Source organism: Lottia gigantea, assembly GCF_000327385.1.
Source record: "Lottia gigantea unplaced genomic scaffold LOTGIsca_54, whole genome shotgun sequence".
In the NCBI taxonomy this organism is placed as follows: domain Eukaryota; kingdom Metazoa; phylum Mollusca; class Gastropoda; family Lottiidae; genus Lottia; species Lottia gigantea.
Genome location: NW_008709848.1, coordinates 685026 through 757114, shown reverse-complemented (window position 1 = coordinate 757114; position 72089 = coordinate 685026). Strand labels below are relative to the sequence as shown.

The 72089-nt window shown below is 32.1% G+C and overlaps 8 protein-coding genes across 8 annotated transcripts in view; 5 read left to right on the top strand and 3 right to left on the bottom strand.

The window, feature by feature from the left end:
- Positions 1-926: 926 nt before the first annotated feature.
- Positions 927-3497, top strand: LOTGIDRAFT_165883 (hypothetical protein; the record flags this gene model as incomplete). Its single annotated transcript, XM_009062922.1, has 2 exons — positions 927-3081; positions 3487-3497. The coding sequence occupies 2 exons, from the start codon at positions 927-929 to the stop codon at positions 3495-3497; spliced, it is 2166 nt and encodes a 721-aa protein (XP_009061170.1).
- Positions 3498-5188: 1691 nt separating this feature from the next.
- Positions 5189-5991, top strand: LOTGIDRAFT_165882 (hypothetical protein; the record flags this gene model as incomplete). The annotated part of the gene is made up of 2 exons (XM_009062921.1): positions 5189-5675; positions 5945-5991. 2 exons carry the CDS (start codon positions 5189-5191, stop codon positions 5989-5991), a joined length of 534 nt encoding a protein of 177 aa, XP_009061169.1.
- Positions 5992-29770: 23779 nt separating this feature from the next.
- On the top strand, positions 29771-41063 carry LOTGIDRAFT_234704 (hypothetical protein; the record flags this gene model as incomplete). The annotated part of the gene is made up of 4 exons (XM_009062920.1): positions 29771-29837; positions 32241-32929; positions 37333-38570; positions 40925-41063. The coding sequence occupies exons 2-4, from the start codon at positions 32618-32620 to the stop codon at positions 41061-41063; spliced, it is 1689 nt and encodes a 562-aa protein (XP_009061168.1). The 5' UTR covers positions 29771-29837; positions 32241-32617.
- Positions 41064-46790: 5727 nt separating this feature from the next.
- LOTGIDRAFT_88625 (hypothetical protein) lies at positions 46791-47015 on the top strand (the record flags this gene model as incomplete). Its single annotated transcript, XM_009062919.1, has 1 exon — positions 46791-47015. A coding segment is annotated over one exon (225 nt), but the record flags the coding sequence as incomplete, so codon positions are not given.
- Positions 47016-48354: 1339 nt separating this feature from the next.
- LOTGIDRAFT_165878 (hypothetical protein) lies at positions 48355-51203 on the bottom strand (the record flags this gene model as incomplete). Its single annotated transcript, XM_009062918.1, has 4 exons — positions 48355-48414; positions 49983-50125; positions 50330-50512; positions 50981-51203. The coding sequence occupies 4 exons, from the start codon at positions 51201-51203 to the stop codon at positions 48355-48357; spliced, it is 609 nt and encodes a 202-aa protein (XP_009061166.1).
- Positions 51204-56051: 4848 nt separating this feature from the next.
- LOTGIDRAFT_165877 (hypothetical protein) lies at positions 56052-65515 on the bottom strand (the record flags this gene model as incomplete). The annotated part of the gene is made up of 20 exons (XM_009062917.1): positions 56052-56159; positions 57013-57057; positions 57368-57511; positions 57975-58096; positions 58309-58453; positions 58752-58877; positions 59176-59355; positions 59566-59687; positions 59956-60087; positions 60393-60570; positions 60814-61062; positions 61506-61678; positions 61982-62105; positions 62332-62452; positions 62768-62862; positions 63164-63281; positions 63478-63594; positions 63906-63976; positions 64530-64776; positions 65454-65515. 20 exons carry the CDS (start codon positions 65513-65515, stop codon positions 56052-56054), a joined length of 2679 nt encoding a protein of 892 aa, XP_009061165.1.
- A 1625-nt stretch (positions 65516-67140) lies between these two features.
- Positions 67141-67908, bottom strand: LOTGIDRAFT_84365 (hypothetical protein; the record flags this gene model as incomplete). Its single annotated transcript, XM_009062867.1, has 1 exon — positions 67141-67908. A coding segment is annotated over one exon (768 nt), but the record flags the coding sequence as incomplete, so codon positions are not given.
- A 1648-nt stretch (positions 67909-69556) lies between these two features.
- The window catches only part of LOTGIDRAFT_165875 (hypothetical protein), a gene marked incomplete at both ends in the record, with an annotated part of 11238 nt that continues 8705 nt past the window's right edge, over positions 69557-72089 (top strand). The window contains 4 exons of the mRNA XM_009062916.1: positions 69557-69680; positions 70407-70409; positions 70875-71089; positions 71808-71910. Of these exons, the coding sequence (XP_009061164.1) occupies positions 69557-69680; positions 70407-70409; positions 70875-71089; positions 71808-71910 (445 nt within the window). The remainder of the gene's footprint in view (positions 69681-70406; positions 70410-70874; positions 71090-71807; positions 71911-72089) is intronic.

Below are 72089 nucleotides of genomic sequence, written 5' to 3'. Positions count from 1 at the left end.
CCTGTTGTAATAAAATTGATATAAAATATGAATTGCCCTGAGCCTTGTTGAATTAGAACATTTAGTATTCTTACTGAATATATTTCATGTTCTTACTTGTCAAAATATAACCAGGTGGAACCTTAATGTTGGATATCCATTTGGCGAAAAAAGAATGGATATGCCCGAAGTTTTCCAACAAATTTGTAAGTCAGCCACAAGTAACCATAAGCTATATAATTTTGATAAATGAGTCAAATACAAAAAAATATTTGTTATCAAAGGATTTTTCACAAACAACCAGACACTTCTCTGACCTACATCACTGACAGAAGTGGAAACTGGGCTTAAAATTCCCAAGGTATATCTTGTATCTGAACCTATGCTAGGATCGAAACCCTGGACCAACTCACTTAGCTGCCTCTGATCTATAGTGATTTGTCTGTATGACATTAACTCATAAGACCTATAAAAAGAATGTGGAATGTGGAGGTTTGATAAGGTTTGATAATCAGTTGATAAACAAATACCACCTGAGATTAAATATAATCTTTATATATCCATATATCTAGGTCAATATTTTATCATAGATTGAAAATGCATCACTTATCTTAGGCTGTTCAACCTTTTTGATTGTAAGATTTTTTGTGAATGAGTCTCTTGCAAGACCATTAATGTGCTATAATATAGCTGTGCCCACTGACCACTTGTTTTAATAAGCATATAATTAAAAAAAAGGACATGATATTATTTCTTCATCAATTTATCCAGTATATTTTTGATGTTCCAGAATGGGTATGATACTCATCAAGGTTCTGGCAGGGTATGGTTAGTCATGTGGCAAGAATCGGGTTGGCTCAGAAAGTTTGTGTGAACCACTTAAAAAAAGTCATTCAGTTCCAAATTTTCACCAAAGCAATTACATCCTTGAAAGTGACCAATCAATCATGAGTCTTAATTTTTCAAAAATTGTATCTTTTCAGAGAAATCCTGATGATTACCTGGCCAAGAAATTTGTGAAAGAAGAAGAGGAGAGACAATTTCGACACCACAGACGTTCATTGGACAGCACTCCAGATAGTCTGAGACGACGCAGCGCTAATACTACACCAGAGTCATATAAACGAAGAAGTCACGTTGATTATGGCGCTGAAGCAACACAAGCTGCACGAGAATACAGACAGAAACGAAGGTCATTAAATTTTGATCCATCAAAAGAAGGTTACTCACCATCTTCTCCGAGCCGTAAATACCAAGACATCAAATCTCATTATTCTCCAAGTGCGTTGAAAAACAGGTCCAAATCAGAAGGTAAACTCAACAAATCACCAGAAAGATCACCCAAAAAATCACCTGCACCTCTTCCTCCTTTGCACAGTCATTCCAAAAATTCACCTCCCAATAAAAACTCATCTCGAACTAGTCCAAAATCTGGTAAGGAGAAAATAAGGGCAGCCAAGTCAGAACCAAACCTCAGTAATTCAAAACTTGAAGTTGCAGCATCCTCAAGAATCAGCAACGAACAGTCTGAGGCAATTAGCCCAAACATTTCTAGAGACGTAAGGGTGACTTCTGATTCAAAATCTTTAGTAGAAATTAACGACAAAAGTGAACCAAACAACAAAGCTTCCTCCCCTGGTAATTCTCCTACCAGACCTTCAGTCAAAAAATCCAGAGCGCCTGCACCACCATCTCCCGCATCAATTTCACCTCAACCCTTGAGTCCTACATCTAACCTTCAGCAATCCCTTCTTCCAAACCAAACCAAAAACACTTTCAATCAGCATTTTACTGAAGCTGTTATTGAAAACAGATCTGCTGCTGCTGCATTTAAGAACGGTCCATTGAGTACATCCAGTCCATTATTAAGTCCTACCAGTACAATAACTCCTCCAATTAGTCCATCTGATGCTCCTGCACCTGTAGCGCCACCAAGAAGGAAAAAAGAACAACGAAAGAATTCAGTAAAATCTCCATCTTCACCTAATGCACCATTGAACGGAGAACTGAAGTTACAAACAAAGAAAGAGGAACATAATATTTCGCAAGATTCTCTGGAATTTAATAATGAATCAACTGGTAAAAAAGATAGTAGGTCATTAGAAGATCAACCATTAAAAGCAGAAAGACCCAATACTCTGTTTACAAACTCCAACTACAATAATCTTGAGCAGTTATCTCCCTTGTTAAAAGAAATCACCGATACTTTAGAAATGAATGAAAACAAGCGAGAAACATCTCCACAGAGACCCATCAGACGTGACTCTAGTACCAAGAAAAAAGCAGCACCACAGCCACCTGGTGTCAAACAAGAAACCAGTTTCGAGGAGGATACCAACTTAAGTTGGGAAAATCCACCACAAACAAATAAAAATTACAAATCAACAAAACCAGCAGTTGTTATTGAAGAATCATCTAAATCATTTGAAAGCAACGGAATCCATGACCAAGATGATAACAAAATGACAGTAGGACTTAAACCTAGAAATACTTTCGATAGGATGTCAATTTCCTCCTATGATTCTGTTGATTCCATTCCACCACCGCTACCGTCATCAGCGCCACCTACATTACTTGCCTCTGCTCCACCAGTGGATGACGAACAGATATCACCTGAAGAAGTAATCGAGGTTGAATACACTGTTCCACATCAGATGTCTATTCAGGAAAGCGATGACGAAGATCATAATAAACAGAATCATCTAAATGCGAGCCGATACGACGAAATTGAAGGTAACCCTAATGATTTAGATTCTACAGCTGATTTCTTATCAGACCACAATCATTTTAACATCTCTCACAACAAACATTCATCAGCGTCTAGGAATAATAATCATCATGAGCAAGATTATCATAGTCAACCCCCTCCCCCTAATAGGACATTTTCTGACAATGAGCAAGCATGTAGAAACATTTCTGAAAAACGATCTGACTTTATGGGCATTAAAAGGAAAAATAGAAAGTATAGTGATAGGGTCGTTGTTACAGAAGCATCATCGAAAATTAAAATCAGAAATGGATTTAAAGTTGATGAGTCTGATGAATCAGATACTTCTACTGATGATGATGACCAGAACGGATTTAGCGCCACTTTTTCACCAGGTTTGTACTGCAGCCTGAATCTGATTTCTGAACACAATTTTTGATACATAGCGTTTTACTGCAAATACTGATGCTCATGAATGGAAATTTCAAAAGCTGCACATTCCTCAAGCATATCATTAGCAGGTACTTGTTAACTGATGGAAAACCTGGATTGGTTATTTGTCCATGTGAGCATGTAAATTCACAAAAAGGCATATTTATTGCAACAAATTCTCAAAATCACATTCAGTTTCTTGTCTTCCATTATGTCCTCCAACAACATTATCATTGCATGGTATTGCAGCAAACATCTTAAGTCAAAACCTGTGTTTGGAACAACCAGACTGTTTTTGCCATTGAGCTGCTAGTTAATCATCAAATGCTGCTATTTCTGTTCTGTTTTGTTGTGTGTTTTGTTTTCAGCTTTGATTTAATTAATTTTCAGATTTAAAAACCCCAATTTTGAAAAAAAAATGTCAGATTTAGAGTCGATATCTACAGCCTGTATAGCTATGATGCATGCTAGTAAATAGATTAGTTTAACAGAATAAAAGTTGCAAAAATCTTCCAACCATATTCTTAAATTTAATCTAACATTATGAAAATGGATTTGCCAAATGAATAAAAAATCAAACTTGAAAACATATAAAATATGGGGCTGAATATTTTAAAAATGGAGCAAAAAAAAGGTTCATTTAACCCCTTTTGAATTGAAAAATGTATATGAATAATTTGAAGATTTATGCAAACTTTGTGTGCTTGCATAGATAGCTTTTTAGTTTGCTAGAAGCAACTTAGACTTAACTAAAGTTACATATAATATTTTAAATCAAACAAATGTGTCTCACATTGATATTGTGTTTCTACTTACTATAAACATAATACATACATATACTAACAAAACAGGGTATTCAAATCTCTCAACTAGGTTATGTAAATCTTACACGAAAAATAGAGTTCCTTTCAATATTCTTTTTTAATGCCCCAAAAATTGATGTCAATGAAGCACCCCTAGCCTGTTCACACAATACAATATCTATATACAGCTATATAGTATACCCTCATATTCTTAACCTCGGCTCAAAAATTTCGTTTTCACATTTAGCTTTCTTGAATGACTAGCTGTATACTGTGTTTTTTCATTACCAGAATATTTTGGATTTAAGAACAGATTTCAATATTAGTGAATTGATATTTTTGAGAAGATTTACAATTTTTACATTTTATGTGGGAATTATTGCAATTGTTTATCAAGCTTGTATTGGATTAATGGTTTTATTTAAAGGTATTGTAAAGAGGTTTAGCTATTGTTTTGATGTTTCCAAATGAATCTGCCCCACCTAGGAGCCTTGAAAATGAAAAAAATACAAAACTTGTTGAGGTCAAGCGTAAAATTTTCCATAAGAAAGCATTGAAGAGTGAAGTTAGACTTTGATAGTTATCATTTATAAATATCATGTCCTCCCTTAAAAAATGACACATGTCAAAAACAGTTTGATTTTGATCCATTGGAATTGGAATATTGTTATTTTGAAAACTATCAGGACTCTGCCAACCTGAATATTGTGTCTCAAAAAATTCTTTTATTCAAATTAGTGGTAAGTTAAATTTTTAATATATAAATATGACAACGTATAAATTAAGATTTTTAAGAAATAGCTATGTCTCAATAGTATTGTGAATTTTTAACTTTTACAGACAGAAATTGTATTCTGTAAATGAATATACATTAACAAATTTGTTGTAAAATAGTGAACATTCCTTAAAAAGTGCACATTGTTTCAAGAACTGTTATAAAAAACTAATCAGGGGAAGACATTTTGGAAGGACAATCAGACCTGTCTGGTAAATACAGTGAATTTAATGTCCAGCTACAAACCTCTTTACAATACCTTCTAGCAATGCAATTCACATTTTATTCAGCATAGAGTCACTTCCATTAGCACATGGATTTATTTAAGCTTAAAATGAGTTTCTTTGCACATTGGAAAGGGATTTGACATAACCTTAGAAATGCACTTTTGGCTTTTTTAATTATGCTGACAAATTTTGCTATATTATTTTGCTAACCCATGCTTTAATCAGGTTGCTTTATACTAATTTATTTAAAGGTGACAGTGGCATAATGACAAGTTTACCGACTTCACCGGACGAGGCAGATGGTAACCGTGGAGTTAGCCTCATTTCATATAAGAATGAAAAGACAACTTTTACTAATCAACCAGTAGAATCATCATCCAGTTCCGATTCTCAGTTTGAAGATTCTTCTTCCCTAGGATTCGATACAAAAAGATCAATGTTCGAAGAGAAGAAACCAAATTTTAAACCTCTTAAAACTATGTCACCTACTTCACCGACCTCACCGAGTGGCCCTCTGTCACCGAGATCACGGAAATGTAACAGTGAAGAAATTATGGAGAAGTCTCGTCAGTTTGCAGAAATGGTGCAGAAACCAAGTTTTTCAATGAAAGCAAAGAATTCTGAATCCGATGAATATTCACAAGAAACTCTACAAGAATTTGAATTAAATAGAAGATCTGTTATCAGTATGTCCACAATGAAAAAGAAAGATGTCCGCAGTCCAACTGAACCAGAGAAAAGCTTTATACAAGGTTAGTGTATATTTTTGTCTGATTTTAAATCAAATAAAATTTTAATTTTTCCAACATGGTATATTCTTGCAAAACAATTCAGTCATCAATTCACTATAAAAAACTTTACAGATTTATTTCATTTTACAACAAAACCTACCATACAATAGTTTATATTACCAATATTTATAATGTGCTCTATTATACAATTCACTTACATTTTATCAGCACACTTTGAACAATCTAAAGACAAGGAAATTTGTTTCCAACTATAAATTTTCTCACTTCAGCACACTTTGAACAATCTAAAGATAAGGAAATTTGTTTTCAACTATAAATTTTCTCACTTTTAACCAGCAGATAACAAGAGATCAACTCATCAAATACACTTAATAAATCACTGTATCAGTAGTTTTATTTAATCGTTAAAGGGAGCTAACAATATTTAAGCATAATTCACCTTGCTCACTGTAAATTTGTGTTTACTTGATTGATCATGAATTGTACCCTGTAGGCTTATCATGTTTAAGGGTTAAATTCATTCCTGTAATTTAGATGATCAGGTTTCTTGTAAAAAAAATACTAAGTGTCTATAAAAATGTTACTATAATTTGCCCATGGTTTGTTAATCTACCATAATGTGACCATGAGCATGAACATTACTTTCTGAACATAGAGTTTACTAAAATATAGTTATCTCCCTTGAATTTGATTAAATTAAGAATCTAGTTAATCTATGGAATTATACGTCCACTGTATTTAATAGTCTTGTCTTGCATAAAAGCTCACTATGACAACAATTGCTGATGTTTTTAGAATTTTAATTGTTGTACATGGTTTATTAAATTAATTGATATTAAATTAATTATAAATGATATAAATATATATACCAGTAATGTATAGACTAAGTTATGACCACATAAACTGTCAAATTTCTCTATTTATCTTTCTCTTTATTTACTATTACTTCTTGTATCTAATATCATACTGAATATTTTAACTGAACAGGTACAAGTAAATATACAGTATTTAATCTTAGTCTATATCAACATATATTTATATTGAGCAGTAATTCTGTTATACTGCAACAAATAATTGATATTTTGTATGCTGCAAATATTCTATATCATGAAACCTTTTCAATATAACTACATCGCTAAATAAATTACAAGCACACTTCGTTGTTTCTAAAAACTTACTAGTGCTACACTAGCAGAGATTTCACCCATAAATTCCAGGCTACCATTGCCTGCAAAGTGAGTAAAAGTTCAACTTGTTTTGGACAAAAGCATTAAAAACAACCTTTTCTATTGCTACATTTTGTCAGGCTATGTAATTGCCAAAAAGACAAGAAAGAGATAGTTTAAATATTTTGTCCTAAAACACAAACTGTTGTTGTTGTGATTTTTTATTTTGGTCTACCTTTATCTACAGTCACGTAAAAAATGTCTTGCATTAAATCTTAATGTAAAGAAGAGCAGATAACTCATGATCTCATCAAAGCATATTTGACGCCTTTCAGAATGTTTAGTAAATAAACATGTTTTCTGTTAAAATGTCATTAAAAAGAGAGTCTAATTCACTGCATTATCAAGATAAAGCCAACAAAATTTTTGCTTTATTTGCATATAAACCTTTCTGTAGCGCTTGCCAAAATTAAATTTGACATTTAATTTGTCTACAATTAAAGGGTAGTCCATAAGTTTTAGCAAAAAGAAAACTCGAGTATGCAACTCAAAGTATCCATTTTCTGCACGAAGAAATTTTCCCAGGTCCTCAAACCTCTCTCTCTGACTAGTAGAAACTATTATTAAAATCTCAAGGTACTTTTAAGACCCTCTAAATGAGCCCAATGTGGACAAGATTGACTAAAACTCATCGCTATTTACATTAAATTTATTATTTTGAATTAACTGAATGTCGTATTTTCTATGAAGTTGAAAAATAAGTTTAAAACTGGATCTAGTATATGCAATAAGACAGTGAAATTGTTGAGAAATAATCTATATTAGCATGGTATAGTTTGTTATTATAAGATACAAGGTAAATGTGGTTTTTATTTGTCTTCAAATCAGGTCTATTGAATACTGATTTATTTCTCATAAATATTCCTTTCACTCTCAATAAGTCAGCTTTCAATAGTTCATGGAAAACGTGTTTGAATATGTTTCAAGTGGCTGATGTAAACTGGTATTTCAACTGTTTTATCTCCATTACTTTGTGACATGATAGATAGTTGCATTGCGGATTTCCTCTGATTTTTTACATTAAACCTCTCTAAAGACGTAAAACCAGTTTTTGTAAAGTTTGCAAGACCTGCAGTGTTTCCTAGTGTTATTTTGTTTAGCTGTGTTTTATATCAGGTAAGTTAAATAGTTAGATTAGTTTTTGATTTGAGTGATTAGTTTTTATCAATTGTCACTTAAACCACAGCTTTTTCAGTATTTAACACACTACAGACAGGACAAGATATTAATGTTTAACAATAATACTATCATATTCACTTTGCTAATTATCATCAGAATGTTATACTTATAGTATGGAGGTCATTAACATATTCAAAGCACACCTTGCATTTTGAGTTTAAAACAAGTGAATTTAGCATATTCGACATGTAAAGTTCCATGGCTGGATCTGTGCTTCTTGAGAAAGTTTCTTATGATATTTACACTAAAATTCCAAAATTTATTGTTGCACATCACAGGTCTAGGCCTGAACAATGCAGGTTTTCTTGTGCAAGGTAAAAAAAAAAAAAAATAGTATTTTGCTTTTGTTATACTTGAGGTCTTGCCATCTTAAAGAATATCTTGGAATCAAAGGTTTTTGTATCAACTGGTTTACGTCTGTGACAGGTTGCTCATGTTCCACTCATGCTTATCTAAGAAGATTTTGATTGTATGAAAGGAACAGGATAAAATCAGTGTTTTTATTGATGTATTTTTAGATCAGATAATTTTTTTGATTGATTTATATTCAGTAATACCATTAAGTTATAATAGATTAAAAGCTGTGATGCCAGCAAAATTCATATCCAGTTTTTCTTCTATATTCTCCATTGATATCAACAGTAGATTTGTAACATATTAAGTAATACCATTAAGTAATTATTGATGAAAAATTGATTATTTGATATGTTACATTAACAGTAATTACTTGATACAGTAGTAATTGTTTTTAGATAGAGAAATAATTGATATCTGGGGCCTGTTGCTGAAATTGAACATTATGAACAGAGAGCCACAATACATAAAATATAATAATTTACAAGGCAATATAACAGCTGAATTCTGAACAAAACAGAAAATTGAATTACTGTATGAATCTATTAACTTTGATATTTTTAATTGCCGAGTGTTCCAGCTCCAAACAGATATGCAAGCAAGCTTTAAAATATCTGTAGCTCAGAAATAATCTTTTATCCCATTGAACACATATCTACAGGGTTTTGACACTGTGAGATCACTTTCCTTTTGTATTGTGTAAGAATTTCCATCTTCTTGATTAAATTTTATGGTCTTTTTTTGTGGGTTTACCATCTGATAAAGCTCAATGTTAAAAACTTCAGATTCAAGTTTTTTGTCATATTTGAATGACAATATGAAAGATATGACCAGGTTTTGGGTGTAGTTATGTATTTATATGAGTAACATTATTTACCCTAGTTGTTCAACTAGTGACTAGTATTTACTGTAACCATATATAACACTGAATATCTTTTAGTTTCTTATATAGATATCATGATAAACAATTGAAGATAGGTAAATATTGACAGATATAGGTGTAGGTTATGGTGACTGAGACACTTGGTCATCAAAAAACTGAAAATATCAAGTATGTATGTAGACTCTCTGAAAGATAGGTCACGCAGTTCTTGGCAAACCTCTTGGCATTGATCTTTGCCAGATTATGCTGGTATCTGCTGGGTTTAGAGGAAAAATGAGGAAAGATGACATATTCTAGGTCACCAGGCTTTCAGATGCTCACCAAGATAAGAACCCATGACTACTACATGTGCTACATAACCAAGCAAATGATGTCATATTTAGAATCCAACACTTTAATCAAATATACAACAAGGCCCCTCATAACAACAACCTCTTATAACAACTATATATACCTGAAATCACTTGACAAATCCGGAGATTCTAAATTCTCTGAGTTGCAACAGAATGTAAGTTGCCCACAGTTCAACATTGGCTCTCGTTTTTATGTTTCTTTGTGATATGTTGACATTTTTTTTATTTGAAAGTAAAGTTGAAGTAAAACGTGGTAATGTTATTATTAAATCAATAGAAATAATATTGATAGATTTCAATCAATACTTTCTCTTTTTATATCTAACTTGATATACTGGTGTTGAGTATATTTATAGTTAGAAACATATATTGCGTGATATAATCAGTGTTGTGGATTATTTATTATGGTATAGCAGGTAGGTAGGTATATTGTTAATAAATAAATAATTACCTGAAATATATACACAGGTTATTAGCCTCTTGAAACTTAAGACTTATAAACCTTATAGTGCAATCCTTATAGAATTTTTTTATATATGTAGACTTTCTAGAACTTGTTTTGAGTTTATAGTATATTCCCTCAAGAACTTGTTTTGTGTTTATAATGTATTCCCTCTAGAACTTGTTTTGTGTTTATAATGTATTCCCTATAAAACTTGTTTTGAGTTTATAGTATATTCCCTCTAGAACTTGTTTTGTGTTTATAATGTATTCCCTCTAGAACTTGTTTTGTGTTTATAATGTATTCCCTATAAAACTTGTTTTGAGTTTATAGTGTATTCCCTATAAAACTTGTTTTGAGTTTTTAATGTAATCACTCTAGAACTTGTTAACATTTCATCCTAAAACCAAGTTAGACCCTCATGAGACAGGTTAGTTTTTATGAACCATTCCCATTGAACCAAAGAGTAAATATATTGACAATGGAAAATTGTAATCTATTAATTATACGGCATATAATTTCATTAACCAAATAAGGTAGAGAACAGCAGACGTCATGTAATCTCATCTTTAAACTAAGAAAACTCATTAAAAACGTGAAAGAAAGTACTGAGATGTATTATATTGCTAATAGAATATGAGAATCCATTACTGATATTAGTTGAATAATGTTCAAACAATATTATATCATGTTTGTTTACTCCTCTTATACCAACAGACCTGCTATTCATGTTTTATCAGAATAGACGACTTCAGAAACAACAGAAATTAAAGTCTTAGTTCGTTAGCGATATTCTGCATTGTTTAGCACTTTGAGGTTGAATTCTTTAGATTTTTGAAGTTACATCCAGTGGTCTTTCTAACAAAATTATACAGCACCAAAAAACTCAATAAGAATTTGAAACTATAGCTGGACCGGTGTAATTTCCTTGGACACAGCACCCTTGCGCCCCAGTTTCAATCACATCTCTCTGATGCCCTAGAATTGCCTCCCTTTGATATTTTCAGCCTTAGTGAACATGCCTTCTCATGCCCAGCATATTATAACTATAAGAGCAGACATGACATGTTCAAAGGGGTCATATATTATTGAATACCTTACATATATGTTTGAACTACTAGTGATTTACAAGGTAAATATACTATTATCTTATTATAAAGCAGGTAATTATTGCTTGTATATCAGTCTATTAAGGTAATAAGTAGCATAAATAATGGTATGGCATTTATGATTACAGTTCATATAGCTAAGAATTACTCTTTTATACCTGATTACCTTATTTAACTTTGTAAATATCTACATTTTGTATGGTTCTTAATGGAATGACAATTTTCTTCCTCTGTTATTTTCTTCTTTAAATGATCATGAGATGGGAAGTAAAGTAAGTAATCACCTAACTTTTTTGAGAATGTTTCTTACTTTTCAAAATGGAAACAATGTCTCTTGACATCATCCATAATGTTATTGGATTTTTGCCGTCCAGATTGGAATGCCTTTCCTTTCATTAAGGACCTAATTTTATTGGTAATCTCCTGTCAATGTGGTAGATAAATTCAAAATACATGTAGTTTTGAGAGCAGACTTAATTTATTAGTATAAAAACCATAGAAATCTTCAGACATACATATGTAGTTGTATCTTTCTGATTAATTTGATTTATTGGTTTGAGTACGGTAGATATATCAGTTATTGATATCATTAACAGTATAATAGTATTACAATATTATAGATAAATACCGGTCTATATGTAATAAGAGGATTGATACCTAAATAGGACAGAAATATCAAAACAATGTTTGGATGGTGATACTCAGAGCAGTGCAATCTTCAGATAAGTTCCAGCTATTCAAATCTCTGTCTTAGAGGAAAAGTTTCTAGTGTTTTGATTTGTATATTCAATGTAGCAATAAGCGAGGAAGTGCTTCATGTGGTTCCTTTCCCACATTTTAAGGAAGTTAGCATTGGAAAAGGGGATGCCATATCAAGTGAGTGGAAGAGTTGTTTGTGTCGCATTAGTTTCAAAACCCTCAAGAACAAAGTAAATTACTGCTACTCTATCTCATGACATCAGGAAGTAGAAAACTCAAAGGAAATGTTGTGTTGATAACAGCAATAGCACTGACTTCTAAGCTGTATTCTAAGAATCAAGGATTTTTTTGTGTTATAGAAAGTTCTCAGTTCTGTTTGTGTTTCACACTGCAAAATTATTTTTTACCAAACTCTGGCTTTGAGTAAAGTCAGGTATTAACAAATCTAATTAGAAGAGATTTGCTAAACATACAATACACGTTTGTCTTCACATTTCCCACCTTGTGAAAAAATGTTCGAGCTATAGTTGTCATTTATTTGAACAACAATTTGTGGTTTCTTTGCTCTACACTTATATCACAAATATGGAGAGATTTGGTTTGGAATGTGGAAAAAGAACCTGTTTAAGTTATTTTTGATCTAAATCTATGTATGATATGACGTTGGAAGTTAATTTGGAGTGTCCACAGAGGTAATAATGTATATCGGACATGTGTATATTAAATGTGAAAATAATTTTCTTTAAGTGTGGAATTTAAACGCTGAAAATAGATTGTTCCAATGGTAGTTTTTATTCTAAATTTGTGGAAAGATATCTTAACTGTGAAATTGAATAGGTTTTGTTACTTCTGAAAGTGGATTTCAAAGTTAGACTGATATTATGAATGAAAAGATACATCCGTCCACATTTTGAAGTATAAATGAGGTGGCTTTCATAATTGCAGAGTCATATCAGGTGGAAATTGAAGTGGTTGATTGTTAAAGAAAGTTTTCTTTGCTACTCTATAGAATACATTAACTTACATTATGTGTACCCAGTTGGGTACTATTTATATGCAATCAGTTTTCAAGTATCTTAAGAAATAATTTGTATTACATTGTGACATTTAAGATCAACTATGATTTAGAGGCAATGTTTTATATAATAGTAGAGCTTTACTCTGAATTTGAAAAAGAAATGAAGTGGAATAGTTTCTATGTATTAGGCTTGTTTAGATGGGTAGCTTGATGGAGAAGACCTCTGTTTAAGAGATGGTAAAGTTGTATGGTAGTTTTAGGTATCTTAACACTACAATGCACTATGATAGACTTTACTTGTTTTAAACAGATGTGATTTTTAGGTCTGTCTGGAAATGTAAGTTATGCTATTTCAAAAATGTCATGGTGCTTGGTTCAGCTGCAAATGTCTAGTTATTAAAAATTCCATCAATCCCTTAAGATAAATAGATTATCTTTAACAAATTAGAGTACTGAAAGGTGCTCCACCTACTTATAAACGTCAGAAACCTAAATTCAATCCCTTGAAGATTAATGAATTAAGATTATAGATTATTATAAGGGATTATTGAGTTATAGTCTAGTACTATTATAGTACTTAAAGATTTAACATGAATGTCGACTAAAATATTCATACTTTTCTATGAAAGTAGTCCATTCATGTAAAAATGTGTGTTATTATGGTTGGTAGTTGTTATTCAATAGGAAAGGTTGTCTCAATATGTTATAGAAATAACAATGAACAGAGAACCTTGTGACTTGGTGATATTTTGTTGGACAAATTTGAAGTAAGTTGTCAAAATACTTAGAAATGACTTCTGAAATTGACTTAAATGTTTCTTAATTTGTTTGCCTTGTGACTGGTTTCACCCTATTAGGATGCATGTTCAGTAATAATTATAAGGTAGAATATCTTGTGAGTGTGAGAAAATGCTGTATTCTAGTTGTTATCAGTAAATTGGGTAATTTGTAAGACCTGAAATGACAATATTGTGGACATAAATCACATGTTCATGTACAAATATTAAATTAGAATGACACTTATTTGTGATCTGGAAAATTTACTTTGAAATTAAGATAAATTCAATATGGAAAAAGTGCAATTTGTAATAATTGTATACTGCATAGTTGATGGCAAAAACAGAGCTTATGTATTGTGACATTTAGCAATTATTTTAGTTCAAGTAGTCTATTCCTAGAAAATAGAAACCTATGACTCAAAAATATTTATTCCCAACGAATGGTTATAAAGTGGAAAAATCATAAGCGAAAAAGGATATTATAAAGCGTCTAAAGAGGTCAAGAGAAAAGGCACCAGCTCAATTACAATTTGAATGAATATTAAAAGCCTAAATAAGCCAATAACTAATTAATATTTTTCTCAGGTTAAACCAATGGAGGGAATAATAATTATCAGTGATACGGTTGAGATAAGATGAAAAGAAAGTGATACCATCATTTATCTTGACGGAGTAATCTATTCACGACCTTTGACATGTCTAATTACATTAATGATAATTTGAATGTTATTTAATCTAGCGTCTAACTGACCTCACCTATTTCATTATTAAAACATACCATTGGACACAGGTAGGCCTAATAGTTGGCTTTAATATATAGGTGGTCACAGCTTGTGGATACAGTCATTGATTTGATATTCAAGCTAGTTTTCTATTGTAGTGGACATTGGTCATTTTGGTAGGATGCTAGATAAACTGCTATGAATTCCAGGCTTTAGAATATCCCAATTTTGACAAATGTTCTCACAGGTAGGCCTAATAAATGGCTTTAAGGTATAGGTGGATGTTTCTAATTTGATATTTTGAGCATGTTTTCTAGTTTGTGGTGGACATTAGTCATTTAGTGTCAATTCCAGGCAGTGAGAGGTCACTGCAGGTTTGACATTAAAAGCTGTCTTTAATATATGTGCTAGTGGATGAGATTCAGAGGCTGTTTCTATGTTAAAAATGTTAGATCAGATGATGTACTTAAGTTTTCAATTGTAAATATTAAATAAATTAATATTCAAGTGGTACCAAATGATGTATAGTAAATAAATTGGGGTTTATAGTTTTTTTTTATTCTAGTAATGGTTGGTAGAAGTTAAACTGAATAAACTTTGTGAATTATGAATAACTTCCACAGTTTGTTTGATTTCTTAATTGAAAACTTGTTGCTGATTTCAAAGAGGTCACTGGTGTTCTCCTATGGTCAATGACTACAAATGACTACAACAAGGGAGCTTAACAGAGCTCAAGAATAAATCATTGAGTTTCAAATCAGAGACTGATCATTATTCTTTTGTCTTTCAAGTGATAAGAGTTAATGGTTAGAAATAGTTCAGACAGTTGTAGATTGGAAACAGGACACTGATACCTTATCAAGGGAAGTTTAGTCAACTCTTATCTGCTGAATCATTCTACTTTATGATATAATCAGTGTTTATAATCAGTCATGTTTACATTGGTGACAGACTTTCAGAAGTGTTCAAAATATCTCAAACATACATAGTAGAAAGAATATCTTGCTTGAGTTCAGTTTGAAAACTAATCAACAGATACATCAATTCAAAATTGTCAAAAAAACATTATACAATGAGTGACTTCATGGTGAGTGATTCTCGAAGGTCTTCAAACCATTCCAGATTGTCTTTAGATCCATACAGAGAATAGTTACTTGATTTCAGATTGAACATTGATCACTATAGTGTGTGAGCTATAGACTCATCAACTATTCACAGTTCTGCATGTCAAATCATGAGTTCTAATTTGTCAAAATGAAGGTTGATAAGTGTAGCTCAGAAGTGTTTCAATGAGATTTCAGATATCTAGAGTTGTGTTTAAAGTGACCCATTAGTCTTCCTTTACCAGTTCAAAAGACCTTCTCTTAGCCAGTAGTTGATATGATCAGTTTTCTCCTAGTTATATACTTGTTAAACCATAAGGATATGGCAGTGAAGTGAATTTTTGATTTTTCCCAATAAGTACCTATTTCTATCATTGGTCACTGAAGTTTTAAGGTTATTCAACAATATTCGAGTAATTGCTATGGACTTCAGATTCTCAAAAATGTTCGAAGGTTGACATTCCACAGTTTAAAGACCAATCTTACTGTTGACAAAATCTGTAGGTAAGGAATATACAGTTCAGTCTAGAAGAACTCATATTGCTTTATTTTGTGAATCTGTTTGTAAGTTGCTGGTACTGTAAACTCAATGTGAGTTAAAGTTTTTATGTTATGTAGGAGACAATAATAATAAATATTTATATAGGTGTTTATTGTAAGGTGACTAGGTTTGTTATTGTTATCTTATCTATAATTGATATAAATATTTTGAGAGTGTAAAGTTTATGATGACTTGCTTATTGTTTCAAATGATTAGTTCTTGATAACCCAAAATAGTCATTATGTGATGCTTAAATATTGACTTTGGAGTCATGAAATTGGGTTACTGAAACAAGATGTAGAAGGAATCACAGCATTAGACTACTGGTTTTCTAAATTTCCAATTATTGAGGATTGGAGGATCATCTTGCAATATCTGTTAAGCTTAGAATATATCAGAAATTATTGTCTGTTTGTAATAAATTTGCTAACATTGTTAAAAAAAGTGTTTTAAGTAGTCTGTCTCAGATTTTTAAATAATGTCACATATTTATTGCATGAATGATCACTTGTGATTGTGAAATGATTTTATTTTGTGATATGCCCAATAGCAATGTTAAAATACAAACTCATTTATCAATGATATATTATTTACAATTTTTTACCAAATTTTTATTTCAAAATTTCAAAACTGAGCATGACAATCCCAAATGTCACCTACTAGTCTGACTACATGTTACTAGTATGAATAATCTAATGTAGGAGTAATGGATTATTTATGAATGTATACTATCTATATCATTGTATTTCCCCCACACTGAAGATATCACAGCATGATTTTAAAGATTTAGAACAAGATATCAGTATTTTGTGACATTTTAAGTTGATACTTTCTTCATATTCCCAGGTTAAATGTGAGTTAAAATTTGCTTAAATTGTTTGTCAACTTACGTTTTGGCACATGGTTTGAACACAATTAAATACCAAGATTGACGATATGTGACATATCATTTGATTGAACTATATTTACTGTCTTTAGTAATAAGCATATATATTATGTATATCTTGCATTATCTTGGGAAATTAGTTTTCTACTCTATTCTTTCAATTGATTATTATCCAATCAGACATGACTGGTTGATACAGCAGAAACAACATCCCTGCTCTGTCAATTGGTCATAATGACGTTTGTTGAGTAAGGTTTCTACGTCTGCTACAAGTAAAACCTGATGGACAAGTCAAATTACTGTTATAATAATCTGTAGGTAGTTTAATTGGGGTTAAATAGTTACTTTTTATACCTTACTTATATTTTACACTAAAATCTCAGCTGACAACATTTTTACTAAATAGATACCAGATACCTATAGTGTAGTTGAATTGAGATCTTTGTGAAATTTCTTAGTTTTGAACTGAAGATTGGGATATTTTTCATGTGAATATTGGTCAGGATGACAATTCTGATAATGGTAAATTATGTTTGTGAAGACCAAATTTGATGTTCAAGGTATTTAGATTTGAAGACTATCATTGATGCAGTAGAGCAACTCAATCATAGTATTTGGTACTGATTCTGAGTTCAGTCACCAATACCCTGTGGCATTAGGGTGAAATGGAACCCTGATATGTAAAGATGGTATTTAAGGTGATGGTCTATCTGATTCTGAGTATATTTAATAATGATGATATTAACATGGTGATGAATATCTTAAATTAAATCTTTATTTTACCTAATTGATTACTTACTGAAGTAATGAATATTTATAGTTTTCCTTGGAGTGTTAATCATCTAATTTTACTCAGTATATAGTTGGATAGTGATGTACTTCTTGGCCTTGGTTCAGCTGGTGTATGGATATTGAAGGAAGTCTTAAAATATTGAACCATATTCCTAAGGTTTAACCGAATTAAAAATTCTTTATTTGTGATGATGGTAATATTATCATTGTTACTTTGAGGATTAGCATTGGTACTTTGAGGATTATCATTGTTACTTTGAGGATTAGCATTGGTACTTTGAGGATTATCATTGGTACTTTGAGGATTAGTACTTTGAGGATTATCATTGTACTTTGAGGATTGGCATTGGTACTTTGAGGATTGGCATTGGTACTTTGAGAATTGGCATTGGTACTTTGAGAATTGGCATTGGTACTTTGAGAATTGGCATTGGCATCTAGAAATTTTCAATATTCCGGAGAAAAAATATCATTTTCATTGCATCCATCTCATTTTCATGACCAAAGTTTGCAATAAATCCAATTATACACAATATTATTTTAAAAAAATTAAATTTTTTTGACCTATTATTTATGTATCCAATGGTGATGATTTTTAATTAATTCACAACTTATCCTCGGGCAAATATTTTCTGAAAGTTTTAAATACTTGTGATTTGATAATTGATATCTTGTTGATTTATACCAGATTTTTCATCAGATGGTTTCAAGGATGTTTATGATGTGTTTTGTTTTTTAGTCAGTTTTTGAGTGACTGTTGTGCTTCGTTACAAATTTTAATCAAATTGAGGTAGATTAATTCATCTCATGCAGATTTTCTTTTAATTTCGATTGATTTAATTAAAGAAATCATTTAATTACTATTGTTGATAAACAAAAACAGAATTATTGTAGAACTTATTGATAATGTCAAAGTTCTACGATTATTTTTCTAAAGATAGATCAAAGTTAATATTACGACAAAAGAAAATGTCAAAATATCTTATCTACAAGCCTGAACTTGGACATATTTTTCAAATTATTTACTAGGGCATGAAATATTTTACCAAAATAAAGAACTGTAGGAGATAAAAGGCTTAAGAAAATTTGATAATGGGGTTCTATTTGACGTCAAAATTTTGAAATGGTAGTAATAAAATATAAAGGAATCAAGTTAGTCTTTTGTTCAATGTTTTTTGTGATCTAATCTGTGGCTTATTGACATTTCTTTGTGGGTTTTCTAAATTCCTCACTCCTGTTTGGTGAAAACTATAGTGGACAATAAAATTTAGAGAAGTTAGGTTGTTGGTAGAGATGTCATTAACAAAATGATTACCACAGTATGTTTAATATGTCTGTAGATTGAACATCTGTTAGTTTTATAAAGGTGAAAAATTATTACTGATCTGAAACCTATTTATACTTTTAAGTCAGATATTATTCATGGAATTTGAAACTTCTGGTTTAATTGTGAAGTGTGGAAGAATTATCTGTCAAACCTTTGTAGAAGTTTTGTGAACTTTATCAGTTCGAAGGTTGATTGGATTGATCCAATTTCTGTAGTGAACAGATCAAGTGGCAAAGTTTGTTAATAGAATATTTCCCCAAAGTGTACACTTTAGTTGCATGTAGTTTTAACATAATATTTTATTTTCAAAATAGTGAACAGTGGACAGAGTTATTTGAAGATTAAAAGAAATATTTCTGTATAAGCCAGTTAACAAGTTGTATATGAGAAACATAAACAATTGATATTTATTGATTGCTAGTGAGAGAAGCAGAGTTTGCTTTGTGACTGAAACAGCTGTTCAGCTCAGGGCAACTTGAACATCATTCATCAATACCTGTTAGTAACGGATTCACTGATTGGTTGATTTGAAATATGTGTCACACTGTTCCATGACGGTGCTTACCTGTTATCGAGAACGTAAGAATCCAATCAAACTAACTAGCATCAGTATTTTCCTGTGATAAACATAGACAATAATGAACAGAAACAATGAGGAGTAGCCATTTTGGATAAAGAGACCTATTGTTGTGTGATATTTGTTCAATTGATCTCAGTTTAAATTGTGGTTTAACATTCACCTGTGTTAGAAGATCTTGGCTCGACTAACCATGTTTTGGTTACGATGGAATCAACCAGAAGCAGGTGAGATTATGTTTCTTTCTTTCTATGATACACACAGGTACATAGCAATACATGTTACATCATATAAAGATACACTGACAGCTGTTAGACTGAGATAGGTTTTGTAAAGGTAAACAGGGGGTAACTTTACCTGTGCCTTAAAAAAATGAATAAGTGCATGGAAACATCTAAACTAGAGGTTCTATGCAAAAGTTCTTTCAAAGAAATAGTTATAATGATAATCTAAGTTGAGAGAAAGAGAAAGTAGAAAAAGATCCATGTTAAGCCTTACAAAGAAAGGGGGAACTAGAAACAAGTGACAAAGACAACCTGTGTTTCCTTAGATGAGAGACAAGGTCTATACAAGTTAAAGATATTATGTATTAAGGGTAAAACCTAGCCTAGAGAATTTTGAAATTGTCTTTAAAATCAAACACTGAAAACTTTATATCTGTCGACAATTTCCTTTTAAGAACTTCTGATGTGCTAAGACTATGAACCCAAAATATTACTCATTGGAACCAAGTAAACCAAATCTACTAACCCAAAAACTGCCTCTTGGTCATGGAAATTGACTCATGGACTCATTGACTCATGGACAATACAAGACCGTGTCAAAACATCATTATAAGCAAGCCATTTGCTAAGTATCTTATTCATTACACATACATTCCATGCATACTGTTCATTATGACTATAAATTCCAGGTATATTATATTCATTATGAGTATATATTGATATACATTATACATATTACTATTACTATACTGTATTGTTATTTATTATAATATAACTATAGTAGTCAATATAACAATAGTTTAAATAGGTATTATGGTTATTGTCTGTTTTGCTATCCTATGGGTGCTATATTGTGTGTAATTTGAGATATAGGGCAAATTTGTGCAATGACAATATCCAGATCATTTCAACAATTGAAGGCCTAAATCAGATGTGATGGAAATGTACAAAACTATCTTCATTAGCCAATGAGATGGAGGAAAGTGTGATGTAAATGTAAACTCTATGAGTAGTAATAATTTATAATAAACAACACTGAACCTAAAATGTTAACAAGTATTATTTTATTACTCAGGATCACCTGCTAGTTATAATTTGTATATGAATAGAACTGGTAAAAAAGTTCATAAACAAGGTCATGAGTATTCATTTTTGGGCCCTTCATCAGACATGTCTGATGCATTCAAGTCGAGACATAACCATTTTAATTCAAATTGCCAGGAATTTGAGCGAGATCTTTGAAAAGGTTATGGGCATGGCATCAGATGTCACCCACTGCTATATTAAAATCAGTTGATTAATTAGATGATGATTTAATGAGGAAGTAATTTACCTGTAATTAATTAGGTCAAATGATGATGAGGCTTATTTTAACATCTCAATTATTGCAATTGAGGAAAAACTATAAATTGCCTTCAAGGTCTGTAGTAGTATATTGAGTAATTGGTTAATTTAAGCTGCTGTAGGCAGTAGCACAGGTAGATTATATAGGGGTGATTTGAGAACCGTAAAGGTCTGCATTTGACCCCCATTTCTCAAAGATATCTTAAGATGACAATTCACATTTAAGAGAATAAATGTGTTCTATTCAGGTTTAAGATATGGGAGTTGAAACCAGACAACATAACCATGAAAAACTCTTGTAGAGGGATATCCAACTTGACAAACACAATCATAGCATGGCATCAGGTTTTTAGGGACAGTCCTGGTTATTATCTTACTAATTGCACTCTATTCGTATAGAATAAATAAATCCCAGTATGATGTAGTTAGCCATATGTTGTGTTGACATGCATTAATTAAATTCCACAAGCAGTCTATTAGTTTGTGTTTAAAGGTGGTATGTTTACACTATAAATATTTAATAACAAGATCTATTAGTAGAATATATATATTTTATTTATACTTCAGTCTGTATATCAATAATTACCTACCTACTGCCTTCTTACAGTCAGTTGATTCTTGGTTTAAACTCATGGTTCATCAAAGTCATTTAAATGAGATTGCATAGGGTTAAACTTCATTCTTATAGTTTTAGTGATCATTGTAATCTGACAATTTTCCTATCACAGTTGTGTTCAAATGTTACTTTTAACCAAACAAAGCATGTGATGTAATCTGTTTCTTGTTGAAAACATTGACAAATTGTTGGATAGCTAAGACAGTTATAGAAGTCATGTGATTTTTTGTATGATATGAAATTTATTGACAAAAGTTCATCCTGCCATCGTGCATCATCTATAAGAACAACTCTGTCATTTAATTCATTGATTATAGTCAGGGTTCTTAATCTTGTAAACTTGAATAATATGCTTGTTAACATTGAGAGCTGATATCGGCCCATGTTTTTAATTATGTGCTATTGCATTAGAATATCTGTAGCCTTAATAAAAATTCCAGAACTTACAGCATCTAATTGTAGATCCGAAAACTATCATAGTTTCTTCTGACCAAAGCTACCCTCCTTAAGATATCTTGTTGACATATTTCTCACTTAAAATGTCAGCTGATATCAATTGACGTCTGCCTCTCTGATCATGTATTACCTCCCTTTCTATATACTGAAGTAAATGATGTATATCACAGCTATGTAAGATAATATAGATCAAGATAGAAAAATATTCGGTCACATTTCTATATAAGAGGAGTCACAAAGGACAAGTAGCAAAAATAAACTGATCATGAAATCTAGTAACTCAAAATTTTAGGTGAATTGGATATAATTTCTGGAAGATATTCATTAATGTATGAACAGTGACTCAACTACCACAGGGACTATTTGAACCAAGTCAACAGGGCTTCCAAACCCCAGAGAAAAATGCAGGAGAGTATAGAGATAAAATTTCTGTTGTAGAAGCACCTTCCCACTTTGGTCAACCTGCCCGCACTCATAGAGTTGAGCCACTGTACGTGTATGAAATGCTTAACAATGAACATCTAAATCCAAAATTAGTCTAGTTTTCAAGGAAAAGTTTCTAAGAATTCATACCAAAGTGTTTCTATAGCAAGAAATATTTGACTGTAAGGATATGAAAATCTGTTTAAGATTATTGATTATTGATTATTGATTTAATTCAGTAATTTACCTGGTGTGTTTAGGCTGCATTTCATAAAACCTTCACTAACTGAATTAAAAACAAAAGTACAATCTATTGAATTCATTGATTTGGTTTTTGGTATTTTTAGATTATTGGTTGACTACTTTATGTTTTCACCACCAATAAAATAAAGGTGAAATTTTTTCTTGGGTCAATGTGCCATGTCAGAGGTAGATATTTGCTAGTTAAACCTCAGTTAACTCCAAAAATGTGTTAAAGCTGCAAATAACTTTCAAGTTAAAGAAAAATTAGCTATTTTAAGATTAAAAACAATGAGACACAATGAAAAATGTTTCACAATGTTATCAAGAACCTTTCTATCCAGCTTTGGGTAATAATTACATCAATATCTGTACCAATATCTGTACCAATTTACAGACTGATAAATTAGCATTACTTGCCCCTCCAAAAACAAGTCTGGCTATGGGCCTGGGATTCATAATGATAAAGTAACAGACTATGTAATGTCTGAAACACAACAAGGCAGTAATAGAACGGGCATTAAAACCATATTTACTGGATAATGAATTTTGTTGCAAAGAAACGGAACATTGATAAACACATCAAGTCCCAAATGTAACGAAAGTTAAATAAAGTTAAAACCATATTAAATGGATATGATATTTCAAACAGGATGTACAAGTTTGATGATAAAATGTTATCAGAATTTCATCTGTTTGATATTTTTTTAGTCTCTTTGCCAAAATCTACCTGAAATATTGACTTAAGGCTTTGATTCAATCCTTCAATTGAGGCCAGTGTTTGATCATATCCTTTTGAAGATTTTGTCCTAAAAAATTTGACAATTTTGATTTCATTAGTTTTGCTTTTCTTTTGGATGGCCAACAGTGCTGATTTTGTACAAATTTTAAATCCAATGTGGCACAGATCTATTACTATCAAGTCTGCCCTTTTGCGCACTCATGGAGCGACTTTAGATAAGGTACATACTGCCATTTTGTGTACAACACAGGCAATTTACTGTGCCTGTACTGCATTCAAACTATGCATTGAATCTGTTTCATTTTGGCAATGATTTTCATGATATTTCTTTCAGCATTTGCAAATTTAAAAGATTTTGAATCTGACTCAAAAATTCTCAAACAAGGTACTTTTTTGAAATTCTTATTCTTTATAACCTTTCCCAAGTAATCATTGATTTTGTAGTAATTTCAGTCATGACTCCATCATTTAGTTTATCTTGTAAGATAGTTTGGCAGGTCGTTGCCACAGCTCGGCAACTGTTGTTATTTGTATGTTAAGATTGTTTTTAACTCGCAGAGATTTAAACATCGGCATTGACTGTCTTCGTTAAGGTAAATACAGGTATTGACAATTTGTACAATGACCGTTGTATTTACCTGTTAGATCATGACCTGAACGAGCGGCCATTGTCTTCTGCTACATCTTGTTTATTTATCATGTTTTACCACATTGTACACATAACACTAGCGATAAAAAAATGTCTGCCATTTTCACCTGTTAGCAAACGTGGTCATTTTGTGATTGAAACACTGGAGATAAAGGAATGTTGATTTGTTTGACATCTTGATTCACATTGTTAACATATTTTTTACTACAAGACAATCACTTTGTATTTGTGGAATAAATTAGAGGAATGTCATATGTAAGTAAATTGTGTATTTAGTAAACTTTAAGTAAATTAATAATAATACTTAATATGTTAACTGTTGTGTGATAAGAAAACTAAATTTACTGTTAATCAGAACTCCCAAATGCAAAATGCATAGCAACGACGGCATGTGCTTGAATAACTTTATTCAGATTGTTTTCAATTGTTTTCTGTTATAATCAGATGTATAAAACTTTTGTTAATGTCTTCTTTCAATTTAAAACACTTTGTGTCGTCTCTCAATGATAAATAATTCATATAAAGATATTTTGTCACGTCTGCATGTAGTCAAAAAAAAAAACATGAAATATAAAACAAAGATATGTCATGGGTCGGCCTTTTATCATATTTACTGGTTGTGTAAGATGATGAAGAAAGTTGTTTTATTTCTTTCGTTTGTACCGTTGAGTGATTTTAGTGTTGTAAGGTGTGAGGACACCCTTAATTAAACTTGTTTTTGTTATTTCGTAAGAATATTTCAATATTAAAATGGAGGTATTTATTTCTAGAACTACCATTGTGCTATCTCCTGTGTCATATATGAAACCTATAAAAGGTAAGATGGAAGCTATGCATGTAGATTTGCATAAATCTGTTTGAGCTTGTAAGATTTATTTGTATGGATACGCTTGTGTGACTATTTAGTTTACCTTCTGATAGAGTTCTGGTTACAAATTGAATACAAGGACCTCTTTTTGTTCTTGTTTGCTCTTGTGGGCCCAAATTAAGGTACCAACAACAAAACACTTTTAAAATTTGAAATCTGTTTACTGGTTTACCTATAACTAAATAATACCGATAAATAGTAGCATCAGTTCTATAAGACATGAACTTCTCCACTCCTTTTTATGCCCTTGAACCTCCATTTTGTATTCATTCTTTTGAAAGAAACATCTTAAAGTTATGCGATTAAATTTTATCATTGCTGTAGGAGCCTATGATTTCAGACCTACAGAAATATTTTCATAGAAAACTCTTGTCTTGCTTCCAACTTTCATGAAAATTGACTGTCTGAAAACATACATTTCCGTTCCCACTGAATCTATCAACTCATTCTCCTGCCTCTATAGTCTTTAGTAAATTATATAAGCTTATCCATTAAATATTTCTGAAATGTTTTTTAAAAACCGATAATAGAAGACCTTGTTTTGTTTTTATGATGTGTTTATTTTTAGTAAATTGATGATGTTACATATTAACATGTTGTGTCAATTCTAGAAACTAGCTACTCTTGGTACACAGTGGTTGTTCTTTTGGACAATGACAAACTAAAAAAAAACCCTTCATTTTCCACTAATATCTATATAGTCCTTTTGTACCAAATTCTTGAAGAAAATAATAAAGAGGCAGATTTTAATCTTATGGCAAGTTTTTTATGAATTTGTTCGTCAGTAAAGTTTGAGAACCTATCACAGGGGAATATATTTTATTGGAAAACTTTGATTATAGTTCAATAAAATGCAGAATAGTAGGATGTAAAACTCCTTAAAAGGTTTGTGTAGGTTTATTAATGAGGTATATCATACCATATAAAGAATATCACCTGTATATAGAATGATTACTGGTCACAAGGTATGCTTATTGTTGTCTCAGTAAGGACTCAGTTTACCTCTATTAAGATAAAGGGCACAAATAGGCATATAGCTATGGTTTGATAGATTTTATAAATAGTTAAGTAGGTAAACAGACGATGGTTGACGATCATTGTGCCGTGTCCATTTCTATTCAAAACTATTCACTAAATATGACCTGTAAATCAAACATTCATCAATATGATAATGTATTAGAAGGTGCAGCACAACTTACAGAATAACTCATTCTTCAATAGTAACACTAGTTTTGTCATTTTCGAACATCTTGAATGATCCCTACAAGGTGTTGACATATATTAATCATTGGTAATTTGCTGTGGATTGTCTTATTTCTGTTGTGGTTTACCAGAGAACCAGGTATGTGTTCTATTTTATCGATCAAATAAGAAATGAAATGGGAGTTTACATCCTATTTTTCTGCACTTGATTTGGCTAATGAGTAAGGGCAATGCAGTGCAGTTTTCAATGAGAGAAATTATGCAAGAACAGTGGTATTGATCTATATTTTACAATTTCCAATTGATGATGAATCTTTGACATGCTTCAGTTTACTGTCTGCATTACTAACAGTAGCAACCAAGTAGCCCCTCAGAACTGCAGTATCAACAGTGACAAACAAGGTCTATATCTAAAAGTATTATCTGTACTTTTACCAGGGTCAAAACCAAAACACTTAAATAAGCATGAAATCATCCACCTTACTGAGCCACCCCAGCTCTCAATAGCTTGACTGAATTGACATCTATGACTCATCATTAAATGCATCCTTGCAATCCTTTTATAAACTGACTGGTAAAATTAAATTGCATCTTTGTGTATATTTTTATGTATTTATGCACAATTAGTTGCATTAACTGTAATTATATAGAATAAGGTGGAGTGGGACTGGTTTTAGGTGTAACTTTTTATAAATAATAATAAGTTTACCATGTAAATATAGGAGCAACTTTTACAGTCTTTATTACAATCTTGTTGGTATACTTGAATGTAAATAGATTTTATATAAAAAAAAACTTGCGATAAGGGCCTACACACTTTTATTGTTTATCAAATGTGATGATATTACTTCATGGACTTTAGACTGTTACCTCAAGGTTATTACTAAGATCTATTTGCATTGTCTGCTGTAATGTTCTGTTTTCCATTAATCCAATGATGTGCAGCAGACTAGTGAGATTCAAGACCTCATTTCATTAGTCCTAACATTTGAAGAACAGTCAGACACATTTCAGTTTCAAATCTTTCTGACCAGCCCTCATCAGAACTAGTGATTCAGAAATAGTTTGCCACATGGTGATTTAAAACTGTTGATTTAGGGCTCTCTGATTTTTCATAAATAGGATCTATTACATACACAGCACCTGTGCCAAAGATAGCCCAAGTTCTGTCTCATTGCACTTAATCTAAAAGTTGCCTAACAAGGTAATTGTGCGACTGTCACACCTTAGTCAAGTTATTACATGAGAGGATTTATGAGTAAAATATTGAAATTGAGAATGATGGATGAGATTACTATTAGAAAATAATAAAACGACACCATAAATATTACCTCCCTTTATTCTGAATTGAATTGATAGTCTAGCTTCTTGATTGGAAATGAATTTTGAGGTTTGGCAAAACCTTAAATGGTGTAATAAACACTTAAAACATCATTGAATAACCAGTTCTGACAAGCCTGCATTCATCTATGGAGTTATGAATATGCATTTGTTATTTTATCCAACTATAACTATTTGATGCTGTTCCTTCCACGACCCTCTCTGTATTCTTTTCAAATTCTCCTCATAAATGTTTCTCAATGGGTAATTTCATTCTACTCATTTAACCATTTCTGGTCCTGATTTTGCACTGTATGGCAGGGAAGATTAACAAAGGGAATTATGAATCAGATTGTCATATGTTAAACAATTGGAACTTGTTTCAGGCAAAAAAAAATCAGTCCAGTAATGAATATTGCCCACAATTTTTGACATTTCTTTTGATTTGGAGTCTAACGCACCAATTCTCCATGGCACTGCCAAACATATATTGCACAGCCAAACATATATTGCACAGCAAAACATATATTGCACAGCCAAACATATATTGCACAGCCAAACGTCTCTAGAAAATGGATAAATTGATAAGAGAGTAATATAAGTTGATTAAGTCTGAGTATCAAAGGATATTAAAACATTATTTAGCACATCAGTCAATATTTCAGGTAGTCTTAATACTTTAATAGGATGTATTAACTGTTTAAAGCTAACTTAACAGTTTGGTGATATTTTACACCTTGTTTTCTCATGTTAGGACAGATGTACCCCAGACAAGGACAGTCTGAATATACCTCAGATCAAACTTCTGCTCCACATCAGTGAGTTGCTTACTTATATTCTCTATCAGTTATCTTGATGCTGGAGTTTGCATCCAAAACACATGTTAACAGAAGAAGATGAACTTCAACTTCTGATGAACAAACATTTAAAGTATGTAATTTCTGTCAAGTTTGCCATCAATTCATCATGGATTGAATCAGGAAGGTGTTTTAGGTTTGAACTTTGAATGAGAAAATCTTTTGAATACTTTTATAGACCTAGTGAGTATATTTCCTTATGTAGGTAAATCCTGACAATATAACTACTTAAAAATGTAAATATTGATAGAGGAATAGTCGTTTAAATTATCCTCATTGGGTTAAAGTAAATAATTGTTTAGTTAAAAATAACTGAGTTTTCCTGATTTTTCTTTGACAAGTTGACAATATTTTTTGCTTCCTAAATATGAACCGATGTTACTAATAGGTGTTGTACAATATTATTTTTATTACCGGTAATGAATTTGATTAATGTCTGTAGCAGTTTTCCTGATTTTGTCAACAATATGGGCTTTTCCTTATTAATAAAACAGTCACTATATTAGTTATTAGTCATAGCTTGTTAATATATTAACTACTGTTAATTATCAACTGATTGATAAGCACCTGATTCATCATAATTGGAAAGAAAAAACCCAGAAACCGCAATTAGTCATAAGTTATCTCTGAAACTAAATATGGGTTGATAAGGTAAATATGTAGGAAAAAATATATGAAATGAAATAGCTATGTGAACTCTCTGCAATGAAACAACGATAATGATGGTAATGCTTTGAAAGGCTCATAGAGAAAGTCAGAGTTTTAGTACAGATTTAAAATATTTTTGTAGAACGATTTCATAATCTTTTATATAACACTTTTACAAATTTCAGAACGTACAATTAGTGGTAAATTAAAAAATTTCAATGTCTATAGTACAAATGAGTATTTGGAATTGATCTGTTGCATAAGTTGTACTTGATGACAGACTGTAGATGTAGAAATAGAAATTTCTCTACTTGAAAATGTCAAAGGTATGAACTATGATAAGATGACAATGAGTACAGAAACGTTGATAATATTATTACATAGACAAATATAATACACCTGAATAATAGGCCACACCCATTTACCTGTCAAAAACATGTCAACAGGGATAGAGTTTATCAGTTAATCAGGTGACTTATTAGTTAGAATTTAGACATTACCTGGGACTTATACTCATACAGTGTAAGGATAGTAAATTGGCCTACCTACCCGTATATAGGTTAGGATAGGATTTAACTTTAGGTAAGATAACAATTTCATACTTTGTTTATGTAAAGAGAAAATTTGAAGGTGTTAAGTGCAATAGATTTGAATCTTTCATTTGAATATAAAAGGGATTTCTGTGAATAGTATAGGGTTTGGTAAATAAGTGCACTAGGGTCTTTATTATACATTATACAGTGGGCCCTATATATATATACACGAACGTGTATCTGCTGGCTCAATCTGTGTAACTGTATTGAATATCATAAGATAAGGGTTTATATGTTGTGATAATTAACCAGATGAGGACCTGATCATTAACAATTTGGTTTCAGATTCCCACTTGAAGCACACTCAGAATCTGTAAGCTCTAATCAAACATAGTTTTTTTATATTATTTGTAAGCATTGTTTTATTCCAGTCTTTCCAGAATTTACATTGTTGTAATTTCTCTTTGCACCCAGTGAAGAACATTTTAATTTAATCTTTGTTACTCAAATTGATAATTGTAGTATGTTCTCTTCTTGTGACCTTGGACAGTGCTTCTATAGGAGAGTATCTTCTATAACACCCAACACACAGGTATCAATAAGATAGCTCAGTTAATAGATCGACATCCGCAAAGTGATTAGTCTAGAGACACAAGTGCACATCAAGAAATATTTGTGGCCACTGTCAGTTATAAAACCATTGCATATTGAATTAAGGTAAAACAGGGTCTCTTTGTGTGTGAATTTTAAATTTAAGCATTGAAAAACTTGATATACGCTTGTAGTACTCAATATGCGTATTCAAAAACATAAATTTGTCATGCTCTAAAAGTTGATGTCTTAAAACATTTAACTTGTCTCTTACTGGTATTTATTATACTATACATATTCATTTCCACATATATTACCTCAATCTTCTGTTTATAAGTAAACATTATGCCCTTTATGGTAAATGTATACCCAACGAAGATATGTATGTATGTTATATATTCCTTTGTAAACAAACGAATGGAGTGTTTCGTAATATCTGAATCAGGATTATTGTTAGCTGATTGATTTTATTATTGGAGAAAACTTTGATATTATAATGGGCGTATTTTGTTTTTCTTACTGAAAATTCCCATGTCAAACAGGATAAATGTTCAACTAAATGCATAAATTGTTGATATTGTTGTAAATATTTCTCATTGTGACCTAATACATATTTTTTTAAGTTATTGATTGTCAATAATACAGTGAGTAAATGTATTAAAATATTCAGATAATAAAACCTACACATTATTTATATACAAGTCAGAAAACATGATCAAAACATGTAAAAACTTCAGCTCTTTTGAACCCTATTTTATGACTCATTGAATATAGTGGCCTCACCCAGTACTTTATACTGATTGTTTTAACAGGTAGAAAGTGACCAAGATGAAGCGAATTGGGACTCATTTTAAGGCATTTTAATCCTTGCTGGCCAAATTAATCCAAAATATTAGCATTTCCTCTCCTATTTCAGTTCTCTTGTTAGAATTCGATGGATTGAGAAAGAAAACATGATCCTGAATATATGAAGGACTGACAAATCAAGGAATGTTTGTTTTTCAAGACTTTCCTGGTTCAGATCTCTCAAATATTGATATCATAGGCCAGTTTACAGATAATATTTTTGGAGTTTCCTTTTATTTCTGCTACATAATTTGTCAGATGATTGTTATAAAACCAGGACATAGAACTTCATAATGGTTTTCTATATTTTAAACACACCTTAATACACTATATATAGATATAAAACATGAAAATTAGAATAATTGTTGACACAACATTACATAAATGAAGTTACAGACATGTTTGGTCATTTTACTTCCTGAAGACCTTATATAGTATATCCATTCTTACAACATGTAGAGTTTACACGTACCCAGTGGTGGAGCCAGGTTTACATCCGAGAGGTTGCCCAAATTTCTAACTTAGTTATGAGATTTTTGCCCAAAAAACAGCCCCGCCTGCCCCCCACCCCACCCCCTTTGGCTCCACCACTGCACGTACTAGCATCAAGACAATGACTCCATTAAAATACCATCAGAAATAAAAACAATAAACTGGGTTCTTTTGAAATATGAAAATTTTCCTAAGGTTTTATTGTTTTTATGTGATTTAGTAGTACCTTGTAGAATTTTTATTTTATTTAAAGTGCAAATTTTATTGCCACTTGTAAATTGCTGAGTGTGCAAATTTTAGAACTTGATTACATTAAAGAGCTGATTTGAAAATACAATCAGGAAATAAAACTTCTTGAAAATTATTGCATTTCTCAATAGTTTTTGAAGTGTAATTTTTTGTGAGGATGTTGACATGATAAATGAGTTATGAAATGTACTTAAAAATTTGAACAGAACAATCCAAAATTTATTGGGATTTTGAGAGAAAGGTCACTAATTGTTACCTCCCTTTGTATTTTCAGAAGCTGAGCAAGAGCCAGTAGTAAAAACAGAAACCAACAAAGTGAGACATTGGGAGGTGAATACAGAACCTCCGAAAAATAGAACAGCAGATACAGGTTGGGACGGACAGAAAAACGTTATTTATAGTCAAAATATAGTTCAGGAAAACGGTACCACAGACTTTGTAGATCGCGAATCTATTTCAGATAGTCTTCATAATACAAAACGTCAATGGGAAGGTGCCTTTAAAGATCATATTGATAATCGATTTAAGGATACGAAGGATAAAACTAAAGAAAGTGGCAAACGCTGGGAAGTGAAACTACCTCCCCAATCTCTACCTAGAAATACAATAAAACAACAACAAACCCAAGTCGTCTCCTCACTAAATAACAAAATGGCCGAAAACGAAAGTGCCATTGATCGTGAAATTAGATTAGCCAATGAGAGAGAAGAACTCTTACGACGTGAAAAGGAGGAACGTTTAAAATTAGAGGAACAACAAAATGGACGTTTAGATATTTCGTCGTTTGAAAACGTAGCTAAATCTCCACCTGTAAACAAACCACTTTATCACGAGATGACTGAAGCTGATCGAGGATCTGAGATGTGGCAACGGGAAACTTTGATCCAACAAGAATTACGTGAACAAGAAGAACGAGAACTTGCTTTAAAAAGAAAAAGTTTAACTCCAGTACGAAATCGTCAGGTATGGTATCTGAATTTCTTCCATTAAAAAAAATTTCATCATAAGTGTTGCCAAACAAGATTAGTTAACTTCCCCTAAAGTTTATCAGATTATAAGCCGTTTATAACTCATCATATAAGGTCATACATGTTTTTGGTTAATAACACATTAGAGGCCCCACCCCATTAAAATACAATAGTGACTCATAATTACCCATCAGATGAGTGATTTCTTTTAAACTTTGCCCCTTTTATACTTATCAATTATTGTCCTATCCCTTTAAACTATGATTGAGCAGTCTCTAACACGTGGATAAGTTTAAAATATACAATACAATATTTTCACTGTAAAAACAGTGCTCAATATAATTGTAGAGCGTTATATAGAAATAAGATATCCCTCAGTTTAAAATATATATATATATATATATCAGGTTATTGCCCTGCTGAAGGATAACGTCCCACTTTTCACATCATTTCTTTACTATAGTAAGATAACAATGATTAGTTCTATTCGCACAATTAAATTGATACTAATAGGACTGATGATACCATTTTACCAAAACGGCTTGTGATATGTTTTAAATACTTGCTCCTCCCTGAAAATAAAGATTATGACAAGGAAACAGTGATGTCAATATATTTGAGCCCACTCAAAATATCACAGAGGTAAAGTCTTAAGCATCCCCTTAGAATATCATGCATAGTAAAATTTATATTTAAAGTCTTGAGCAGCTCCTACAAATTCAGCAGACAGGATATTAAAAGTATTTTCATCCCATAGAAGCATTAAATAGATTATATCTTTCTTGAGCAGGCCCCTACTGCAGAAAGTAAGAAAGCATGTCATACATTATGTATCGTTATCAGTGCATTGCTTTAAAACTCCTCACAACCTACCAGTATACAAACTAGATAGATAGACATCAATAAACACCATACCTGTCATCTTTTTAATATAATTAATGATTGGCTTAGAAATTTATAATCATTGAAGCATTATTGAAGCCTCAGTCAAAGGATGAATAGAGATATATTCAGTATAAAATCTATTAATAAAGCTTATTATCCTCATCTTTATAAATTTCTTTTTGATTTGTACTGAGTCTCAAGGTTAAAAATATACTCTTAAAATGTCAGCTTTAAATTGACTCATTCTTAGGGATTGAAAATTATGAAAGGAGCACATGGTGTTTGAGGATTTAGATTTAGTGTTATAATTAGGCATTATTCTGAATTCATGACTAGACTACACTCTCTATCTTATCTATATAATGAGCTAGCTGAATACTTGATATCCAAATTTTGACTTCTCCTTGAAATGCAAATAATGAATAAAATTTCAACCTTGTTTGTAGGAAAATAGTATAGTGAATTGTTTTCAAGAGTACCAGAATATGCATGAAACTAGCTAACTTGTAATCTGATATTTTTTGATTCTCGAGATGTCTTATATTTTGACCCACCATAGTGCAGAAATTTAAACAAAAATTTGAAATAGAGTTTGACCTTGTATTATATTATCATAAACAAAATAGACAGTAGATTATATCTTTATAGAAGGGGTGATAAAAGAAAGCTTGAGGTAACATGGGCTTCAGATATATTATTCAACGTCTAGATCTTTTGATGTTCACTCATAAAAACCAACACTTACAAAATTTATCAAAAAAACTCCCAGATCTAAACAAAATAATAGAGGGAAAAATGAATCGCATATTGCTAATAGATAATTACTAACAGAAAATTTGTAAATATAATGCTTTTGTCAAAAAATTCTCACATTGGAGTATTGCACATCTATGGTTTTGGCACCCAAGATTTACATTGTTGTTACAAAGAGCAAAAGAAGCAAAAACTGATAAAAAATTTGCTTACAAAGAACAGTGCAGTTACTCTGTATCAATATCAAAAGTTAAATGGAGTTTTTACATCGTTTATCAATGTACCACACCAAGGTTTACATGAAGCACATATCTATTCACTAATAATGCAGTTATTTTGTGTCATTACCATGGGTCATTGTTATAAAACCTAAGAAAGATAATATCTAATATCTAGAGTAATAAATATAGTAATAAATATAGTAAGACTAGCGGCGAGTTGTACTGTAATAAATATATTCTATCTGACAGCGAGGGGCTAAAACAATGACCGATAATATCATATTTTATTAGTCCCTTTACCTCAGGCTATATGAAGGACATGCCCAGGTTAATTCTTTTGTTAAAAAGCCTTATATAATGAGTTATTTAGCCAGATATTTCATAAACTCTACCTACAATGGTTTACATCTGATATCATATTGAAGTGTTATGATTTCGTCAAAGTTAAACCATTTTGATTTGACAACTTTAAACCATTTTGACTCAGTTTTATCTTATTCAAATTTTACAACCACTTACAAAATTAATGTGTCTTTCAAATCGTGTGTAGCAAGCTGTCTGTGAAGTTTTGATAAGAAAATAGGGGTTTGATCACTTAAATTAATATGGTCTTGACTTTCCCTTCAAGATTGACCACGTCTGATGATCTGTAACAATAACTTTATGACTAATATAATTTATTATTGACAAGAGCTCGAGGCTGTTTGGACACCTATTGTTTAAAATAATATTAAGATATTTCTAAGATAATGGGTCATTTCTATCTGTCTATCAGAAGACATCTCAATATATCACAACTGAGCAGTTTCCATTAATTTATTGAGATTATGTCATTTGTTTCAAATTGTTATATTTTCTGAAATGTAGATAGATAACTTTGCCTGTCTTTATTTTGTGTGGTTGATAGTACACAAGTGTGAAAATGTTTTTTGAAAAATAGATAGCCTACATAAGTGTTAAAATATTTAGATACCCTTGAGCAAAATACAATAAATTAATTTTATACATGTATCTGTCAACTTAGCAAAAATAAGTTGATTTTAAAGTTTAATTTCAAAACAAAAAACTTAGTTATTTTTATCCTCTTACTGGTGACAAAAACATAATAAAATTAGTTTATTCAAAAATATTCACAATATTCAAGGTCATTGTGCAACATTTTTATTAGTATTCATGCTTGTATTTTTTAAGTTTTTCATTTGATTGTTGTGTGTAACAGAAAGGGCTGTGACCTACTGGATCTCCATGGCTGAATTCCACATATCCAGTGGTCTACTTGCACTTTAGATATAACATGAATTGCCTGAAAATAAAATCAACTTTCCTATAAATTGGTTTTCAGTAAAATTGGATGAACAGTTAAAAAAAGTCATGGCTCTAAACTTTGTCCCCTGAATAGTTTTTCTGATTTAAATAATCTGTTGATTAATTAATCTGTACCTGTACCAACCTGTACCTAGTAATGGTAATTAATATGATAGGTGATATTAAGCCTACTAGATAATAATACAAAGGAAGACAACACGATAAATAATCATATTGAAGTAAAGAGATACAGTCGTGTAATTTTATTCTGACATAGCGAAATTAAATGCAATATTCATTATCAATATCACCTTCACAATGATAATCATTTGTCAGTGACCAAAGTCACAAGAAATCTAAACATAGAAATTTGTCATAGGGCTAATATTTTACACATAAATTGTCATTTTAATGTTTAATATTGAAGACAAGTTTTATAGGTAAGCAGGGTCCAGGGTGTTATTCCACAAAAATCATTTGATCAATTTTTGTTCGATATTTCTCAATGTAAAAAACAACACTTACGAAGTTTTAGAAACAGGTTAGGTTTGTACATAATGAACAACTTAATGATTCTGCTTTCAAAAGTGTATTGAATTCAATACATGTAGTTATTTCATTAAAAAATTCAACAACCATATCCCTTTAAATAATTTGATTGAAATAAGTGAGACAGTATTTGTTAATCTGTTATAATGATATATTATAATCAGCTTTTACATACCTTCACAACTACACTAATATTAAATATCTCATAGTTTTTATTATAAAAACACTGGTATATATCATCATAACTTCATTTCTTATTGAGGATTTCACAAGGTCATAACACAATGGTTCGAAAAGTCTTTCCCCGCTATGTAAGTGATAATGGAAGAAATTTTGAGATAGATTATACTAGGATAGTTGAATATGTAGTTTAAACTTCATCGATGTAATACAAAAAATGTTTAAGATGTTGTGGCAATCAGTAATTTTTTTGGACAAGGATATTGATACAGGATCCCCAGAATAGTTTCTATTCAAGGATAGATTTTTTAAGATAATTTGAAAATCTGGAAGATATGTTCATCAAACTAAAAACAAATTTGGATGGATTTAGGATTCATAATCATTGTGGTATCATAAAACAAGCCATAATTCAACATTTTTGAATTGATACTATTGCTGACATGTAAAAGATACCATTTTTGAAAATGTCTCATGATACTAATGTTTAATCTGTATATTTCAGGACAGTGAAACTACAGAAGAAGTACCATATGAAAGTATAATACAAAGAGAAATCAGACTCCAGAAGGAAAAGGAAGAAGAGCTAGAGAAACAACGAACAAAGAAAGACATAGTAGTTGACACAATTTCTAGCCAACCGTCGACCCCGAAACAAACTGTGATTACCAATGATAATAATTCTGTACAAAATGATATTAATCATAATGAACAAAAAGTTAACGTATGTTACGAGGATGCTATTTCTGGATTCCAACACGAGGGTGAGAGTTTAATCGCCCGGGAAATGAGGGAGTTACGAGAGAGGGAAGAGGAAGTAAGACGACAAAGAGAGCTTGCTTTAAATACCAGCAGAGATTCCTTATCCAGTATATCAACACCGCCCAAATCAGCATCTTCAAATTCCATTCCACATTCATCCTCTTCATCTTCCCTTCATCCCAAACAAGGAACCTGGCAAAAAGATGTCTCTCCCTATATTCAACCGATTGATCACAAACGTAGTGCTTCTGTGGATTCTCTTGCCTCTAGTCAGAGTACTGGTCGAACACCATCTGACTGCACTCCGTCTCGTGATATCAAGGTCATGCCTAATGTACAAGATGACTCGGATGATGAGGAAACACCCAAACACACGCCAAGTTCTGAAACACCAATTCAAAGAGAAATAAGATTAGCTCGAGAAAGGGAAAACGAACTTCGTCGTAGTAAGGGATTACCAGAAATAGCTGAACCAAAACAAGAGCAGACAACCCCTAAACAGAAATCACAGAATGATATCACAGGAACTCCGACTAGTTCCTATTCATCACCAAGATATCACCGGGACAACGATGGACAAGCGGTTAGAAGTTATGCATCTAGTAGGTTACAACAAGAATTGAGTAGTCAGAAAGAACGAGAGTTATTATATCGAAAAGAAGGACGAATTATCACCACTTCTGAAGAACATATCGAACCATTAAAATATAAAGAAGTTACTGGTATGGATCAAGTTGATGGACCAGTAAAACGTAATTTTAACACAAAGAAAAGTTCCAATATGAATTCGCTACAATCTCCAGAAAACATTAATATAGTGGTTGAAGAAACGACCACTCCAACACGGCAGACGTCATCACCTGTTAAAGCAGTTAAAGGTGGTAGTGGAGCTCAATTTTCTTATAAAGAATCTCGGCAAACAGCTGAGTCTAAAATTGAGCGAGAGTTACGTGAAATGAGGGAACGTGAACAAGAGTTGAGGTGAGAAAGCTTTCTGTTTTTATTAACCAGCTTCTGGAGCTATTCTAGTGTGCCTAGATTTGCTTTTAACAATGTAGATCTTTTTTTTTTCAATTTTTTGCAAATTTCTGCTTTTTCTTCGATTTTGTTGAGTAGATTTTTTGAATTCATTCTGGATTTTTTTATTGTCATCCATTTAATGTTAGAACTTGGTTTCATCATTTCCTTTACCCGAATAATTTTGTCAAAAACCAAAATCCAAAGTAGCAGAAAACTGTCACAAACCTTTAGCTTTTTTAACTAATATCTGCACAAATTAATTGTAAATTTAAATTGTTAGAAATTCGAGGAATAGTCGTTAAGGTAAGTAAGGTTGTCAAATTGTTTCTCAATAATCCTAATCTTAGATCACTGCTCACCTCTTCTCATTCTACCTTTCTATCAAAATACAAAAAAACACAAAAATAAACTAAGCTTTTCTTTAAGTGAAAGAAAAATTAGCTTCTGCCAAGAATTGGATTGGTGTAGCTTAGAGGAATACAGAGATTGACTCACTGACACCCACAAAATATAATCATCAAAAAACAAAGTCATAGTTCAATAAAACAGTAATAGATGCACTGTTATTAAAACTTACTGGATTCTTACCATTCTAATTTGAAGACTACTTTTTAAAAAAATGAACAACTTGTGTTATCAGAAATATTTTGTGGATGTAAATTGATATCCTGATCTTAAATAAATCTTATTGAATTTAAAAGCACCTATGCTTGCAAAATTTATATCCAATTTATTTTTTCTAAAATCTATTTTGATAGAAAGGTTGAATCTATTGTCTCTCAGTATCTCAACTCTTTATTTATATTACTGTATTTATTTTTATGACCTATTTATTTTCATTGTTTATTGGACATGGAATTATTATTTATTATAACTTACATATTTATTATCAATCTTCTCACAAATTGACAAAACTGTGAGGATGAAATAACCAAATAGTAATCTAAACAGAGTTATGTCCCTTTAGTCTCCAGAAACACTAAAACAACTGAACTTTTAACTGTTTTTTTTTAAATTGGTGTGTTAGAAGAGAACTCTGGCAGTTTAGGGCCGTTTAGAAGAATGAATCCCCCTATCCCTGAATATAGAAAATGCTATAAGCACTTTACTTTTCGATTGATTTTCATAACCTTTTATAAAAAGTTCTTGTTTAATCCACTGCATGCTGAAAGGGTGTATTTGGAAGTGATACACTATCTTTAACAGAATATTTTAATCAATATATTTATTAATATAGGTCCATATAAAACCAAATGTATAATATAATTAATTTTACAAAATTATAACTCTTTTATAATCAGATAGGCATGGACTAACATTGAGATGATTATTCTTAGTTTTAGGTTTTGACCTTTTATACACACAACAAATCATTTATATTTTTATTTTATTGTATATTTTCTACGATTTTATATTCAAGCAATTATGCATTGTGATAACATTAATTGAATATGGTGTATTTTTTTAAATGGTGCAAAGAGTTGATAATGTGAATTCTTGAAACGTTAATCACAATGTACTCCTAACTTGTTGAAACATGGTGTAAAATATTACTGAATAGTGATATATTATTGCAATTATAATCCATTTATTAGGTGCCATTGCATTTGCAGTACCTTGATCCAGTAAAATTACCATTCACATTGCCATAAAGTCCGTCACTAATGCATGTCTCTTCTTCATAATGTTATTATGTTAATAACTTAGATATCCCCCATCCCCTTGAATTTATTTCTCGGCTTCCTTTAGCACCAATATATTGCATGCAGAACACTTTCTTATCAAATATGTATCAATACCCATCAATCCGTAAACAAAAAATCCTTATAAAATCCTGAAAGTATTTAGTTTTAGAAAATGCTTACAATGGTTTTCGGCCTCCGCTAAAGATTGATCTCTTTTCTCAAATTGTATCAGTATTCAGTTATCTTTAGACATTAATTGTGTCATGTTTATTTCAAAGATTAATCTGAACTGTTTTTTTCTGATTACTTCAAAATGTTTAATCTTTCCCTATACATTACAAAATTTACTTGTTGGTTCAAATACTGTTATCCTTTGATTATAACTACACTATATTCTGAATGAAGCTTTGTTTCTAGCATTAAAATAGTTATATTTCAGATGTAAGAAAACACAGTGGTCATTATATTAGACCTGTTGCCAAAATTATGGTAACCCTCATTGGTTTATCATACTAAAAGCGATATGTATACCAATCAGATTTCTTGGAGCAATTTAGGACAGGTTCCAAATCTTAAATAATGTAGTTTTTTATAATTCTATGAAAAAAACTATAAATTTTATCATTTCAGAAAAAAAAATAATCCAGATTTGAACGAAGAAGATGAGCCGGAGAGTCCAAGGGAGACAACTCTGAACCAGAAGACAGCAGGACCAGACGGACAGACAAGAAGCTTGGCAGATCAATGGGCACAGATTTGCCAGAGTTAGGATCCTAGTTGTGAATTGAACTGGATATATATTGGTGCTTCATATCATTATTATAAATTACATGGCATTGTACCTTTAAATGCTTCTATTGGCCTGTTGTCTGCGGTATAGAGGTAAACAAATGCAATGAAAAAGAACAGGGCATGAGTTGATGCACACAGTAAACAATAGCTCAGGCAGATCTTGATATCATGAAATCATCTAGATATGAGTTGTCCTAAAACATCAAGCAGATTGAAGCTTTATAAAGTTTCTAGAGACGAGGCCCAGGCTAATGGAGGCAATTATCAAGGTATTGTCCATTATACATGCATTTATCATATTAGGTATTTATATAGAGAAAGCAATATAGTTATCACTTAAATAGACACCATGTTTGAAACATTCCAAGATTGAGTAAGAGTCTCAGCCGATATGAGAACCTAATCAAGAATAATTTTTGACAGAGGAAAGTGTCTAGGAACAAATTTGTATGTTAGTAAAGTCAGGCCACGTTTTTTTGAAACAATCTTGGAGCTAGGATGTCCTAGAAGAGTCTTAATTTCTAACACTAAGATTGTTTCAAGAATATGTATCAAGGCCTATAAATTTATGTCAAAGCACTTTTAGATGAGCATTGGTTACTTGTACTTTTCATCACATATCAATCTTTTGTTAACCAGCTGCATTGGTTGTATGATATTCCAACAAAAACTCCACATTCCAATTTCTATTGTTTGATACAAAAGATCTAGAGCTTGGACATTTTTTTCTGATCTTATGAAAAAAGAGAATGACACCCAACTATCGGGATGTGTTATGATTAAAAGAATTATTTAGTTTTTTTGCTAAGTGCAGTCTATTGTTAATATAGTGATTGTTATTTTAAGAATTTATTTTGTAATATGAAAAGCATATTGAAATTTATTAGTATATTGTTAATATATAAGACTATTTTGCCCCTATGTATATAATGTTTATGTATATTTGTTAAAACCCTGCCCTGACCCCCGGAAGGTACAGATCTGACTTGTAAAATAGAGCCATTGTAACAATAGTATTGTAGTTAAACTGTGATAGAAACAGTATTTAGACAATTAAAGATTAGATATACAATAACAAAAAATTTTCACTGATAAAATAGTGCTCAATTCATCAATTGTAGAGCCATATAGACATATTAATATAGAACCTGAAACATGTTGTTACTTGAAGTTTCATGCTTTGTGATCTTGTGAAACTCTGAGTAGCAACATGTTTCAGGTTCTGATTCTTAAGATATAATTCACCAGTGATATTTATACATGTACAGGTCATTCAGGAAAAGTCAAATATTTCATATTAGAACTGTAATACTTGTAATGCCACAAGCGTAAACAGCTTATACACAGCAAGCAGACTGTCAAGAAAGTAAATTGTGCCAATGGCATAAACAATTTGACATCTTGGTTTGCAAAAAATACTTTCAATAATATACATAAGGATAAACTTTTTCTGGCAGGACATAGTTTAAGGTAGACACTTACTATTTGTATATCTGATTAAGATTGTATTGAAGATTATGGTAGGTTTAGATATGTATAAATACCATTGATGAATTATAACAGACATAGAATTATTTGAATGTTAACAAAAAACAAAAATGTTTATCATTAAATAAATCTTAACCAACAGAGGTTTTTGAGAAATAGTTTTTTTAGAAAATGATTTATGGATGTTTACAAGTAACAAGTTTACTATTTAGGTTATCATTTCTGACAGCACATAGCTTTGTAATTCAAGTTAATTTGAACCACAATTATTTCCTTATTAATATTCATTATGTATAGCTCTATAATCTTTTTATACTTATACTTAAAATTATGTATATATTTCATAATATACAGAGTTACCTTATTATTTGTTGAAAATGATTAGAATATATGATTTGATAATGTTGAAGGCATTTATATTGATTTTGTCAGTACTACATGAAACAAGCCATACTGTAAGATAAACATTTTTAATAGCTCGATACATGTAAATGTGTGCCTTTCAAAATCCAAACCATTTTATAAATTTCTTTTCCTGCAATTTCTTGGGAGCACAACACTTAGCCAGTGCAGTTTTAGGTAAATATGCTGTACTGTTGGACAAAAAAATACAATTTATTTATATGCACTTTGGATACAGCCTTGTATAAGTCCAAACATTTTTTTTATTACAAAAAAGAAAAATAGATTGTTTATGTTTAAAAGTTCCATGATGCATACCTTGTTATAACTTCCTTGACATAGCTAATCTATGTGTTTTCTCTTTCCAATAGAGTTATTAATAGTATAAATTTATTATAATGTGCAATGGTATAGATTGAGTCTGGATTCTAATAACAATTATTATACACCTTGTCTCAATATCAAACTATTTTATTAAACTATTGGTGTTTTTACTATATTGGAACTGGCCATAGCTGCAGGGGGATGAGGGGAATAACTCAAGAAGGGGCATCAGGAATATGGAGGAGGAGAAGGAGTAAGTGTCAGCAAGTCTCATGCTATTTTATTATACTATTGGGGCTTCAAAAGTTGTAGGGAGTGGAGGGAAGTAACTCAAACAGGGATGGAAGGGTACCGGGTTAGGAGTGCCAGCAAGCTTCAAACTATTGGTGTTGTAACTTTTGGGACTGACCATAGCTGGAGGGGGGGTGTTGTTAGCATATCATAAACACTTAAAACTAGAACAGATTCCCGTATATTTATTGATAAGGAAGTTTCGTTGAAACATGATGACTCTAATGTATATTGTTTTTGATCATACCTCCAATGTGGATTATATAGAGCTATCAATACCATAAACAGAAATTATAATGTTGACAAACTTCATCCATTGCTAAAATTGAAATGAAATGAGCACACCTGATCTTGGTTAATAGTCCCATCCGAACGAAAAGACGCTTTTTCCATGTCAGCCCCTCTTACCTGCATCACTGACAGGGGGAAACCGGGTTAAATTATCTCGACCTTTACCGGGATTTAATCCTGGATTTAAAATTAAGCTGTCGTTATCATTAGCACAAACAGAAATAACACTGGCAAAAGTGGCGTCTCTCGGGTTTCTCTTCTGATCAATATTCACATTTGTTCCCCGTGAATCACACGAACAATGCTGTGGTAAGTTTATTTCATATTTTCCTAAGAAAAATACACCCCAAGTTGTCAACACACCTACGTTCCACCAATATCCATTAAATCTCAATCTGGCAAGGTCACACTTCTATATTATATTCTATATTATATTGTGTCGGTGATTATTATGATGATGGAATAAAATAAACAATTTTCTTTCTGAGATATTTAGAGATAAACAATACTGCAGTTTTTTATGATTAAATACATGAAACTATAAAAATATATTTTTTAGAATGTTTTGCATGATGCTTGTGTATATGTAATATTACGCAGAAGTGATCTCCCTTGAACCAACTGAAACCTTTTTAATATATTTCAGATGCATGGTTTGCTGTTGCAATGGTGGAACTAGTGGTTATACTGGTTTTAGTTCTTGTTTTGTTTTTCCGTGAAAGAAAACGCATGGCACCGGTTTCTGCCAATAATTCACAACGCTATCCTGAAAGTTCTCCCTCATCTACTGAATTAGAGTCAATGAACAATTCATCTTAATATACCTACCAGTAGTATTGTTTAAAAAAATTGACAGAGTATTTTCCTTTTGACTTTTTATATAAATATTTTCTCAGAGAAAATCGACAGTTTTACGTTCTATTTTTATAAACCATATTCAGCAGGCATGAAGTGGCATTAATTTATAAATATTTATTATTTATTGTTACTTACATATTATACTTTTTTATATGTATTTTACTTTAACATCGAAATGTCTCCAGCGAAATGTTCCCTTGCAGACGGCCTACCCAAGGAACGAACTTATATTGTACATGATGTAAACTCTTCAAACATTTTCATAAATAAAGTTTTTTTTTAATAGAATTATTCTGGACTTCTGGGATTACACCAATTACCATAAACAATTTACTCGCAAAACATTTCTCATAGAATTTATTGTTTATAAGCCAATGATAACAGATTGATCTGGAAAAAGCCCCATTAGAATCTATTTTTCAGGGTAAAATGAGTCATAGCTATACGACTGAACCCAATAAATCAATAATTCATTAAACTAAGCAATAATTCATTAAACTAAGCAATAATTCATTAAACTAAATAGTTTTAAAACATCCTTAGATATATCGTTTTAAATAGAGATTTTGTTCTTTAGTCATGGCACCTGGTAAGTCAATCTGAAGAATATATACATTTGATGACCAAATTTGATAAGTTAGACTTTATGTCTATTCTAAGAGGTAAGTATTCCTTTAACTGAAATATTGTATTGCTGGATTCTTTCCTTTACCAGGGCATGACTTGCTCTTGCTTGTGATCATATAGCTTTTGGAGCCACCACTTATTTTTAATGTTCAAATGAAAAACATTAATATATGTCAAAATTGGTAAACTATACGTGTATATTATAGTATTTGTATATTTGAAATAATTGTGTGATTTTGAACTTTTCTAGTACTTCTGAAGACTATTTACATATATTCATGATCTAAATCAACCCTTGAAAATGGCGCCAAAAACTGTATATATATTTATAAATAGTAGCCTATCGGATCAAACCGGGCCCCTATTTCAGTTTTATATGACAGTGTGGAAGTAATAGGGATTTCTTATCAGTAGGGTTTTTTGAGGCCTAGGTAAAATATTTTTGTGAATCATATCATAACAGATGTTACTATTTACAGTAAGTATTTTGAATCGAATGTATCGTATATATGTTTCCCCGTTCAGTCGGATTTTAGCACTGTTATCATACAGTTTCATAATTTGAATATAGTATCTTACACTTTTCATTATGAAATACTTCCTCAATTATGACTAATATACTTCTTCATGTGAAATCTTCATTGGCTGCTACCTATGTTTCACAAGTATGTTGTTTTGGATTTCGGATTTCGTGTTGTGGTTCGGATGTCAGTACTTGGTTTATTCATTTGGAACTTTTAAAGTGATTTCCCGTGTTCAATGGAGAAAACGAATGTCACGGAATTCATAATTCTCAATACAAACGAAAGTTATTATATATTACAGGTATTTATTTTAACATGAAGATGTTTGTCTTGATTGTTTTCATGGCTTTGATAGGCGTGGTCGATGACTCAGCAGACAAAGCTATGAGGGATAATTCACAGATCAGTGAGGTAAATGTATGATTACATGTATTTTACAAAGAATTAATTAAACAACTTTAGGAGAAATTGGCTGAACTCAGTGACCAACCCTCATGGCATTGGCGCAGGTCAAAAAAGAATACACGAGAAAGCATGATGCAATAGAAGCTTCTTGTGCTACAGTCATGGCAGGTTTGGGAGAGATGGAAATCAAAACAATATCACCTTCACCATATTGGGTTAATATTATGTATGCTCCAGATGGTCTCTTTTAATGTAGAGATCTGAAGTTCTATACGTTTGAGCATACAGGAATTAAAATGAGTTCTTAATGAAGCTATAAGTGTAGTAAACAAATTTTCACCCTAGTGTAATAAATCTAGAAAGGGTAATTGAAATTGGCATTTAAAATGACACATTTTGTAAAATATCCCTCACTTGTAGCACATTCTTATGCTTCGACAATTATATATTTTTTATGTTTTTAGGACATGTACCAGGTAAAACCAGGTCATTGGTGCCAATGGTGTCCAGTCGGGGAGTTTTTGGTGACCCAGTGTGAGCGAGACAGAGAAGCTTCAATTTGTGAAACATGTCCTGAAAAACAATTCAGAGATAAACCTAACAATAAGACTTGTTGTAATGATTGCACATTCTGTGCACTAGGAAAAGAAATAGTCAAAAATTGCACCAAAACTAGTGACACAGTTTGTAAGTGTCCTCCAGGCAAACATTGGCATGATTATGGTGGTAATAATGGTATTTGCATAAACGATACAGTTGGTTCTCATGGAACACAAACAGAAGGTGTGTTTTTGTTTCTTTCTTTCTGACAAGACGTTTTGAGGTTTCTGTATTTTACTTGAGTAATAACTCTTGTTAAATAATTATCGATTTTTGTGTTTGGAATTGTAAATCCTTAATTGAAAAAAAAATCACTTCTTTTAAAGAGGATTATCAAAAACACTTAACAAAAGAAAATTCTTTTAAGGTACTCCATTGGATAATGCGGAATCTTCCAGTAGGCCTACCTCTGAACCACATTCAACCTCTCAGTCTCAAACAACACCGAGTCCTAAGAACACAACCACTAGAGGTGATTCAATACTCTCTACGACTACAGGCTCTAATGTCTCAACTCCTTGCCCAGGTAGTAACCCAGTTCCCTGTGAATCACACGAACAATGCTGTGGTCAAGAAAAATACACCCAAGTTGTCAACACACCTAAGTTCCACCAATATCCATATAATCTCAATCTGGCAAGGTCACAGTTCTATATTATATTCTATATTATATAGTGTCGGTGATTATTATGATGATGGAATAAAATAAACAATTTTCTTTCTATAAAAACTATAAAAATATATTTTTTAGAATGTTTTGCATGATGCTTGTGTATATGTTGTAATATTACGCAGAAGTGATCTCCCTTGAACCAACTGAAACTTTTTTAATATCTTTCAGATGTATGGTTTGCTGTTGCAATGGTGGAACTAGTGGTTATACTGGTTTTAGTTCTTGTTTTGTTTTTCCGTGAAAGAAAACGCATGGCACCGGTTTCTGCCAATAATTCACAACGCTACCCTGAAAGTTCTCCCTCATCTATTGAATTAGAGTCAATGAACAATTCATCTTAATATACCTACCAGTAGTATTGTTTAAAAAAATTGAAAGAGTATTTTTCTTTTGACTTTTTATATAAATATTTTCTCGAAGTATGAGGGAAAGTTTCGAAACATCGACATTTATACGTTCTATTTTTATAAACCATATTCAGCAGACATGAAGTGGCACAAATTTATAAATACATTTTCATAAATAAAGTTTTTTTTTTATAGAATTCTTCTGGACTAATGGGATTAGCATGCGTGTCGCCAATTACCATAAACAATTCACTCGCAAAACATTTCTCATAGAATTTATTGTTTATAAGCCAATGATAACAGATTGATCTGGAAAAAGCCCCATTAGAATCTATTTTTCAGGGTAAAATGAGTCATAGCTATACGACTGAACCCAATAAATCAATAATTCATTAAACTAAGCAATAATTCATTAAACTAAATAGTTTTAAAACATCCTTAGATATATCGTTTTAAATAGAGATTTTGTTCTTTAGTCATGGCACCTGGTAAGTCAATCTGAAGAATATATACATTTGTTGACCAAATTTGATAATATACTTTATGTCTATTCTAAGAGGTAAGTATTCCTTTAACTGAAATATTGTAAAATCGATGATCACTTTAAAGTTCACCGAACTACAGTTTTTGTATTTTAAACGTATGAAGGAAGTCCTCAATGTTATTATTTCATGTTACTTAAGTTTAAAATATTGATAGTGTTTATTTGATCTGTAAGTTTTAATCAATATCTCAATGTACCAAGAAATTGTGCAATTCTGCATCATACAATAAAACAATATCTTGATTTAAAGTTATTATATCTCTCACCTTTAGAGCAAATATCAGAAGAGACTCATTATTTAAGTCTATCTTCTGGATTATCCAGGTAACCTTCATTGTATTACGAGGAACTATTAAAAAGGGAACACATTTTAATGGTATACTACTTCTGAGTTTATTGTTCACAAGGTTTCAACAATTTACATTGGTATTATCAGGTGAAGGAGCATGTTCCTTCAGCATCGGTAGCATATTGTATATTCTAAACAATAAATACGACCGGTGCTAAAGGTACATAGTGAAGGAGTAGTATACCATACAATTGTGTTCTGTTATTTGATGTGATCTCTACCCCTAAATGATTAAGAAGAACGAGTTTATAATTTTAATAACATACATGACATACAGAAAACTATAGGAAGCAGAGATACTTTCATTTAATGAGCCAAATACATGTATAGAAGAAGTGATGTAAAAATTATGATCAAAATCTCATCATTAACGCAAAAATAGATTTATCACTTACTGTATAAATATCAGTGCAGCTAAATAATCATTATAGAATTCAGTCTAATTACATTGGCTCCAATAAACATAATATTTCATTTCTTCAATCCAAATAATACAGAAAATAGTATGGCATTATAATAGGCGCCAGTGGGGTACAAAAGGAGGGGAGGGGGCTAGAAAAATGTTTTGTATCACAAATTCATATTCTAACAAATATGTTTCTGTCCCAAAATATGTACAGAAATGTACTAAATCAAAAATATTTTGGAAACTCTCTCGCTGCTGCATCTGGTCTCTCGACCTCGACCCCATTTCACCAGTCCGCCCATTATTCGTACCCCACTTTCGGAAGGCGGGTGCCACCACTGTCTAAGCGTTGAAGAAATAGAATATTTGATTGGTATTGAGAGTCATTAGAATTTAATATTTCACGTGTTATTGTTTTTTTTTTCAGTATCTCAACTGGATGTGTTGGGGCCCATGGACTGACGTAGTTCGGGCTCCTGATCCGGAATTTTTCTTTTTTAATAATTTGTTCTCTTGTATTTTTCTAGGGTGGGCCTCCTTAGGGTTGGGGCCCATGGACTGGTTTAACCAGTCCCTATAGTAGTTGAGCCACTGGGTTTTTCACCACAATCTATCGATTGGCTTGCCACTGGGTGCCACTTTTATCCTAACACATGAACCGGATATCACCCGATTTAGGTTGAAAAGGTTTGTTTCGTAGGGACTTGGCAAATGAAACCAGCCTTTCCGTGGCACGTAAAATCGACCAGACCAAATGAAGATGATACCATGTAATTAATACAATGTTCTAAGTTCAGAGCGTTATTCGGGTCGCCCGGTAAAAACGCTGATTGGTTTATAGGTACACCATTGAACCATTCCCATACACCTTCTTGATTTATATCTGTAGCACCAAGAAACGTTAGTATACCTAAAACTTAAAAAAAAATTGAAGCATTTAATAAAATGTTGTGGTTGGAAAAAATTGAATGACTTATAAAAGGGGAATCTCAGGCAATTATCAAAGTGGGATAGGGTGGCAAAGTAGGAACAGCCTCATTTCCATACCCCATGCCCGGCCTCCTTTCATTTTGTTGAAATGCCCCTGGATTATCGATTGTAACAACTGAATTACCTCCACTACTGACGTAAGATGTCATTAGATGCTGACTGTCTGGGTTGTCCACCATAAACAAGAACCCTCCTTCATCTTCACACTTTTTCTGTGCTTCTAACCACGTCACTTCAGTAGAATTATACTTGGTACATATTTTACTGGTTGGATGTTCATCGTATCCAAGATGTGTAGGACATTCAGCTTATATAGAATAACATGTATTAAAACTCACATGTACGGGGTTAGACGGGAATGATCCATCCTTGATCACCTTCAAAACAAAGTATCTGAGCTGCTGAGCTGCTGGTTAGTACTTTTGGAAATCGGGCCACGTATTCTCGAAACGATCTTAGCGCTAGGTCCTAGATTCTAATCTTCTAAGACCCCCTAGCGCTAAGATCGTTTCGATAATACTTGGCCCAGTGCATTACTACGTCGCAGACCTTTTGTACATGTACATGATAAAGAAAATTTACTTTTAACTCAGGGAACTTGGTAAGTCTTAGAAAATATTTGAATATGGGATGTGATCTGAATCCCCACAGAATAAATCATATTGTAGGATAAATGATCTGAATTAAAGTAAATGTTTCAAAAATATGCCAAGTAAGACGGGAAATTTATGGATTTTAAGTTGAATACGTAAATGTATGAACTTGTGGAACTTACGTTCTAGTTGCCAATAGTAGATGATATCCGAACTAATTGTACCAGTTAGTCCATCATATACCCGACCATCATACAAATAACATGCCATTGAATTCGTTTTGATTCCAACTGATTTACAGGTACCATGATCTCGACAAAGTTCCAGACAATTATAAGCTGAACTTACATTTAAAATCTCACTGATATGAGTATCTATAAATTTGGTTGTATATTGTATTTTCATGTATATCAAATCTACACATGTGTTGTTTTGAAGTTGTACAGTATGTATCAGTAATCCTAAAGAAAATAAGCAGAGCGTATGTAGCATTGTATACGTTTCCTGTTTTTGTCTTCCGCTCACACAATTACTTACACTCAATACCTTTTATTAAATTCTTGACTCAGAACCAAATATTTCTTGGCATAGTAGGATTTCAAATTCGAATTCAGTTCGGTTTCTGTTTTCCATATACACTACCATGAACAACCCGAATTTTACAGCTAATTTCACTCTCTTGTACAAGGAATAGCCGTTGACGCAAAACATTCAAATCAATGTAAAGATTTAAACACATAAATATTATATATATTATTGTTATGTTGTACGTGAAGAAATCAATGATGCATAACCAATTTACTTGTTTTGATTTCTGATTCCGATATGGCTTTCTGATCATAAAAATAAAATGTAAACTTATCCGAAAGAACAACGACACGGTTTCTAACTCTGGCACAGATTTGTATAAAAAAAACGAAAAAGAAAACGACATAGGTCTATATCCGTTATATTATTCAGAATACATCATTTACAAACATAGATGACTATTTTCACAATCCTGAAATTGATATCCGGAGTTGTATAAAACAGTAATTCACCTTCTTGAATACATATAGTCCAGAGAAAAGTTTGATTTCTATAAGCTGGTATTAGCACGATGGATCTCCAATTGAAATATAAGTAGATTGAAGTGGGGTGGTTTAAGATGTTTCCCTAGAGGATGGTGATTGATAAAAAAAGAATAAAGTCCACTAAGTTAAGTTGTGTGTTTCTATAACTTTGTAAAATCCAAGTGTCTGCTGAATTGTAATCTTGTTTGATAGAGTTTCACCATCCGCAGTGAATTGATGTGTGATGTTGGTAATCGTAGAATGCAATGCTTCACCTTCAAATCCATAGATTGGTAGAGTGTGATGCTTTTATAACTGTTTAAAATACAGATGTCTCTGACTTGTGGCGAATTGTAATCTTCTTTTTTCTTAGAGAGTTTCTCTAAGCTGTTAAAGGTACACCTACACCATCCGTGGTGAACAGATGCATGGTGTTTCTCTAGAATCAACCACAGATATTTGGCATTTCCATAAGAAGATAATAGTAACACCATTCACCTTGTCAAATCATAAACCACAGTAAGTTATAGTATATTAGGTATTAAATACCTATATCACACTGCCTGGTTATCAGGTGTTGCTATGTCCTTACTATCGGGCTGCTTTCAACCACACATCCTTGTTTATCACGATTGGAAAATCGATGCCAATGTCTTGCCGCAATTGTTTCTTCGGTGACTTTCTTTGTGAAGAAATGTGTTTATTGTGCTGGCATTCTGTCTGAATATATGTTTTACTAGTCAGTAAATACACATTGTTCGGTGAAATCTCCCATTTCCCTTCATATTCCATATTTATATCATTAATATATTGATTTGTATTTTTAATTTTTTTACGTCAATTATAAAACAATTTTTCCTAATCTAAACTGTGAAAGTTGGTCTGTTAGATATTGATTGAAAAAAATTACTCAATAAAGGGTTCAATGAAATGCTTCATGTTTCTCCACTTATTTATAAAATTTCGAAGCACACTTCTTGGAAAGAGTTCATCAAAGCAATTACGGACAGCTTCTGTTCAACACATCAGATCTGATCACCTTGAGACCGTAGCTCAACTACCATAAGGATTGGTTCAACCCAACCAAGTCCAGGGGCCCCACCGATAAGGGGGCGCTCACCCCAAGAAGAAAAATCTAAAAAAATGTATTATTAAATATACATTATTAATGAGTGAAATAGCATCAACTAGAGACCGAAATTTGTTTAATTTTCCAGTACCAAGCATTAGACAGATTTGAGCCACTGCATATATACGCACATCAATCGATAATTATCATTAAATTTATTTTATGAAAAGTAATTTATTTTAAAAAGGGTACTCTAGAAATGTACGAGCGAGGCATGACATCACCACCTCCCAGAATACATGATAACTCCATGAGTAGTAAACCTATTTTAAATCGAATTTTCCGCTTCGCACTACTACCTGCTTACTTATCGGAGAAATTATATATCTATTAGCTGCTTTCCAATGCCTTTTAACTCTAGTAAGTCGGCCTATGAGAATACATCAATTAGTTGAAACTTGAAACACTAGTACTTAGAGCTGTGGCATTATGTACTGAATATTTACTTATTACTCACTTAATGAAAGGCTTTAAAGGGACAGGTTCTCCACCCGTTTGAACAATTTTAGCTAAGCTAATCAGTACTGGTGTTCACAGCAGCTGAACATCGAAATTTGAGCCTTCACATCCATGCGTGTCCAGAATTATCCGCGTTTGAATATTAAAATGACGACTCATCGTCATCATACTCTACCATACACAGAAAAGACATATATAGAAATAAAAAGTGAAATTCCTAGAGGTGTTTTTGAAGGAATTATGCGATTTTCGTATATTTCTAGCATTTCAGAACACTATTTACATATATTCAAGACTCAAATCAACCTCCGAAAATTGCAAATCTGTCCTTTAAGTGGTCCAAAGGCAGTTGCAAGGGAGTTACAATAACCTCGACGAGTCTTAATAGAATACTCTCCTATGAATTCATGATAACACTTATCATTACTGAGAGCTTTCAATGTTTGTAAATGTTTCTCGGTCAAGTCAGATTTTATTAGTTTATCCACAAGAACAAAAGCAGGCACTAAGTTGTCTAACAAGTTAAAACTATAAGCCGACGATAAAGCACCTACGGCTGTTGTTCCAACGCTTCAACACAATAGAAATCCAGCTTAATTGTAACATTATTTTCTGAAATTTAAGCTGATCAGCAAACCATTGTCTGTGATTTACTAACCATAGAAGAAATATCATTATTTCCAGTTACTATTGCTTCATAAAAAGTTAAAAGCCACGGAATAAAATAGAATGGAATTGATTTTTAATCCCTACTTTGCACCGGATAAGGCTACTAAAATGTAATGATACGGTTTCTAACGTCCGACGTCCAGCTTTTCAGCCACTGGCGTTTGTTCTTTTAAGGTCAACGCAGCGTGCAAAGACGGATCATTGCCAGGAAAGTTGAAATTAATAACCAACTGAGGAGAGATCTTTCAGTTAACCAACCGAGGCTTAAGGCCATGGCTTCGGTGTGTGGATAACTAGTTCAATTATCAATTTTTCGTGATATTGATTTTCCTGATTTATCTATTATGGTATCAAACTGTTCAAACTGTTACCATACCAGAACATATACCGAGATTAATACTTAACGATTATTACTTCATGAGTATTTCTACGTCATTAAATAAAATCATAAGACAAAGTGAATAGTTTTAATGATAGTAAAAAAATCACGCGCAGGAAAAAGCCACAGAGAAAGAACCACGTGTAGAAGCAAACAAACATTTTAAAAGCGTAGCAACAAAGTGTTTTTTAATCACACAGTTGCTATTAGACGTCCATTTTATCCCAAATATGGGTTCTGGAGTGTCATTTGGACACGATGTTAGGCGTCTAACAGAAGCAGGTGTTGGAACCACTTGCAAGTAGAAATCGTAGTAGTTCAGACAGCCAAATCCCTAAAAAAACAGCCACTTATTGAATAGGAATTTTAGTCTTTCCATTAGTATCTGTACAGAAGGTTATCGTTGGCTAATGATGTTTGGCTATACATTTTTTCAATGCGATTAAACTTCAAGTTCTTTTTAATGTTAAAAGTTCCCTGGCCACATCGTATAATAAATCAATCGAAGTTGTTAAAATAACAAGAAATATTGATTTCAAATATATTTTTTGTAACCAAAAAGTCCAATAAATAAAATCATTGATTGGCAAATACTTGAACTATAAAATAAATATAAAAACAAATCAATAATTTACTGAAATCATTGTGTAAAATACCGCTCGTCCTCCCTAAGAAAACCACTCTTGCATATACATTATACGTCATCGAGATATATCAAAAGAAATCAGGAACAATTAGTTTCCCATTTCATTTTATCACATTACAAATATCGCAATTTGTTAAACTATATAAGTAATTTATAATAAATAGAAGTATAAATGACTATATATTTGGCACATCGTTTATATACAAAATGTTATAAATTAAGTATGTGATAGAACATATTAAATCATACACAAAGACATTCGATTAAATCCGTGCACATTTTTTTAAAGGGACAGATTCGCCATTTTCGGGGGCTGATTTGAATCTTGAATATACGTAAATAGTTTTCAAAAATGTACGAAAATAGCACAATTCTTTCTAAAGTACCTCAAACTAGGAATTTTACTTTCTATTTCTATACATGTATATGTCTTTTCTATATATATGTCTGAGTCTCAAGAAATGAGTCGTCTTTTTAACTTTCAAACGTGGATAATAACATGGATTTGAAGAAACAAATTTCGACAGTGGACTGTGACCATTATTATTGATTAGCAAAAAGATTCCGGTTTCTGAGACTAAGGCACGATTGGTCAAACGGATGGCGAATCTGTCCCTTTACTATTGCTAGTCGATGACGTGCATACATCTCTGTCAAACTATTTTAACCTTTTTGGGACGATTTTCAATTTACTTAATATTGAAAGAATAGTTTACTTGTTCAAGTATATCAAAAAATAAAATAAATCACCGGTTTACAGTTCAAACGCTTTCATTTCTTTAGTTTCTTTATTTGTAAAATTATGTTTCAGTTGTTTCATTGATTATAACCTACTTTACTGCAGACAAACAGTTTCAATTGTTGTTTCTTGGTTATTAAATTTTTATTATAACTGACGTGACTCTATTATTCTGTTAGTTCAGATATGCACAATAGTCAATTCAGAAGATTGTAAACCTGGATCAATAGTTGAAATATTCACAGTTTCCTGCTGCATTGAATTCTCCCTCTTTTTTTTTCCAAAATCCTGAAATAAAACAAATAGACCTAAATATTCTCCAAAAAATAATTACCAGGAAAAGTTTTCAAATAGAAACAATCAATAAATTATCATTACACGTTTCATCTTTCCAATTTTATGAACATTAAGAAGCACTAAAACAAGAAAATACAACCCCGCTGAATGCTAACTTCACCAAGTCATCTTTGCTCTTTGGTTTAATAGATCCAGTAATATAAGGAAGCATAATCCAAGAAAGATCAATGCCAAAAAGATTCGCCAAAACCGATCATAGTTAGCCGTCTGGAATTGGCTTTTTCATGACTTTCTCGACCTTTTATGGTATATATCTAATCATTGTAAGAGATAATCTTAGAGTTATATAACTGAGATCCATTTTGAATGTAACAAAATATTTCTAAATCAACATTGATTAACACTAAAAGGTGGAATCCTACAAAGCATGATCTAAGACGTAAAGAAGCACTCACTAGAGATGGACAGCAGCGCAGGCTAAGGAGAAAGCTGAAAATATAATAATTATCAGAGAGAAAGAGATATATTTTATTAGATAGGCTTTATAACATAAACTTATATTATATGTCTAACTGCCAAAATCCTGATTTGAGATCTAGTAGTGTTATGAAGCATAAAATAAAACAAAATTGTAACTATTTTAAGACATTTACATTGTTATGGCAGAAAAACATGATTGATTAAGTATAAGCTACTATAATCCTTACAAAGCTTTCTTGCAGTCTCAGATTTAGCACTGATTACAAGTGACAAGCAACATGGCATTTTAGGATTTAGCATGAATATAATAATCATGTAAAATGAAAATGAATCAAAATTATTCAAAATATAATGAGTTTATTACCTCTATTTTCTTCAGAGATATTAAATGAGGATGATCTATTAGAAGCTAAAAATAAATAATTCTACCGATTAGATAATTATATAAATAGGTCTCTTAGCTAGCAGAGCTAGTAGTTATAAGGAATATTTTATCAACGTCTATATATATTAAACTAACAGTTCTGTAACAAGCACTATAAGAGTATAACAGAGGATGAGAAATTGCTATATTAGCGTTTTTCAAACAAATACCATAAAATTACAGAAGTTAAAAAAGTTTAAGTTAGTTTGATTACTCGAAGAGCAAATAATGATCCATAATGACTTGATTTATAATATTCTAATCTATAAAATAAGTTTTTTTTTTATGCCTTTACCTGTTTGTTAGCACCATTTAAAACTGGATGACCTTGACCTACACTTTTAGCAGAGTCATAAGGTCTGGGACCAAACCAACTTAATAAAACTGGTAGAAAACATAAACCATGAAATAAACCAAACAACACCACAGTTAGAAATACCTACAACAAACCACATATTGAAGAGTTAAAAAATACAGTAACATCTTCTTTGATGCCATCTTTTCAGTGAGTCTGAGTTAACTAATGTTGGAGTATATTTTGAGATGTCAGAAAAATATAGTTTTGCTCTGTGGTGGGGGGTGGTGCTGCTAGCTAAGCCCTGCCAGCCTACCGATTAAGGTTCACAATTCTTAAAAGAATCATTAGAAGCCTATAATAATAATGATATTAAATGGCAAATACTGAACAAAAAAAATCAAATTAAAATTGTTGATGTGAAGATCATTCAATAGTCCATAAGACAAATATCTCATTCAATATGTTGGAACAAAATTGGACTCATCAGTTAGGCAATTTCTCATCTTTACCACAGACACAATGCAAGTTCTCCTTTGTATATACATATTTATCAAAACCATTTCATTCTTTTGAATTCTCTAATGAATAAAACTTGTTGACTTACCCTAAAGAATAAAGCAAAACCATAACTGGAACTATTAGCCAGTAAGACAAAAGCTAACAAAGTACTAAAACCACCATTGAAAACTGCTGGTCCTATTGTCTTTAATGTGTAGGTTGATCTCTCTGCAATAAAAATGTCATCTAAAAATACCAACCATCCTTTTTACTTTTCAAAGAGACATATAGAGAAAAGAACCCAGAGAAAATAACTTCATTGTTTCACTCCTTTCTTGCCATTTTAAATGAGTAATTCTGAGATAATGAAAAGACCAATGTCATCACAATCTAGAAGTTAACAAGCTGACATTACTAGAACATAGATTTGATAGACTTACCTGATCTGGTACCAGATATCGTCATAAAGGTATGTCCAATATGTGCTGAATAATCTACAGCTAGTCCTACAGATAGAATCATCAACACAGAGCTGGCTGTATCAATAGTAACACCCCATAGTTCTAATGTGCCACCAACATCTATCTGGAAACAAGACATTATAACATAAACTTCAAGCATTTGGACAGGATGCACTTTTCAAGCTTATGTTTTGAATGAAACTAACACTTATTATATAGTGAATAAAGGACAAAACTGTTTCCAGAAGAGAACTTCTAAAGATACTAAATTTAAAAAAAAAATTGATAATAATAGTGATCAGTTATCTTGTAGCACTCCCAAAGTTTCTGGTTTAAAGTTTCAATTCTTAATACTCAGCATATGAATGTATATCAGTATACCAATATTTCCACTATAAGGAAGATAAAAGTAAGGTATTTACCAGTGTAAATATAACACAAGAGAAGACCATTAAACTGGTGTAGAAATTAGCTATCAGTATCATAGTTACTAATAATATACAGCCACCAGCTAGTCCTAAATTACGGTACAATTCATATAGCAATACCTGCAACAGAAACAAAAAATGCATTATATCATTAACTCTTTAGACTCCCAGATGATGAAACCTTAATCCAGTGAATTCACCTGAGATTGATCAGTATAGTGCACCAAAAATTCTAATCTTTAACAATAAAAACCAAATAAAATATTTAACAAATTTAACAAAAATTAAATCTTAACTAAAAATGAAAAGTCACAGACCATGTATCTAGAGCTGGAAAAAAGAGGATAGAGAAAACAGTGGGGTTTCAGTCACAGATCAAAATTTTTGATAAAATGATGCATATTGATGTCAAACTTACTTTATTAGTTTCATAAGTGAGATAGTTTCTAGAGTAGGGGAAACATTTATAGGTTGGTAAGGTATCAGAATGGTACTGTGGTAACATTTCTTCATCTACAATAGTTCGTATTGAATCCATGGCCTTGATCTGATCACTGGAGTCAATTTGTAGGGTATGTTTCATAGTAAAATAGGACGCCTGAAAAATGAGAATTGACACTCCCACAGACGTATTTATTGATGTGAAACTATGACTATTGTGAGAAAGATCCAGTGAAATAATTCCTGTTCTTTGAACAGAACATTCTCCCTTTCTGAACACCAAAGTATTTAAGACTTAGTATACTTCCCTTCATCTTTGAAGAGTTCAAACAGATGGTAATGTTTTAATATTGGAGCTTAAACCTACTTTAATTCTGACAGGTTCCCGTGTAGAATTAAACTTGATAAAACTTCTGAGATTTTTACCGGCTGATTTAATAAATTGAAAAACATGGTGATTATAGTCTGATTCTGTTGCTATGGTGATACCTGGAATATAGAGGTTGATACAGACAATAGCCAAGTGTGAGGTAGGTTGATGACTGCAACTTGACCAAAAACGGCATAGATTTTCTTGAAGCCTCTAAAGGGGGACAAGATGACAATATTCTTCAGAGGAGGTAACTCTAAAGATTATCATATTATGTTGTGGCAAGATTTAAATCTTGGAAAATTTCTCACAAAATCCCTTGGGATCCAGGTTTTAAATATCATATCAAGCCTCAAACGTGTTTTATCCAATATAACATAGACTGACCTGTAGATTGTTTATATTGTTGAAATGTTTTATACCAGCTGATTATACTACCATTCTGTATATACTGATTATCTTCTAGTAAATAATGTACAACATCCAACTGTCTCCTATATTTATAGTAATCTATATCACCTACAAAATATCAGGTAAATAAAATGGCGTTTTGCAGCCTACTTTTGGAAAACATCAAGTAAAGGATCTCTAATATCTACAAAGTTCACCATTCTGGATCTAAAACTTTAACCATCATGGATCTACAATTTTAACCACCTTAGATCTTCAAAAATGACCATCTTGGATTTACAAATTTCTCCTCAAATTCTCTATAGAATACATGATAGCAGGTCACTCTGGTGCCATCATTCTGTTACATAAATCTTTGTTTCAAAGTTAACCAATGGTACTTTATAGATTTTTAAATAAGAGGTATGACTTACCACAATAAATGGCTGTGTCCTTCCCTTCATCATTAAAATATTTCTGTTTAGCGTGAACATATTGATAGGCGTAGGAATCTGATGGAATATAGTTCGTTAAATTAAAATCTTGTTTTAATAAAATAAATCTCCATAGATTAAAACTGACGACTATAATAACTGTACAGACTACTAATATCTACAATACAGATACAAATACATCTGAAATGAAGGATTATATCTTACTTCAGAAACACTTGTTGGGGCTAATGATTCTTGGCTACACCATGTAGTGTGCCATGGTGAAAATTTGATACAGATAATCTTCTTTCAAGCCATTTATCTCATCATATTGTATTAGAAAAGATTATAGCCAGAATTTCTCTAAAATACGATAAATCACAGTTTACCTAGAAAGGATATAGATAAAACAATAGCCTACCTTAACTGGTAATTTTAGTAAAAATGGTGCAAAATATTTCTCAAAAAATAGAGGTAGAAACTGTATTTGGCTACAGGAATTGGGTGAATATAGTTTATGAGTATAACAACAGATACAGGCATTACGATTGACCTCTCTCCTCTGCTGATCTATAGTTAAACATGCCACAAAAAACGTTGACTGTAAAATAAACAGAGCGAATATTCCTAATGCTGCATAGATACAGAAAGCACTTAAAGCTGGAATGACCTGAAAACAGAAAAAAAAAACAGTAAAATAAGTTTTTGGATTTTTTTTTATCAATTTTAATTTATCTATCCGAGAACTATATATAAAATATTTGAAAAAATCTTTGTAATGTTGATCTCTGAATCCAAGCCATCCATTGCAACACTCAACAGGTGGTGATGCCTAGATTTTCCAGGGATCTTAATTTGACTAACTAAAGGATTTTTGGAAATATTTGTGGTTGGATTTTTATGAATTTCGAGTTATATGAAAAGTATGCTGTTAGCTGTCCACTGGAGATAGATAGAGTTTCAATGGCAATTTCAGGAACAGTTTTTGTTTGAATTTTGGATTGAGGAGATTAAAACTTGATTGTGGAACTTTAAGGTAAACTGAACCAACAATTACCGGTAGTGAAATATTCATGTTAGCCCATTCAAAAAAAAAACATTCTCATGACTTACTGTAGATGCCCCAATACCAAAAGCTACAATATCTGTAACAGAAGTAACAGTGACTGACACGCCAGCATGTTTTAATACAGTACCAATACGTTCTGGTAATGGAAGTCTTTTTTCAGAAGGTGATAAATTACGCATGGCTTCAACTATAACAAACATATCATCAACACCAATACCTGTAACAGAGGAACAATGATAAATTTCAAAACTTCAAGAGCTAAGACCATATGTTAAGCCACTTATTTAGAGCTTGTGTAGTTAATGATGATAGACATTGTCAAACAGTGTGTAATGAGAAAAGAGGAAAATAATAGAGGCACAGATAGATAAACTTTAAAACATTTCCAGTACTGGTACTATGTCTATACTTAAAGCTACTTTAATACACCTACTTGGGTCAATGACAATAGACAACGTCTTGACAGCAGTGTTAGTCTACTGTTTTCCAATTACTTACAATATGTCCATATGAAACTTACCTAGAAGTAAGAAAGGCATGATAGACTGTATGGGACCATAAATAATGTCTAAAGCTGTAGCCACACCATAGGCAAATAATATAGCTAACCCAACACTGGTTAATCCCAGTAGAGATACTATAATCTGTAAATTAAAATATTGAGAATAAGCTGGTCAAAACAACATTAATATCAGGTGTTGGAGAAGGGTGGATATGCCCTTTTTTGATGACACAGTCAAAGTAAAACTGCTCTTGTAGAAGCTTTGTGGTGTCACAATCTCTTATAACTCAAAAGAGATTTTAATAGGGACAAAGGAAATGTCCATCTTATTACAATACAGTAATTAAGGTAAAATCAATCCTACCTACCCTATGTTCTATCATATTGAAGTTACCAAGTGAAACCATGACAAAGAGAAAGACAATACTGAAACCAGCTGAGAGAAGTTTAATATCACTGTTAATAGCTCCATAACCTTCATCATCAAAACTACAAGAACAATAGAAATATATAGTATTCTTCAGATGTCTCGGCTCTTTCCCAAACTTTGTATTTACTACTTCTCACTCTTAAATTCACTAATGTATAACTTATTCAAGAATACAAAATTCGTAATAAAACTCTGGATGTTACAGGATGACCACTGTCACATAATTCAGAGTTATATGATCTCGACCTTAGTACAACTAACAGCTATACCTTTGTTTGCAACCCAAAGTTAGGACAACAAAGTTAACAAATCCAAAGTGCTAAAGTGAAAATAAAGCTGAAATTAGAGAAAATGTGAACAGGTTATTGATTTACCTTCTAGAAGCATAAACATAAATATTCTCAAACATCTTATCACCTTGTAGAGCCTTTTTAATAACTTGTCCTTCCCATTCTTTAGAGACAGCTCCCTGGAAAAACAAACATTAATATTCCTTTACTTGGTGAAGTCTTCATAATTCAAAAATACCTCAAAATACTGGACCTGCACTTGTTAAAATACATCTGATTACAGATTTTTATGTCCACTGTACGGCAGAGAATAAAGCAACCTTATTAAGATTAAAAAGCAAGGCTTTAGTTCTAATGGAACTTGAATACGAGCTGGCTTAACCTCACAGTGAAGATTTAACAGCTTGTTAGACTGAATGAGGATTGATGAATTATTCCATTCCACAAGATCATATACGCCATACTCTCTTGATGACTTACAGGTTTTAGAAGCCATGTTATCTGTGTAGCCTCAGCACTAATAATTCTACCATTTCTATCTCGTCTGATTTCACCACCCAGATAATTCTTAACATCCAACTCATTACCAAATACTGGGCTAGAATTAACATACACACACATTTACAATGTTTATGCTAACTCTTTTTTAGAGAGTTGTCTAAGCTGCGATACCTCTATAACCTGTATTTTAATTATCATGCTACTCAGGTTGCAAAATGGGACAAATTAGAGCAAAATGGGAAAAAATAAGAGTAAAATATCATACTCTGGACAAGAAGAGGATGAAGACAAACCTATGAGTTATATTATTAACAGTATCTAATATCTGAGTTCTGGACAATGATTTTATAGTTGACTGATCATAATTCCATATTTCTAACAAACCAGTTGTACGACATTTTGAAGATACCCTGTAAGGAAAAAGATACCAAAAAATGAGAAAAAGGAAAAAACTGAAGAACGTGACTCAGTAAGATGTAAACTATAACACAATGATAACACAATCAGAATACTCATTATTTTCATAATTGAAGCCATTTTTTGACAATTAAAGGGATTTGTTTACAAATGATGAAATTTGTTTGCAATTTTGGTAATCTGTTTACAATTGTTTGTTGACAACTGACTTGCAACTTACAATAGAAACAACATCCTCTTTAACTAATTATTGATGTACATAATTAATGAAGAAAGGTTTAAATGACCTGGAATAGATACCTACTTGTAACAAAATTTAGTAAATTCTTTTCCATTTACAGTAACATTTTCAAACTCTATTTTCAACTCCAACAGCTATATCAAATATATAATAATAATAACATTACATTAATTAACTCTGATCTTAATTAACACATTCATTGTACCACAATGCAAATGAGCTTTTCTGACCTTTGTATGTGTGAGGGTGTGTGAGGGTGTGTAGCTTAAATTTGCACCACTTGCAAACGGTATATAGATGTTGAATGGTAAATCTAAGTTTCCCATATGGACTAGAAAACCAACTGAATATAGTGTATACAATGTGTGTATTGAGAAAAATGAAGTCAATATATTCACAGCTTAGAAAAAGTATAATAGCTCTTAAATATAAATACACATTATATCATGTCCATTAAGAGTTTTTAATAGTAACATGCTAAGGTTAAGGTGTCCCCCTAATGTGGTACAGAATATATATATATTTCTTTTCCCTTCAAAGATCACTGAAAAACATTACTATTTTCACCACTATTATAGGGGAATAGTATTTAATTATAAATTTTGTTACCTAAGATATCTTCAGTTGGAGCAGCCACTGAATACATTTGTAATATAGACTACTCATTATGAATAGTTCAGTACTTACAGCATTGATAAAAGATGGCATAAGGACATCAGGATTGGTGACAACAATAGAAACATATCTGGTAGAAACAGGAAAATTCTTATCAACCCATCGTTTTTCATTTAACACCCTGGAATCACTGGGTACCCACAGTTTCTCTTGAGATTTTGTTTCTTTAAAAGTTTTTAAACCAATACCACAAGTTCCACAGATGATCAGTGAGAGAATAATGGTCAACCAGGGATAGTTACCAATAAATACACCTACACTAGAATAAAACAAGTACTTTGAGTAATGAAACAGATATAGCCATCTTAACTATTTAAGTGCCAGAACTTTTTGGCTGACAACTGGTTTGTTTACAATTAAATTCAAAGCAAGTGCTTTATTTTCAAGACTTATTCTTATTTCATTTCTACAGGGACAGAATTTCAGTTCAGTATGTGTGCGATTTACCTGTGAAATTTCTGAGAATGAAGGCTTTATGAAACATTATATTTCTATCTATAGAGTGAAGACTTCAACAACCTATAGCATCAGTGTGAAAGTAATTTTTAAGCTTGATGCAATGACAGGAAAGAATAAATACTACCACTACTGTGGTCAAGAAGTAATAGTCATATCTTGTATACTGGCTAGTCATATCTAAGGTGAAATGTAGTTTATCAGGAAAGTGTGTTGACTAAGTACAAAGTTAGTTGATTATTAAGTACACTTACTACAAGTTCAATACTCTATTCGAATTCAAACAAATAATTTGGATGTAAGCAGGTGTACTATTTAGTTGAAAATCAGCTTATTATGTACCTAAGGTACTTGCAATTCCTGAATTGGTTCACGTAGGTAATCTATTACAGTATTACAATACAAAATTATCTTGGCACATATCTTTCTTTTCTAAATATTAACAATACAATATACCATACAAGTTGCATTCATACTCACTTATAAAACGCTGTTTCTAAAGCCCAAATAATTCTATCACTGACGGTTTTTAAGCACCCCATGATATCTCCTTCTTACTGATCTGTTACAGTTACATGTTTTACTACAAACATCATATTCTCTATGTTTAGGAGAGATTCAGTCATAAAGACATTATCTTGCTGTTTGTGGACGAATTTCAAGTTAACACAAGTTGGCTCTCCAAAGATATCAATTCTCCTACTACATACAAAGATAATATCAAGTAGATTTCCACTTTAAAGCCATTGTATCCACTGATAATGAAGTTTAGTGCAAAGATAACGGTAAAATTCTCCGTTTTGTTTACTTCCGGTTTATCCAGACATTCGTCTCGTTTTACAAGTCTTAATCTTGAATCAGACTACAAATAACTTCCGTATTTGAAGTATATTTGCTTCCCCTTTCAGGTAAGTACTTATATTGCCAATATTAACCATGTCATCGATCTCCTCCGCCTATCTGTAACTTACCAATTACATTATTGAATGTAATATGGGCGAAAAGAAGATTATAAATGTCTTAAAACTTTTGGACAAGTAACGTTCAAATACGATATGTCTGATAGGACATAACAAATTGGAGTCATGAGTAAAAGTGTGTTTGGAGCATTATTAATCATATTATGGCATGTGCATTTTAAGGGAATTGATCTAAGCTAGCCCCTAACTCGCTGAGCTACCCCAATTTCAACATGCGCTTACTAGACGAGGACAATCCTCCCTGTATGTCAGTCAAGTATGAACATTGAGACAATATATAACGTGGAATTAAGAGGCTTAAAGCAATAATGCTGGCAATACGTTCCCTGGAGGACTCGGACTAGGCCTAATATGTCTGATTTTCACCGTTTAATTTACGTTTAATATATACTTATAGGTTACAAAACACAGAGTTACATAATGATAGAAAAATATGTAACTCGCTGTTCGTAGCAGCAATAAATGAACAACAGAGGGTGGACCTACTATTCACGGTGGGGGTCAGGAAAATTTTGTAATCTTGGAAGACGGAGAATGCATCTAACGCTATTTTTGCACTGAAAGAAGACTTTATTTTCAATTTTTTCTCCCCTCTAAAAACGCCACTGTCTAAACTATTGACGCATATCTATAATTATGATAGCTATTTTCTGTCTTGCTGATCTCCGTCAACAGAAACTACTAGCTTTTAAGAGACCCAGTTGTCGTTTTATAAATAAAACTGAAGCTGAAGTTTAAAACTATGATCATATTAAATATAGGAAATGTTGATAATTAAACATATCGTCGTTTGGTGATCTTGATATGTGGTCTTGGCCGGTGCCTTTTGACAATCGTAGTCCCAGCTTACTGTTACACTAAACCTCCACTTGTATCGAAGGTGACCATTTGACATTATCGTGAAATTTACGTAAATAATGATGATTTTCACCTAATGTCTTCAACTTTTCTTTTCTTTCAGTTACTAAAATATTCATCAAATCTTTTTCTTTTGTCATCATCAATTTACAATCGTTTTTAGAAACTGTAAATTCTGGAGAATATTCATTTCTGTCAATTTGAATTGATGATGTAATATTGTGCTTTTGACAGAATTCTCGTACTTCAACAAGGGCCTGTTTATAAAGAGTCAACTCAATGTAGAAATCCTTCTTTTGTTCTGCAATCTGTCTGTTTAACTTTGCATAGAAAAAATCATACAAAATGTAATCTAATTGGGACCATTTCTGATGAAGTGTTGAGTCATCCTGATGATAAGTTACATTATATTTCTGTTTATTAATTTCAATATAAAGAACCTCCTTCACCGACCAGTTTAACAACCTCCTCAATACGACCATAGACTCGTCGAACCTCTCCAACACGACCACTAGATGAAAGAAATCTCCAAGTTTGTTTAAATACTTTTTAAACAGTGAAATATCGTCGATATATGCAGCCGGATATCCAAAATCACGTGCCATAGAATTATGAGTCAATGAAAAACGGATGCTGGAATCGTACGCGGAAGTATTTGTAAGGAAGGCGTGAATGGGTGAAGAGTGGAAACTATTTGTTCGTAATTTTTGCACATACATCGATTTGAAATAGGTGAATGCAGAAACAAATTGTCTAAACGGATTACGAACAGAGGCTATGTAAATTGTGTCGTTTGGTAGATAATTCCTGAATCGTCTTGCTTTGAATATCACGTGGTTAAACAGCATTTCGAACTCATGATCTTTTGGTACTGGAAGTAGTTTCCACGACATCCGATTCTGATTCTCAAGTATATGGATTCCATTGAACGGCAGTACCACAGTTACATCGTGTTTTAATGCAAAGCGCGCAATAATGTTGTGTATTGTACCACTTCCGGTTTTATGAACTTTCAGATATCCAACATGGCGCCTTGCTTGTTGTTGAAAATATCGGGATAGCTTTAACATAATTTGCTGGTGGTAGAATGAAAGTAGAGGTTTCTGATTGGTTTTTCTGTTTCTGTCATAGTGAACTATTAACCATAAAATTATCACATTCACGGATATAATTCTGTAATTAGAATACAATCATACATTAACTAGATCGACTATACCAATTGAATTAAAACAGTGGCTTATCTAGATGAGTTGGGCCCGGGTCCCGGGGAATATTGTTTTTACCATATGCTCTCCAACAGCCCGAGACCATCTGTAAGTCAATTTAATGCCTGTTAGTCGATGATTTCTGTGGTTGGGTGCCTTCTCATCGGTGGGGGCCCAAGGACTTGGTTGAACCAGTCTCTTTAGTATTTGAGCTACTGGAAATAAAGTCACAGAATGAATAGATATATAATTAGGGGTAAGCCCAAGACAAAATGGAAATGATTTCCAACATATGATACAACCTTCTAGTCTAGCGTAATGGAAAGAGGATGTGTTATCGTACCCATATGGCTCTCCAGCAACACTAGCTGTACATATGGAAGAAGTCAAACCGACTAAGTTGAAGGCCATTGCGGTAACACAGAACTAGTGCTTTAAAGGATGAATATGCCTCTTATCGCAAGCGACATGGATTACACAATTAACAGCAAGGGCATAAACGGATTAGAGCAATAATGATCTCAAAATAAACGCTATCTGGTAGAAAACATTGGATACGAAGTGAGCGCGGTAGGTAGAATGACGTTTGTCACACAAGAAGTCCTACACCTGGGTTTTATCTCGGGGGGGTCAAAGAGTTCGAGAACCATCTGGCAGGTGCGCTGATAATCGGCTTACCTTGATGATCAAATATACTGACCTCAAAATCCAAATTCTGCACGAATTAAGCGCCATGTCGTTCTAAAACTCAATTCAAATAAAAATTTTTGAGAAAAACTTAACATCCACTGACGATATTATCTATCGTATTCACAGTGGCTACAGATGTTATTGAAATCTGATATCGAATATTGAGTTAATTTCTAACAGGAAAATTATAGATCTGGAAGTTCAGTTGGTTTAAAACTTCAATAAACAACACATAAAGCTATAGTGATTATTGGAATCATAATAATGCATGTACTAATAGCGATCCATTTTGACAGTCCACATATACAATTACTTTACCCAATTCAACGGTATTGTGGCCAAATTAGACTACTACGACCAATATAACTTGTGACTATTACCGGGATTGTACAGATTGTGATAGTGATAAAATTATGTACTCCTCACTTCTGAATGCCGTACAAGTCTTAGATTGTGAAGAGGTTTTCTGAAGAATTAAGGTGTATAAGAGACATTGAAGGCATCGATTTGCACCATTCTAGTTTTCCATTAAACATTGTGTTGTTATTGTAATTCCACTATAATAATTTAACTATGCGTTTTATTACGTCAACAACACAAAGGTTCATAATACATGACTGTATTATATCAATAAGCAGCTTTTACGATAGTGACGTCATAAAACGTTTTCTTTTAGTGATATTGCAAGAGTCACAGAGGTCTGACTGAAAAAATTGAATGGTGTAAATTGATGATATCAATACATAAAAATATACCCATACAATCCCTTTATTGTGATAAATTACCTTGTGACCATATTACGGTGACCGATTACTTTCTGATCATATTAATGTGACCATACTAGCAGAATATGCATGCAACTGGATTTTCAACTATTCTCATCAGTTCTTCGTATTTTACTCTCTTGCTAAACTTGGAACTTTCGCTGGGCCGTATCCGATGGAGTGGTTGGATTCACCAACAGTTAAACTGCTGTAAGTTTCTTATTAAGGTTTACTTTATCTTTTAACAAGAGGTCAGACATCTAACACTTGTCATTTCGTGACATTTCAAAAGCCTTAGAAGCGGTTTGGCATGAGGGACTAATTCTACGACCACAAATCAGTATAAATGATCAACAATACACATGCACTATTGTTTAAATGCTAGTTTTGGTACGAACTCTTTTGCCTTTGCTACATGTCATTTGTATGTTTTTATTATTCGTATATCTGTATTGTGTAAATTTAATAGTTATTTGTTTTTTTAAAAATTCTTTTGTAATGCATTATTATCTGTTGGTAATAAAGAATATATAAGCTTTTCACTGTGTAACAAAACTGTGTCCTTTATACTAAAGCATATCAACACCTTTTATCTATGTTATTGACGCATTGCATTAAAAAGTCGACACTCCCCAAATCTTTCGCAGGGTCAATATACTTTCATTTCATGTAAAAAAATGACTTTTTTAGAGCCATGCCCTGTTATGGAATATTCGTAAAAAATGTTCCTTGAGGATTACAGGATGTGTTTTTATGTGTAAGCGCTTTGTGTGATTTTCTCATACTGGAGACGTATGATAGTCTTATCGGATTTGTATTTGTAAATCCACAGACAATTGTCCAGGAACGTAAATCCTATATGCTTTATGGTAATGGATTGGATGCTTCCGATAGCGAGATTCATTATTCTTTTTTCCCCTTTTTTGATTGTTTTAGCAGGTAAGTGTGGAGTTATCAAAAGTTAAATTTGACAAATAAAATAAAATTTCTAATCTTTCTGGCGATTAATAAAATAATCAAAATTTAAATCTTAATTCATAAGATCCGGGTATGTGTTTCACTATCATTTGACTTAAATGATATACCAGAAGCGAGAAAGGCCCAGCGTTGCCTTCCCCACTTTTATTTATTTTTTTTGCATCACTTTTCGTAGGACAGAAATATCTGTGAGTTCCCTTTTAAGGAATGCATCACTTTTCATAGGAGAGAAATGACTGTGAACTACCCTTAAAGGAATTGTAAAGATGTTTTCTAAATTGGGTATGTGTATCTGGGACACTGATAGCATCAATTTGCACCATTCCAATTTTCAACCAGACGTCTGTGATTCCCTTCACGCACCTATAGACTCGCCACAGCTATGGGATCTTTTTCAGTACCTTTTATACCGAATAATTGTTTCAGATTTATCCCCACACGTTACACTGGAACTTCTCTTAGAAGATGGTGTCGAGGCAAGACAATCATCTTGGAATAGGAATGAAATAATGCCTAATAATCTGGTGTTCCGCATACGACGAGACCATGAAGCTGCTGTGCTACGTTTGACGAAGATAGCCCCTCTAAAAACAATAGCCTGTAGGAAAGGGGGAAACTACCCTTTAAAACATACTGCAGAGGTAAGATACGTATTCTTGATGGACGCTTCGGTATACGGTTGGAGAATTTAATCGGCCGTCAACATCAAATGAAGAGTGGTATTCCCTATTACAACAACTCCAATCAAACTTGAAGTTAACAATTGCGGATTTCGTAATACCAATGTGTTGTTTATCAACAGACATTTAATTCAACAATACTTGAATACTTGAATATAATGCAATGTTAGGTGTACGACCCAAAATTGACACATTTTGGCTAATTCAAGGTTAATTACTCAGAGACCATTCATCGAAATACGTGTTAATCTAGTTCATTCGTAATCTCGCCAAAATACGTAGATATAGGCCTACAATGTTTCATTCAAATTGAATCAAAACTGTAGGTTTTATCGCGTTCACAAGTTCATCGTGTTCTGGACTGGTACCAGGTGTGACTTATTTCTTATCTTATCTACCTAAATCCGTATCGTTCAGGATGAATCCAGCTATGTTGACTACAGTACCAAATCCGTATTGTTGGTCAGAAGAGTTCCAGCTTCGTCCGCAAAATACACTTTGGTGAGTATTATACTGCATCAAGGTTCTTAATCAAATCACAGATGCATTTTCTATCGAAGCAGACGGATCGAATGGAACGGAACGTTTCTAGCATTCAAGTATATCTTTCACTTTCACCAATCCAACAGGCTTCTTGAAAAAAGCACCATTATACATGACATCTCTTTTGTCTTTACAGAAGGGTCACATGCAAATTGGTTTACGGTTGATTCACATAGAACCTACCACAGATGGAGTCCATGAGATCATACGACAAGAGACTTTGGGACAAACATATCAAGGTAACAAGTGGTCGTATAAACCAGATGATTTATAAATTATAGGGAAAGTACTTCTTTACTTGCATTGAATTGAGTAAATTGAGTTTACTGGTGACACCTTAAAAGACTGTGATGTTCATTGCTGCTCATTGAGTTCAATTTTTTTACGTTTATAATTAGCTTTGACTTTTTTCATTGTA